Consider the following 60948-nt stretch of genomic DNA (forward strand, 5'->3'; position numbering starts at 1 on the left):
AGGAGATGAGGCACAGAGGGGGATCACACATCTAGTAGTGAGCAGTAGAGCCTCACGCTCACCAGGCACTCTACCTCCGCTTGTGTGATAACCAAGGCCAAGTTCACCTAAGGGACAGTTAGATGCCAGCTGAGGCTCCATAAAGTAAATAGCACACAAGGCAAAGTGGAAATTTTATTCTTCACACAGTGAAGAAGGCCAGAGCTCTTAGAGTAGGAGCCTGTGAAAGGGAGGGAAGAAGAGGGAAGCTGTGTTATTATTTTATATCTTTGAGGAGCAGGCAGGTTATTCGTGTACAGACAAAAGGGAGGAAAGAAAACAAGAGGTCTATCTTTGTGATTGTTGTTCTTAATGTACCCTTATTTCTTTTCTTTTTTTTTTTTACCCTTATGGTTAACCTCATATGGTTACTGTATCCAACTTTGTTACCTTGTATATTGTATATACATTTATTTATTTGAAATAGGGACGGGAAGGGGGGGAAACAAGATGATTGGGAAGTGGTGAAGGGAGGGTAATGGGGACAAAAACATGAGAAGGGGTATCAATGTGTGAGAAGTAATGTACCTACTACCTGGCAAATGTAACTGTAACCCCGCTATACCTGACCCCGATAATTTAAAAAAAGAGAGGGGGAGGAAAGAAACATGGAAGTTTCTTTTTTCTTTTCTTTTTTCTTTTTTTTGTCCTTCATGGGGCTTGAACTCTGGGCCTGGGGGCTGTCTCTGAGCTCTTCAGCTCAAGTCTATGGCTCTGCCCTTGTAGCCATAGTGCCACTTCCAGTTTTCTGGTGGTTAATTGGAGATAAAAGTCTCCCGGACTTTTTGTGCCCCTGCTGGCTTTGAACTATGATCCTCAGATCTCAGCCTCCTGAGTAGCTACGATTACAGATGTGAGCCATCAGCACTTGGGGGTGCTTTCTTATTTAACTTTTATTTACTTCTCTGAAGTACAGAGCAAGGTGAGGGCATGAGGCAGGAGACCCAAGAAGTTCTGTGAGGCTTGGGGACAGGTACTAGGCAGAGTTAGGGGACGCTGAAGACAAGAAAAGGCCTCTGAGTATTGAAGCACTTGTACCACACAGAGCCTTCTGGTGTCCACAAGGGCTCCACAGCCAGGGGCAGGGCTGGAGAGGGTAGGCAGAGGGAATATCAGGTAGGTTCAATATGAAGCAGGTCAAGATCCAAGAAAAACAGAGGGAAAGGGAAAGAGGTTGCAGAGATTGAGCAGGAAACTCACAAGAGTCTCTCCATTAGCTGTGGACTAATACTAGATAGGTTTTGTTGTTCTTAATAGTTTTGAGAAGCTGGGTGCCAGTGGCTCATACCTGTAATCCCAACTAAACTACACAGGAGGCTGAGATCTGAGGATGGCAGTTTGAAGCCAGTATGAACAGAAAAGTTCCTGACACTCATCTCTAATAAACCACCAAAAAGCCAGGACTGGAGCAGAGGCTCAAAGGATAGAGTGCTGGACTTGAAGAGAAAAAAGCTCAGGGTCAGTACCCACCCAGTCTCAGAGTTCAAGCTCGAGGACCAGCACAAAAGAAAAACACAATAATAATAATAAGAGGTTTGAGCAAAAAGTATAAAATAGAAGTATGTTCTCCCACAGTGTGTACAAAAGGAGAAATCATTTAAATGAATTAACTGATGTATTTATGTTGAATCTAGTCTCCTCTATTTAAGAGACGTCTGATCTGTTGTACTGACTTATTTATACTAGAGAATCTAATACCTATAGCTCACAAGCACTAAATAATACATAAATGCACTAAAAGAAACACACGTAAGAAAATTCACTTCAAACTCCGTTCAAAAATGAATGAGAGCATCATTTTCACATAACAAACACACCTGTCACCCCTACCCTGTCCTCCATTTTGTTTTTTGCCAATTTGAGATTTTGAACACAGTTCTTTGTACTTTTGCTCAGCTTTCATGCTCACAGCTGTTACTATACCACTTAAGCCATACCTACAGCCCTGTTTTTTGCTGGTTCATTGGAGATTGAGTCTCACAAAATTTTCTACCCAACTTTGCCTCAAACCATGGTCCTGTAGATTTCAGTCAACTACATATCTGTAGGTTGCCAAGAAATAATAAACTTTTTTTAAAAGCTATCTTTAATAATAGGTTAGAGAGAAAAACCAAATTTTCTTCCTTCAGTCAATCCATTTGCACTCAAGATACTGTTTCACTAAATTACATGAGATGTGGAAAAGGGAGTTATAAATATTACCAGGTAATTAAGAGAAATATATAACTGCCCTTTCTTCTCTTAAAAAGAAATTCTATACTCCCTAGCAGAGTATAGTCTGCAGTACCCAGTCAAGAAGTCAGAGATTCTAACAAATCAACACAAGATCCAGGTCCTACCCTTTCACCCAAGGTCCCCAGACAGGTGAATACAGTTTTTATTTTTTGCCAGTCCTGGGGCTTGAACTCAGGGTCTGAGCACTGTCCTTGGGCTTTCTCAAGGTTAGAGCTCTACCACTTGAGCACAGCACCACTTCCAGCTTTTTCTACATATGTTGTATGGAGGAATTGAACCCAGGTCTTTGTACATGCTAGGCAAGCACTCTACCACTAGGCCAAACTCTTAGCCCCAGCTGATTATAATTGACCCAACCCTTTGAAGGTCCTCCATATCTCAATACAAGTCACATTCTCCTACCCCTGCTAGTATCTATGTTGCAATTTCTTTTCTAAAATTTTAGGAATATATGAGCACCCTCAGTCCGTGGTTACACGGATGTATGGTTTTATTTCCTGCATGAAGAACCACCTTAAAGGTAATATATCTGTGTATATACCTTCATGTGTTAAATCATGAGCAAAGGAAATGATATACTCACTATATTGTTATAAAATAAATTCTCTTCCTAGCTGTTTTGTTTATTTGTGCAATTCAGGATTTGAAGAGTATAATCAGTGTATATTTTTGGTATTCATATGAAATTAGTACTTCATAAATATGAATCATGCTATTAACTGTGTGTATTATGATGTTCTCTAATTACTATCATTTGCATTCTACACAACTCTTATATTCAATAGTCAAAAGATTAAAAGAAATTTTGGAAAGTGCAACAGTACATTTTTTAATACTGAATATAGCATATAAGTGGATCTTCAAAGACATGTAAGAGACAGGTTCCCACCTCAGTCGACCTGTCAGACTCTGGAAACAATTCACACAAAATGTCATGGAGGAGCTATGAGGTTGGCCTAGTGATAGAGTGCTTACCTAGCCTCAGTACCACGTCCATAGAAAAAGCCAGAAGTGGGGTTGCGGCTAAAGTGGTAGCGCGCTAGCCTTGAGAAAGTCCAGGCTGCTGCTCAGTCCCTGAGTTCAAGCCTCAGGACTGGAAAAAAAAAAATCTCATGGAGATGAAAAAAGATTATGAGATTGTTTCATTTCAGACAGAATAAACATTAAAACATTTTTAAATGTGGAAGTCTTTGTCTTGCCATTTAATCAGAAATATTTTTCTATAAAAGTAAAGGGAGAAAATAGTAGTTTTATTTAATTATGCAAAAGCTAAACATAATTATTACTGCTTCTAAAAATGAATTGCAACTGCTGCTAATATACTAAAGAAAGAATGTGAATCTCTTAGAAAAACAATCAGAGTGCTCGGAGTTTTGCCTAATGGTAGAGTGCTTGCTTACCATGCACAAAGACCCAGGTTCAATTTCTCAGTATTACGTACATAGAAAAAGCCAAAGTGGTAGAGCTCTAGCCTTGAGAAAGCACAAGGACAGTGCTCAGGCCCTGAGTTCAAGCCCCAAAACTGGCAAGGAAGGAAGGAAGGAAGGAAGGAAGGAAGGAAGGGAGGGAGGGAGGGAGGGAGGGAGGGAGGGAGGGAGGGAGGGAAGGAAGGAAGGAAGGAAGGAAGGAAGGAAGGAAGGAAAGAAAGAAAGAAAGAAAGAAAGAAAGAAAGAAAGAAAGAAAGAAAGAAAGGCATTCAGAAAATCCATCATATCATGATGTACATTTGGTCAGGGTGTCTATAGTTGAGGGTTGTCTGTGATGGAGGCAGTCCAGTACATGAATCCTCAGAACAGCAAGCTCACAATAAGCCACATCTCCTGGCAGAGAAATAGGATTGTTGTAGAAAAGAGTGATGGAATTGGGGTGTGTGTGTGGGGGGAATCTGGGGCTTCAACTCAGCCTGGACACTATCCCTGAACTCTTCAGCTCAAGGCTACTGACCTATCCATGAGCCAAGCCCCACTTCCCATTTTCTAGTGGTTAATTGCAGATAAAGAGTCTCAGGTCCTTTTGTTCCCGGGCTCACTTTGAACCTTGATCCTCTGATCTCAGCCTCTTGAGTAGTTAGGGTTACAGCCGTGAGCCATCGCACCTGGCAGAATGTGTCTTTTGAGATTATATTCGGCCTTAACCATAGCTTGCTCTTCCTTTCTTCTCTTTTCTTTCTCGTCTTCCTTTTCTTTTCTTTTCTTTTATTCCTTTCTTTCTACCCATCCGTACTCCCTGCCTTCCTCCTTCCTCCCTCCCCCTCCTCCCTCCCTCCCTCCCTCCCTTCCTTCCTTCCTTCCCTCCTTGGCAGTTTTGAAGCTTAAACCCAGCCTCATGCTTGTTAGGCAAGGACTCTACCATTTGAACCACATCTTCAGTTATTCTTGCTTTAGAATTTTTGTTTAGAAAGGATCTCTTCCTTTTGCCTGGATCTCTTTCAGACTATGATTCTCCTCATCTGTTCCCCCCAGTGGTTTCTTCTAGAGGTATGAAAGCCACCACCTTCACCTTCACCTCCTCTTCCTCCCCCTTCCTCCTCCTTCTCCTTCTTTTTCTTCTTCCTCCTCCTCTTCTCGCCCCTCCTCCTCCTCCTCCTCCCTCCTCTTCCTCCTCCTGCTCTTCCTCCTCCTTCTGTTCATGGTTCTGTTCACATGCTAAATCAGCAGGGAAGAAAGCAGACAACTGATGGCAAGCTGCTTTTGCCACTTCCTTGGTGACCTTGCTGTGCAGTCTGGTTTCTCCTGTGCCCTCACGTCAGGGTGGATGTGGGAGGTACGCTCATCTGTCCTCAATAGGAGTTCTCAAGGTATGAGTACCCAGGGAACTTACCAGAAATGCACTCTTCATACCTTCAGAGATAGGGACTTTTCAGAAAGTCCTCCAGGGGGTTCTGATGTATGCTGGTTTCCGGTTACCTTTATCTTCTTCCTGTGGTTTTTGTTTTTGCCAGTCCTGGGCTTAAGCTCAGGGCTTGAGCACTGTCCTTGGATTTTTCTCAAGGCTAGAACTCTACCACTTGAACCTCAGCACCACTTCAGGCTTTTTTCTATGTATGTGATACCAAGGAATCGGACCCGGGTCTTCATGCATGCTAGGCAAGCACTCTACCACTAGGCCAAACTCCTGGCCCCTATCTCTTTCCTGTTAACAGCCTCTGTCAGCCCTAATCACCAAACTAACCCTCACCCATCATCTGACTTGGACATAGTATTTCTCATTTCTGTTACTCAATTCAGTATTACCTATAGTGGTGGTGATTTATTGTGTCTTAAAGTATCCTCCAAGACAGAGATTCTGACTCAGAATGTCTCAACTTTTTTGACTTTACAATGGAACAAAAGTAACATCCGTTAAGTAGGAACCATATTTTGAATTTGATTTCCTAGGTAAGGAATCTGTTCTGTGGTGACCCTGGAAACAGCCAAAAGTCACAGCTCAGAGTGTCCCACCTGGGCTTGTAGTGTTCCATGATGCCTGTGATTAAATGACGTACTATATCGTATATCAAACACTTTATTACAACACTGAGCTTTGAGTTCAATGATTTTTGCCCCCATCAAGCTAAGCTGAATCCTCTGAACACATTTAAGGTACATGAGTCTCAGTTTAGTTGGTCTAATGGGTAAAGCATATTAAATTCATTTCCAATTGATGACATTTTTAACATCGCCAGGGGTTAATTGAAATGAAACATTGACAGTTGAGAAACCTCTCTGTATTACTGCTCTATTTTGTCACTTGGACTGAACTGGTAGCTCCTCATTAGAGAACGTGGTTTATAGACAATCTTATTTCCTGTAGCCATTATGGGTGATGCAGCCACCCATAAGCTTAGAATCAGTCAAGCAAGCTTAAAAATCAGGTTTGATGGTTTTTCTTCTCTCTCCTGTCAGGCCCTTTTCTTCCCCATAGCTCTGAAGTATCCAAATTCTACCTGTTTTTTTCAAGGGTTAGTTCATATAGTCCCTTCTCTGACCTGACATTCTTTCTATATAAAAGTATTTTTCTGGGCCTGGAGTTTGGCCTCGTGGTGGAATGCATTCCTAACATACACCAAGACCTAGGTTCGATTCCTCGATACCACATACATAAAAAACTGGAAGTGGTGCTGAGGCTCAAGTGGTAGAGCTCTAGCCTAGTTCAAGGACTTGGGAGTTTCTCAAGTGCTCAGGCTCTGAGCTCAAACCCAGTACTGGCAAAAAAAAAAAAAAAAAAGTGTTTTTCTTTCTTGGAAAAAAAAATAGCATTGTTTTAAATATTTTTTTGTCGAATGTGGGACTTGAACTCTGGGCCTGGGTGTTAATCCCTGAGCTCTTCAGCTCAAAGCTTAGCTCTACCCCTTGAGCCACAGCGCCACTTCTGGTTTTCTGGTGGTTAATTAGAGATAAGAGTCTCACAGTCTTTAGTGCCCAGGATGGCTTTGAATGGTGATCCTCGGGTCTCACCTTCCTGAGTAGCTAGTATTACAGGCATGAGCCACCACACCCAGCTAAAATCTTTTTATTTTTTATCTTTTTTATTTTTCTACTTCATATTGCAGTCGTTGATGTAAAAATGGAGGGAAAAAAGGATATGATTGTTCTCACCTGCCCCTCACAAAAAGAAAACAATAAGCTTTAGGGTATGGATAATAATTCTTTTATTTTTCCCATATACATGTGTATATATACGTATGTATATTTGTGTATATGTATGTATATAGCCTGTGATTTGGGGCAATCTGACAACACAGGAAGGAAATCTCAAGTTTCAGAGCAATGTAGTGTTCTTTCTAGGCACACTAGGAGGGTTGGAAGAGGTCTGCACACGGGAAAATCATTGCAATTTGTGTGGTCTAATGAGAGGTCTCAGATTAGACACCAAGAAATGGGAATCGGCAGGAAACCCAGCCATAAGGAAACCAGGGCGACTGTCAGTCCCAGGGGTAAGGAGGAAAAGAGCCTCACCCCAGGCTAAGGACCAGTAGCAGAAGGTTTAATTGTTACCATGTCACTGTGAGAACCTACTGGAGCCGCTGTCTGGCCTAATGGAAACCTGATGCCCTCAGCTTCCTGAAACCCACTAGCCAGACTTCAAACACTGTGCCCTTCTGCAGGAGTGAGCAGGCTGGAACCCCACTCACGGGTTTATTTCCTCTCAGACAAAGGAGGTGTCTCTCACCTCCAACCCCATCCATTAATTCTGGCTTTGTCAGGACCTGCCAGAAAACTAGCACCCCTCCCCCCACACACTTTTTCTCCCACTTAGCACTTAATGCTAACTTTCCCCCAAGCTGCATGAAAAATCTTCTCGAATTATCTCATCAGACAACCTCTGGCTCTGAGCTTGCAGATCTAAGAGTGAAAGAAAGCACAGTCATTTGCCAACAATTTGCACTTGGCCATCTGCAGTGTGCATCTTGTGTTTGCACGATTTTGTGAAACTGGAAGCAAGGAATTCGTCATTGACAGGAATGGGAAATGCCCAGGGACCCAAACTCTTGAGGTCCGTTTCTCCTCTTCCTAACTGTATTATTCACTTCTAGTTCACCACCATCTCTGACAAGATCGTACCAAAGTAGCAAGGCGAAGAATTCCTCCACTGAATGAGACTGGAAACGTGTTTATACACCCTGGTGTATGGTTGTGGTCAGTCCAAAGCTCTCAAGGCAGGCAGGCAGGCAGGCAGGATTCCTGGGTCTCCGCTCTGGGGAAGAGGGGTGTTCTGGAATTTAAAACTTCCTTTCTCTTACACCACCTCCCAGAGGCTATCCAACCTGTGTTTTTCCTTTGCTGAGGTTACTTTTTTTTTTTTTTTTTGACAATCCTTATCACATGTAAACTCCACAGTAGGGTGAAAAGGTAGGTGTTTAAGATAGGCAGCAACAGCTGGGATAAACTACTCTCTTAAAAGGCTGTCTTAATGAAATGCATCTCTTTATATTTGGGGCATTTGTAAGCAGAATGGGAATGAAACTTGAGGAGATTCTGTGATAACCAGACTGTATCCTGTCAAGAGCATTTCTCCAATAACACAGAGATGAGCTTCCCGATAGCCTGCTTCCGGCCCACTGCTGCCTCTCACCATAAATCTTCATTCTTCGTCAGGTTTTCAGTAGATTTTTGAGGGCAGAGCTCATTTCCCTAGGGAGATGGGCCTAAGGAAAGATCTGGAATTCCTCTGGTTAAAAACAGCTCTCATTCTGCTTAGTCAACAGGCGGGCCATCAGAATCAGTATCCTGCTGAGAACATTTACATTGTTCTAAAGCCTGTTTGCAGGTGGTCAGGCAAAGATACAGTTCCTAATCTGGACCTTCTGAAAGGGAAAAGAAAATATGCCTCCAAAGAAGAAAAAAGAAAACAATAGAAGAAGAAAAAAAACCCGAACTCTCCTTTATAAATAAGCACCTTTGTGATTTTTTTCTGCCTAGGTTTACAGTCTCAAGAAATTTCAGTAACTTGATAGTTCAAAAATATTTCTCTACCCAGAGTTATCTCTTCTAGTTTACTGAAAGGACTCACCCATTTCCTAGGTGTCTAATAAGCTACTGATAATCATCATTTAGTAGATGAAACTGTAAGTAAAATTAGCCCATAGTAAACACTCAGCCACATATTTCCTGCTTTCCATAAAGAAATGGTTGTGCATCTTAATCAGTGATTGGTTTCCTGAAAATGTTTACTCTTGTAAGAAGGCTTTGGGAGTTACACCGGTTTAAATGCTCTTAGCCAGGTGCTAGTGACTCAGGTCTGTAATCCTGCCTACTCGGGAGGCTGAGATCCAAAGCTCTCAGAAAAGTCAATGAAATTCTTATCTCCAATTAATCACCAAAAAGCCAGTTGTAACTCTTCAATCATACCTTGTGGTTCAAGTGGTACAGCTCTAGCCTTGAGCACCAAAGTCCAGGACAGTATCCACACTCTGAATTCAAACCCCAGGACCAGTAAATACATATAGCTAGAAGGAAGAAATGCAGAAAAATGAAGTTCTTTCCAAATGCAAAATATATGGATACCCAAATCTAGATGACTCTGAGTAGGAGACAATTTGTGTGCAACCTTCTGTTTGGTCTCCCTTGGCCTCCTGAAGGGGATCGGGCAGGGGGAGCCTGTGTAGGGGGACAGCTGGAGACACTCCCAGCAGCCCCCTGTCACAGCTTATCAGTGTCCATAGACAGAGCTTTTCCTGCCTTGCTGAACCAACAGCAACTTCTTCATTTCCACCATGCTCTTTTCTGCTTGCAAAGAAAAAAGCAAATGTTTATGATGCTGAAATATATAGGAAATCATTGATACATATGTATCACTGGGCAAATTCTATTCTTCAACCCAGTAACCTAACTATTATCTGCCTAAACTTCAGAGAGCTCCAAAGATCAACACAGTCAATTTTGATGATGCATATAACATATATGTTTATGAAAGTCATAGATACGTAGGACTCTCCTGTTGGTTTCTTTTAACAGGAAGAGAAGGATGACTGAATAATCTTTGAATTGGAGAATGCACATATTAGATGAAGCAAATACGGACAACACACACATAGTCTACTATGCTTGGGTCAGTAAGGTTGGAGGAATTTAGTTGTAAATTTGCTTTGAAGATTTTACAGATTGCCAGATACATCCATGTGACAGTGGACTATGCAGAAAATTGTATTATTTGTGCTATTTATACCTCAGACCAAAAAATAATAAAATCTCGAAGAGCTGTGAATATGAAGGCTTTAGGAAGATTAACAGAAAAGCAAGGCACTAGTGCTGCACACCTGTAATCCTAGTTACTCAGGAGGCTGGTATCTCGAGGATCATGGTTCAAAGCAAACTAAGGAAGGAAAGTCCACGAGACTCTGTCTCCAATGAACTAGCAAAAAGCAGGATTGAGGGCATGGTTGAAGTGGTCAGCAAGGCAGGAAAGGCTCTGTGGGCTCTGTCCATCACCACTGACAGGCTATGACATGGGGAGGCTGGGATCTTCTCTAGCTTCCCCACCTATGCTTGCTGCCTCCTTGAGCCTACCACCTTTGGGAAGCCAAGGGAAGCCAAACAGAGAAGGATGGATGCAAATCACCCCGTATGCAGCATTTCATAGATTTGGGTATTTTTTTTTTTTTGCCACTCCTGGGGCTTGAACTCAGGGTTTGAGCACTGTCCTTGGGCTTTCTCAAGCCTAGAGCTCTACCACTTGAGCCACAGCACCACTTAAGCTTTTTCTCTGTATGGGGTACCAAGGAATTGAACCCAGATCTTCATGCATGCTAGGCAAGCACCCTTACCACCAGGCCAAACTCCCAGCCAAGATTTAGGTATTCTTGAGGTTTACTTTGTCAAAAGAGTCTTACTAGTTCTCCCCAATGCTCAGCTGAAGTTCATTTCTTCAAGGCAAATCTCCCTTTCCCTAACTGCTCCACTGTCCTAATAACTACAGAGCTCCAGCAAATACACATTGCCTCTGCTTACAGCTTTGTTTAATCCCACAAAGGAGGGAGGGAGAGGAGAAGGGAGAGGGGGAGGATAAGAAAAGATGGAGAGAATGAGGAAGGAAGGAAGAAAGGTAGGAAGGAGGCAGGCAGGAAGGAAGGAAAGCAAGAAGGCAGAATAGTACAATCTCAATGTAAACTGCTAGGGCAGGTGTAAGATAAGAAGTGAGCTACCCTAAACTTCATGCTTATTGTCTCCTCCTGACTCTATAGCACTTTGCTATTCTCTTAGAGAAGAGGACTTTAAAACCAGAGAACAGCTAGCTGCCTTTTTATATGACTCTCAGCACCTGCAAGCATTTAGTGAAGACATCTGTACCAAGCCCAGTCTTTTTCACACTGATATAGTATTTCTCCAGAGGGAACATTCTTTTTTTCATATATTTTTTATTGTAATTAATAGAAGAGTTACACAATATTCGCCAGATAGATTGTGCATTAATTCCCATACATTGATATCCTTTCACATGTCTTGGTCCCCTTTCCCCCCCCCCCTCAACCCTCATCTTGTTTTCCCCCATTCCCTATCCAATTTCAAATAACCAAATACAAATATATCCGATATATCAGGTAAACAAAGTGAGATACTCTAATAATATGAGATAACCAAGGGACAGCAAAGGAGATGAGAGATAACATAGTACCTTAAGAACAACAATCATTCATTATATGGCTTATGTTTCTATATACTAGAGATCCTTTCATTTAGCGACCTACTATATGGCCTTTTGTATCAAGGTTTTGCTCTATTGCAAATCTCTGCTAGGAGAACCCAAGGTTTCTACTGATTATGACAAATGAGGGAAACCATTGAGCCTAAGTTCCTTTGAGTCTGGCTTACTTCACTTAATATGATCTTTTCTAAGTCTTTCCATTTCCTAACAAATGGGGCAATGTCATTCTTTCTGACAGCAGCATAGAATTCCATTGTGTACAAATACCACATCTTGTTGATCCACTCATCAACTGAGGGACATCTAGCTTGGTTCCATATCTTTGCTATGGTAAATAGTGCTGCAATGAACGTTGTTGTGCTGGTGGATTTAGTATGTCCTTGTTTCTGGGTGATTGGGTAAATGCCAAGTAGTGGAATTGCTGGGTCATAGGGAAGCTCTATGTTTAGTCTTTTGAGGCACTGCCATACTGCTTTCCATAGTGGTTGAACGAGTTTGCACTCCCACCAACAGTGTAGTAGTGATCCCTCCTGGCCACATCCCCTCCAGCATTTGTTGTTATTAGTTTTCTTGATGCTGGCCATTCTAAATGGTGTGAGGTGGAATCTTAGAGTTGTTTTGATTTGCATTTCTTTTATGACCAGAGATGTTGAGCATTTCTTCATGTGTCTATAGGCCATTTTTGTTTCTTCTTCAGAGAAGACTCTCTTTAAGTCTTTGGCCCATCTTTTAGTGGGATGGTTGTTACTTTGGAGATTAGTTTTGGATTGATTCAATTTTTTGAGCTGTTGATATATTTTAGATATGAGGCCTTTGTCCATTGTGTGGTTGGTGAAGATCTTCTCCCACTCTGTAAGCTTCCTAATTAGTTTACTAGCTATGTCCTTTGCCATACAAAAGCTCTGCAGTTTAATGCAGTCCCACTTATCCAGCCTTTCTCTGATTTGTTGTGATTCTTGGTCCTTATTAAGAAAGTTTCGACCTGTGCCAAGGAGGTCTAGTGTATCTCCTATTCCTTCTTGTAAAGTTTTCAGAGTATCGGCTTTTACCTTGAGGTCTTTGATCCATTTGGAGTTAATTCTAGTACAGGGTGACAAAGAAGGATCCAACTTTAGTTTTCTGCATGTGCTTAACCAGTTCTGCCAGCACCACTTGTTGAAGAGGCTATCTTTCTTCCATTCTATTTTTTTGGCTTCCTTGTCAAAGATTAGGTGGCCATAGGTCTGTGGTTTAATATCTGGGTCTTCAGTTCTATTCCATTGGTCTTCAGGCCTGTTCTTGTGCCAGTACCAAGCTGTTTTGATAATTATAGCTCTGTATGGAGGGAACATTCTTTATAGTGTTCCTTGGACTTTCTCAAGGCTAGAGCTCTATTACTTGAGCCTCAGCATCACTTCCAGCTTTTTTCTATGCATGTGGTACCGAGGAATCGAACCCGGGTCTTCGTGCATGCTAGGCAAGCACTCTCCCACTAGGCCAAACTCCTGTCCCTGTTTGTTTTTTAAGGGGACTGATCCTGGGACTTGAACTCAGGACCTGCACATTGTTTGGGGGCTTTTTTTTGTTTAAGCTAGCCATTTAGATTCCACTTGAGCCACAGATCTACTTTCAGTTTTTTGGTGGTTAAGTCTCATGAACTTTCCTGCCCCAGCTGGCTTCCAACTGTGATCCTCAGATCTCAGCCTCCTGAGTAGCTAGAATTACAGGCCTGAGCCACCAGTACCCGGCTTATTTTCTGCAATTCTAAGAGTATTCTCAAGTCTGGAAAATCTGCAGTTCCCCTTGGTCGTGTGTGCCTCAACATGAGGCTCAACTTAAATTCTAATCTATCATTACAGTTCTTAAAATGTTCACTCTTTGGATCTGTGGCTCACCAAGTTATTGCATTGTGATTAACTTTATAAATTCCCAACCAAGAAGAAAAGAAATATCAATTCCTAATACTAAATGCCCAATACATATCAAATAAACATACCACATGTGTGTCTGTTTGCGTATGCATGCACACACACGTACACACACACATACACACACAAAGAGGGAAAGGAGATATCATATTTTGGTATGTTGCAGATCAGAGTGCCAAAATAGAAACTAAAAGGACCAAAGTACTCAAATATACTGAGCTCCCAGAGAAAGATAGGTATTGTGTTTATCAGCATAGAAATTTCAGTCTCTAGGAACATTTTCTTTCTCCCATCTGAAAAGAAATAATTAAACATGGGAAAAACAAAATTTAGTTTTTCAAGTTTTAAACTTAACTCTCCACCCTTACTTTATAAACTTTATACTTTCTTTTTTCTTTTTGGTAGTAGAGTTTGAACTCAAGGCCTGGGCACTGTTCCTGATCTCTTTTGCTCAAAGCTTTTTACCACTTTTAGCCACAGTCCCACTTCTGATTTTTTGGTGGTTAGTTGGAGATAAGGGTATCATGGACTTTCCTGCCCAGGCTGACTTTGAACCTCAGTCCTCATATCTTAGCTTCCTGAGGAGCTAGGTTAACAGGCATGAACCACCTGTGCCAGGGCTGTTTATATTTTCTTTTCTTTCTTGTTTTTTTTCTTTTTCTTTTTCGTGTGTGTGTGTGTGTGTGTGTATCTGTGTGTCTGTGTGTGGTTGGGGAGGTGATATTAAGGCTTTATTAGGGGCCTATTCTTGAGCTTCTTTTGACTCAAGGCTAGGACTCTGCCACTTGAGCCACAGCTTCCCTTTTGGCTGTTTATTGGTTAATTGAATATAAAAGTCTCACGGAATTTCTGGCCTGGCTTCATTCTGTGATCCTCAGATTTCAGCCTCTTTAGTAGCTAAGATTATAGGTAGGAGCTACCAGCAGTTGGCTCTCTTACCAAATTTCTTCCTCACCTACTTTTGGTGAATGGTGAGCCATAATCCTTTCTCAATGCCTGATGTCAGGATGATCTGCTTCCATTCCGAGAAGTAAGACTTTCTAATTGCTGTTCTTAAAATGGGTTCATTCTTTTCCTTGGTAATTATCTAGTAATTATTTATTGACCTAGTACAGACATTCTATTGCTTAAAGAGGTGAAGATGGTGAAAAATAAAATCCATCCTCTGTCTCCAGGAAAGTTTTGACTAGTTTGTGATTTCCCAGTGGGAGATAATTTTCATGTATATAACTGACAAATATATTTTAGAAAATATACTGTAAAAATTGAACTTTTTGAGCTGGGAGTCTGGTGGCTTACACCTTTAATCCTAGTGATTCAGGAGGCTGAAAACTGAGGGTAGGGATTCAGAGCCAGACTAGGCAAACAAATCTACCAGAGTCTTATCTCTAATTAGCTGCAAAGAGGCTGGAAGGGTGACATTGATCAAGATGCATTGTATTAATGAACTGCTTTATTACATCGTAACTCCTTTGTACAACTACTTAAAGATTTGAAAAAGAAAAATTAAGTGAAGGGAGGAAAATAGCTGCAAATGGAGGTATGGCTCGAGTGGCAGAGCTCTAGCTGGTATCAGAGAAAGCCCAGTAAATGCCAGAAGCCCTGAGTTCAAGCACCAGTCTGAGTCATTGAGTTTTTAAATGAAATTTAACTTTTGACAAAATGCAACATTTCTGCCCTCCAGCATCGTATCTGCACATAGTAGACACTTTCATAAAAATACATTCATTTCTTTACTGTTTTTGAACAATCATGTCATGTTGGAAATGCTTTTGGGTTTTCTGGCAAAGTGTCAAACGCTGGTGTACTCAAGCCATCTAGTGGAGAACAGAAGAGTCTTGGATTGGCTGCAGATGCAGTCTACAAGGCTCATGCTCTCTGCCAATAGGCAGAGAAGTAATCAATCGCAACCAAGCCTTAACATCTTTCATCTGAATAATTGGTCATCTGAATAATGGGAGCAATTAGTACCAGGGAAGGAAAGGGGAACTGGAAGGCAGACAGGACAAACATGTGCAGATAACCTGTGTCGCATCTAGCAGCCTCTTGTTCCCATAGTGCCTCAAGCTCCTGTTCAAATGCTTCTTCCCATAATGCTGGGGGGTTCTCTCTCAAAGTGCTTCTTCTTCCCATCATGCTCTGAATGTCCATTCAACCAGTGCAAAGAGCTGGGGTAGTGAATGCACAAGCCATCAATCAATCAGGGCAAATAACAAGAGAGAAGACATAGAGGAACCCTGTTTTATAAAAACTGCCCTCTCCATTGGACACTTTGGGATCCATTTCTGAAGTGAGAGTCTCACTATTTTCCTTTTTAAAGCTTTCCTTTCACTTCCAAATATACTGTTTACCTAAAATATTTCCCTGCCTTTTAATTCTTCAGTGGGTAGAAAAAACAAATCCATTCTCTTAGAGAGCACCTGTGCCTATCTCATGCAGGGGTCCTAAGATTACTTGAGATAAACTATGTAAAACTGCTGCATGTGACTCCTGTATCAACAGTACCTACTGGTTTTTTTTTTGGTTTTTTTTTTTTTTTTTTGCCAGTCCTGGGCTTGAGCTCAGGACCTGCGCACTGTCCTTGGACTTTCTCAAGGCTAGAGCTCTACCACTTGAGCCTCAGCATCACTTCTGGCTTTTTTCTATGTATGTGGTACCAAGGAATCGAACCCAGATCTTCATGCATGCTAGGCAAGCACTTTAACCACTAGGCCAAACTCCTGGCCCCAAAGTCTGTGGAAGTTTTTTTTGGTTGTTTTTTTTTTTTTTTTTTTTTTTTGTTGTTGTTGTTGTTTTGCTAGTCCTAGGCTTGAGCTCAGGGCCTGGGCACTGTCCTTGGACTTTCTCAAGGCTAGAGCTCTACCAGTTGAGCCTCAGCACCACTTCCAGCTTTTTTCTATGCATGTGGTACCAAGGAATTGAACCCGGGTCTCCGTGCATGCTAGGCAAGCACTCTACCACTAGGCCAAACTCCCGGCCCCAGCAGTACCTACTGTTTAATGAGAATAATTATTACCATTCTCAACTTTGCTTCAGGAAATTAGCCTAGTCATGTCTGCAATAAGAAAGAAGACAGCTTCAAAAAGAACTATTGGATTCTGGCATTATTATGAGTTTCCAAAATGTATATGTATCACTTCTCCCAGATACCCTTTCCTGCCAGCTAAGTAGGGTCCCTGCCAACAGCAACCAGTAGAATTTTCTATCGAATGCCTCCAAACCTTGTTCTGCATTTTATCGAGCTCCATTATTCACTCGTTTCATCAAATCGGAACCCTCTCTTCATTAGCGTTATTTCCTCATATCACTGGCCTGGGAGTACAGATTCTAGAGCCATGGTAGCCTCTGAATGGAGCCATTTGAGGAGGAGCTGTGCCCCACCGCCAGGATAGCCCTGTCTGGCAGGGGCTGTGGGTATGCCCTGCCTGCTTTTGTTTGTCCCCTCTGGGTTATTATGTGCATGGAGTCCATGAGTCAACAGCCAGGCTCGGTTGTGGGACAGACCAGAGTCAACAGGGCTCTTTTGACTTCCGTGGACTGTGATTGAGGGAAGCCAATGACCCCCTAAAATTATCTTTGGAAAAGCATTTATATAAGGCTTTACTTCTCAAATCTGATGAGAGTCTTGGACTCTGAAAAATCTCTTTTCCTGAGACAGAGGAACATACATATAACTTCTTAATACACTTCCGATGACTTGGAATCTCTGCAATCTTTTGGGTGTCCACCTCCCTAGTCTAGAGAATTCAGAAAACACACAAGTTCTTGTCAAGATGCTCATTGTTTCTTTTGTGAGTCAGAAGCTTCTAACAAAGCAGTGAGTACCTGAAGATCCAAACCTTGGGTTTGGATCTAGGTACAGCCCGCTGGCTGTGATATGGGCTTCACTAGTTCACTAACAGGTGATTATTCATCTTGCTGGGGACACTCATGGCAGCAGTAAACACACACACACACACACACACACACACACACACATACACACTCAGACACAGACGCGCGTGCGCGCGCACACACACACTTTGTGCAGAAAGCTATATCTTTAGTGGACTGTTTTCTGGGGTCTTTTTCCTTTTCTTTTTTCTTTCATTTGTATCAGCAGCTGCAGGCTCAAAATTGATGTGCAAACCAGGTTGGGCAGCCAGGAGCCCAGGGAGCTGTTCCCTGCCTCAGGGGAGCTGGCATGAGAATTTTTATGCCTCCAGCCTCTTGTCAAATAACGGGAAGAGAGAGAGAGAGTAAAAAAAAAAAAGGATCATTTGAAGGCTTCCAATTGAGAGATGGCGTGAACAGAATGCCTGCCATGGCCCGGCTGCCCTGGAGAAAGGCACTCTGGTGCCAGTGTTAGGGAACCAATGTGTTTCCATTCCCTCTGGAAGGACTCTCCCCACCCCTGTTGAGGGGGTGGATTCCAAGCCGCTGACTTCTGGCCTCTGTGTAATAGGACTGCAAGGGTTTCCAGTTTAACGCTCACACTTTCCTCCCCTCGTTTCCACCCCTCCAATGCTTCTCCTAGCAAAAGCTGGGACCGTGGGTCGCTGGGAATGGTGGCAGGTTCTTAAGCAGAGAAAGAAGCTGAGAGGAACAGTGCCCACCGTTGTGGCCCGGAGAACTTGCATTGCATGTTAATGAAATGCTATCCAACACCAAGCCCTAAAGGTACTCGGCAAAGCCATCAAAATCCCTTCTGGAGTTCGCCTCTGGCAGCTGTCCCTCACGGTTCCCAAGCCTTTCCCATACATCCAAGGACACGCTTTGCTCCTGAAAGACACACGCAGGTTCACTCCCAAACCCGGGTGTGTATCGAACGCGGACAGCCTTTTCGTCTGACACCCTCATCCCGCCCCCACCCCCTTCTCCAGTTGAGGAAGTCTGGCCAGCACGGAGGGGTAGACAGTAATTAAGTTAGCTGTGAGCTGCTGAGAGTTGACTTGGGGATTTCATCGCAGCTGCCTGCCTCTGTCTCCCCAGCCGCCCTCCCACATCTTCCTAGGAGACCGGCTGTGTGGAGGGGGAGCCCTTTCCCACAGCTCTGATCTGATTCAGATGAAATTCAATCTCCGTGTGACCCACCTCAGCCTGCGCTCTCCCACCCGCCGCCAGCCTCTCCTGCAGGCTGTGCGTGCTGCCCACTTACACTGTCCACCCGGCGGCCTCCCTTCCACCAGCCGGGGGTATAGGTTTACCATGTCAGCGGGCCAGCTTCGGGGGCCTGCCGGCTGCCCGGACGCTCACCCCTGAGCCCCAGTGCTCCATGTAAGGACACTTTATACCTGCTTGAATGGGGTTTGGGAGTTGCCAGCTGAGGCTGAGAACCCAAAACAGATGTAAAAAACATCAGGCTGCGTTTTTCCACGGATCGGCCATACCCGGAAAGATTTATGACCCCTTTAACCTTTTAACATAGGTTGAACTGGCTTGTTTTATAGCAAGGAAACAAGCCTAGCAGTCATACAGAAAAATCACCAGAGAGCCAGGGCCTGCCCTGGAGTCTGTGCTTCCTTGTACCGTCCCCCCATCTTTGTCTTCTTTCCTTTAGCCTCTGTAATGAGGGGTAGGGGGTGGCATTCCATTACACACTGTATAGAACTCTCTATCCCCAGATAGCTCACAATTGCCAGTGGTTTTGATTCTCCTAGCTGTTCTCGATAATGGCAAATATGTTTGTTGTTTGTTTGTCTGTTGGCAGTACTGGGGCTTGAGCTCAGGCCCTGGGGGCTGTCCCTTAGTGTTTTTTTTTTTTTTCTGCTCTGGGCTGGTGCTGCACCACCTGAACCAGCTCCACTAGATAATCAGAGATAGGAGTCCTATAGACTTTCCTACTCCAGCTTGTCTCAAACTGTGATCCTCAACTCTCAGCCTTCTGTGTAGCTAGGATTATGGGCAGAAGCCAGCAGGCACCCAGTTTCGGCAGCTATGTTAAAGAAAGACTAGAAGTGGCAGGAGTTAGTGCTGGTGCATGGTACAGGGGCCCTAGTATTTGTTGTTTAATTGCTACCTAATCACCTTTGGCTGGATCAGGCACACTTTCTTTTGACCAAGAAAGCTTTGAACTTTCTTTTGCACTTCCTGCAAGAGGAGGATTTCTACCTAGGGGCAGGGAGGCACAGGAAGGGAGACGTTTGTGGGCACCTTTTACAAGGCCTATGAAGCTATAGGGAAGGGGTTTACAATGGCATCATAATTAGCAATGATATGTCAAGGCAGGCAGACACCCCTTGAACCTGACTCTGCTCGTCTTCCTGCAGCCTGGCTGCTGTCCTGGGCCCCTAAGTCACTTTGTGGGGCAAAGAATCCTAGTCATCTTTCAAGATTTCATGTTTTACTTCACCCTGTGGGAAAAAGACATCCAAAGTCCTGCCTTCGTTTTTACTGCTTTAAAACTAGCAACATAATGAGCTGGAGACATGGCTCAAGTGCTTGAGTGCTTACCTAGGAAGTATGAGTCCTTGACCTCAGTCTTCATGTGAAAACAACAATAACAACAAATTGTATCTTTAATGGGCTATTTTTAATGGCCTCAAGCCTGTAATCCTAGCTACTGGGGAACTGAGATCTGAGGATTATGGTTCAAAACCAGCCTGGGCAGGAAAGTTTGTGAGATGCTTATCTCCAAATTTATCACACCAAAAAAGCTGGAAGTAGAGCTGTACTATAGCTCTATTTTTCACCTGGAACAAAACAGCTAAGGAACAGCTCTCGACCCTGATTTATTCAAATTTCAGCACGTGGGGGTAAGGGCAGGGGAAAGGAGGCTGAGAGGAGGAATAGCTATATCATTTTCATTAAAAGATTCATTTTTGCAAGCAACCAACTAGCCTGCTTATCTCAATATAAAGATAAGAAGAGACAGGTGGATCTGGAAAATATGTTCCTCACCTTCCTGCCCTCTCCAAATCCCAGGCCTATAAACCTTTCTATCCACATGGTTGAGGGAAATGCTCTATTTTCAGTCTCACAGAGAGCCTTATAGATTTATTTTTTTGAACCACTGAGTAGTTGGGACCCGAAGAGAAGAAAATCGTGAGCACTTAAATTAAAAACACTCTTTTTTTAGAACTCCTGGTCACAGACCGTTTTTGTAGAGGAGGGAAAGTTTGGGCTGGGGGTTGGGAAGACTCTGGCCTGACTAGGGAGCAGGGGAGATTCCCTCAGCCAAGCGCAGAAATAATAATCTCCCTGACTCCTGAGAAAACTGCCCCGAATGTTAACACATCAATCTTAAAGAAACAAGCCTGGCTTTTACCGACTTAATTTCATATAATTATTTTGGTTGTTTGAGTCTTTACAAGAAAGAGGGAGTGGAGGAAAAAGATCAGAAAATTGAAGGGGATGAACAGAGAAGAATGAGATTTCCTTTGTTTTGAAGATTCCCATCTCTGCCCCCTGCCCAGGGCTTTGCCCAGGCTTTCATCTTCTAGAAGCCAATACACAGCACACTCAACAGCATGTGGAGTGGCTCTGAAGCCACTGATTGCAGCTCCATCTGTCTTTAAGAGACACTTTAATAAAGCCTTCTCTTGTGCCTTGGATCCTAGCACAGCAAACATGCAGGGAAATGGGGCAAGAAAGCCTGGGGCAAGTCAGCCCTGCCTCCTGGCTACAGTTTCAGTTTGCACAAACCATTAAAAGCAGCAGCAGATTTCTTTCCATCCTCAAATCGAAGATGACAAACCTTTCTAACACCATAAAAGGGTCTAGTAGGAAAACACTTAAAAGTATCTAAATGGGAGATATTTTTCATAAGCTTTTTTTGTTGTTGTTTTTTTTAGTGTGTGTGTGTGTGTGTGTGTGTGTGCGCGCGCACGCGTGTGACACTGGGGCTTAAACTTAGGACTAGGGTGGTCTCCAGCTTTTTTGCTCAAGGCTGATGCTCTACTTCTTGAACTCTACCTTTTTGCTGGTTAATTGAAGATGAGGCTTGGATTTGCCTGTCCAGGCTCACTTTGAACCACAATCCTCAGATCTCAGCCTACTGAGTAGCTACCTTGGAGGGCAGGTGTCCAGTTAGCCACTACCTAAGTTCTATTCATAGAAGAGTCGAAGATACAGAGTTATGGTAAGTAAATAGGAAATATGGACACCATCTATTCCATTTGAATAGCAATTTACAAAGCCTCATCCTCCAGAAATATTGTTTAGTCATATCCAGCCCAGGAAACTGGATGGAAACAAATAACTTGGGAAATTGTGAGGCAGTGTCTAGCAACTTGACTTTGAGTAACATTGTCTTGAAAAGGAGTACATTTCTCATCCTCCCACTCCGGGGCCGTGCCTTTGCTCCACTGGGGCCGAGTTAGAGAATAGAGCACACTAAGTTCACATCCCTTCATTAATATTTCAGAGTCTACAACACGATGTCCTGGAAAGAAACAAAGCAGAATGGAGGATTATGTAGATGGGTTTGGTTTCCCTTTAATGATGAGAAAAATGCATGTCTGTTCTGAACAGATGATAAATTGATCCAGAAAATGTTGCACAAGTGTTCTTTGCTAAGCTTCAGTCCAAGTCAACAATGTAAAAGAAAATATACCTCCATTTAGTTGAAAAGGACTTAAGTTCAAGACATTGCACAATAGGACTGGTATGGCTTACACTTCGTCAAATGGCCATGTTCGTTTATTCAGTTTTCCACAAGACTTTGCCAAAGAGAACAATAAGGGAGAGAGAAAGAGGGAGATTTAGCTGTGGTTCCAGTTTGTTTTTGCACCTGTGAGGTTTTTTTTTTTTTAATGACAATAGTTTAAGAATATCATGATAACATTGTTAAAGATGGTTAAAAAATAGTTTTTATGTGAAGCTGGGGTAATAATGAAAGGCCTTCTCATAAAAACAATACCCTTCTGGGACAACAGAAGAATGAAAGTGTATAAGAATTTTCTAGAAAGAAAGATGGCTCCTAGAATTTGAGAATAACTTTTTAGTCTTGCATTTTTATTTTTTTATTTCTTTTGCTCAGGGTTAACACTTCACCACTTTGAGCCACAGAGTCACTTCAGATTTCCTGGTTGGTTAATTGCAGACAAGAGTCTCATGGAATTTCTTGCCCAGGATTGACTTTGAACTGTGATCCTCAGAACTCAGTCTCCTAAGTAGATAGATTACAGGTGTGAGCCACCAGTGCCTGGCTTAGTCTTGCAACTATCTGCTTCTAAAATGTCTCCTCCCTCCCACTTCAAAACGAAAAAAGGAATAAATATGGCCTTTGGAGAATCAAAACAGAGAACTCACATGATATTTGGTTTAGAAAAGTCTCAAGTCCTTTCTCACAGCTATAAGACATACATGTAGGCATGTACACTTCTGTTTCAATGTAAGTGTGTGTGCATGTACGTGTGTGTGTGTGTGTGTGTGTGTGTGTGTACACATGCTTGCAAGTGTGTGCACATATTCACCTTCTATGTCCACAGTAAACACTGAAAATTAGGACAAAAACTTTTGGCAGATAGGTATACTGACAATCAGAATGACATGGCTTGATAAAAAACAGGGAGAAAGCAAGTCTACTCGAAAGTTTACAAAATAAAGTTAGACTCACAGAATCTCAGGCCTTGCTATCCCTCGCAGACACTGGGGGCCCATTACATTGGATAAAGTAAAGCATTCCCTGTAATGCTCCGATGCCATCAAGATAAAGTTAAATTATATTCTATTTATTCCACCTAAGAAGGCACTCAATAATGTATTTTGGGGGGTTCTGGGGAATCCATCAACATAGTTAAAATTAAAGAGGTGTCCACACTGAAGGAGGCAACTCCTTATCTTTCCAGAACTCTCATTTATTCAAAAACACATTCTCCCCACAAGGAACAAAGACTGGGGGAGGGGAGGACTGGGAGGAAGAACAGCTGCTCTGAGTTAAGAAGTATGTTAATGACAGCACAGGAGTCAGAAAGATGTGCAGGGCCAGTCTTCTGGTCAGAGAAGTAATGTACCAAACTGCTGAATAAAACCAATTGTCCAGGTCAGTGATGCTGGATGTGAGGCAGGAGAGCAAAGACAGCTGTGGTTGATGAATGAGGTATCTTTGGCATGAAACCATCCTCCTTGGGCCCCAGCCCCAGGCTGTGATGAGACATAGGTGACCTGCTCAGGCACTGCCTGGAGACAGTGACCTCTCTACCTGCCTAGTGTTTGAGCTTTACAGAATCAGTTGATGACCGGAGCTGCAGAGGGCCATAGCAGGAAAAAGAAGGCAGAGAGGATCTTAGAGCATCAGCTGGAATATTAGTGAGAAACACAAGATGTCATGATTAGGATGGTTAGAAGTACCCGAGGCACTAACTAAAAAGAAAAACAGCCCATCGTTTTATCTTTCAAGGTTTCCTATAAAGGGGTCAGCAGGTCGTGGCAGAAACTAGCCGTTAATTACCTCCTGGTGTCCTGGAGTCATGCCTGGCTGTGGCCAGACCTGCCACCCTGCCAGGAGAGACCCTAAGATTGGGCCTGCTGTGAGAGGCTTGGGGTACACAGCTTCCTGAGGAAGAGGAAATGAGAGAGCTGTCCCCAGTGCTGGAATACTTTCCCTAACTTCCCCCACTGAAGGAACTGTCTCCTCCAAGATGGAACTGACACGGGACTGACCTGTATTTGGAAATGGAGATATATACAAGGAACGCACCAGAATAAACACCCCCCCCACTACTCTCTATGGAAATGAACTCCAGGAAATGGAAATGAGATTTTTGTTTTGTTGCTATTTTCTTTTCTTTTTGTCTTGCTTGTTTATCTGTCTTTGGGAGGGCAAGGGCAGCACAGAAATGGGGGGACAAGAGTGAACAAATATAGTAGTGATGCCCACTAGACACTACACTGGAAATCTGAACTACACAACTTGTAGGTGGGGAGAGGAGGGAAAAACTGAGAGAGAAGGGAGGGAAGGAGTGATATTGTTCAAAAAAAATGTACTCATAGGTTCACACCTGTAATCCTAGCTGCTCAGGCTGCCGAGTTCTGAGGACAGCAAAAGCCAGCCTGGGCAGGAAACTCCGTGACCCTCTTATCTCCAATTAGCCACCAGAAAACCAGAAGTGGGGGCCCAGAGTTTGGCCTAGTGGTAGAGTGCTTGCTTAGCATGCACGAAGACCCGGGTTTGATTCCTGCGTACCACATACATAGAAAAAAGTCGGAAGTGGTGCTGAGGCTCAAGTGGTAGAGCTCTAGCCTACCACTAGAGCTAGAGCTCTAGCTCAAGCCTTGAGCTCACGCCCAGGACTGGCAAAACAAAACATCAAACACACAAACAAAAAACCCAGAAAACCAAAAGTGGTGCTATGGTTCAAAGTGGTAGAGCTCTAGCTTTTAGTAAAAGACCTCAAGGACAGCCCCCGGGCCCAGAGTTCAAGCCCCATGATCCACAGACACAGACACACAGACACACACAGACACACACACACACAGACACACACACACACACACACACACACGTAGATTATGGGCACCAACAATCCCCTAAGCTAAGCAAGCTCCTCCTTGGCCTTGGACTCCTGTGTCCAGTTGCTTATTGGATGTTTCCTCTGGACTATGCCATCACTTTGAAGCTATTTACACTAGGATTAATTACTTCTTACAGATGCCTGACTGGTGTCAGTCACCTTTGCTGCTCTGTAAGTTATTGAGGTAAGTCTATCAGAGCGGAAAACGCAAATACCCCTGTCCTGTTACCATGGAGGTGTGGACTGGCATTACTGGTTTTGTGAAGGGTATTTCAGTGATTTAAATCTAGGCAGCAGAGCATTGCTATTCAAGGTTGAAGGTGCCACAGCCCTGCACAGCAATGATTCTCCTAACTCAGAAGCAGATGAAGTAGAAAGACAACAAGACAGAGAGAACACAGCTAGGCATGAACAATAGTCTTAGAAATATTAGGGTCAGGGGTGGGAGTTTAGCCTAGTGGTAGAGTGCTTGCCTAGCATGCACGAAGACCTGGGTTCGATTCCTCAGTACCACATACCCAGAAAAAAAGCCGGAAATGGTGCTGTGGCTCAAGTGGTAGAGCACTAGCCTTGAGAAAGTCCAAGGACAGTGCTTGCCCCAGGAATGGAAAAAAAAAAAAGGAAGGAAGAAAGAAAGAAAGAAAGATTAGGGTCATTAAATGTACAGGGGTTTCTCTGGCATAAGAATAGCACTGGAGATCTGCCTGTCCACTTGTCCTCAATGCCCTGGGGACAGAGTCTGCTCACTCAGATCCTTTTCCAAAAGTGCTTCTGCCCAAATAGTCTCTCCTTAGAGACTCATGGAAAAGTAGGAACGCAAAAGGTTCCTCTTCTCTCCGTGTGGACAATGGCATGGGAATCGAAGCAGAGTTATGCCCAGGATCACAGCATTCAGTGGCAGACAGAGCTGTCACTAAAAGCAAGAATGCCTGCAGTTTTCTTCTTCCTTTTCTGCTTCCACCAGTACACTATGATGAAGAAAGATAGTCTTTCTGGGGAATATATACACTAACCAAAAGAACCCAGTGAAGAGAGTAGAACATTAGATATGTACTGTAGGGCAGAGCAGGTGCTTGAAGACTAGCCATCCAGAAGCATCCAAACTCCAGAATACATTCCTTTCCACAGCAAGGAGAGGCCGGACATTGAGACAAAGCTTCATTGTCCTTCAAATTCTTTCCATATTAACACCTTCATAGCTGGGCAGGAAAAGAGCCAAGGAGACCACAATATGCGTGTGTATCATAATACATTCAGATGTCATTTGGGTCTTTTTCGTTCTCCTTCATCTTCTTTCCCCTTCTCCCTCTTCCTCTCCTCCTCTTCTTCCTCCCCCCTCCCCGTCTCCCACCTCCTTTTTCTTTTTTGATGGTCCTGGGCTTTAACTCTGGGCCTGAGTACTGTTCCTGAGTTTCTTTTACTCAAGGCTAGTGCTCAACCACTTATGCCACAGCTCTACTTCTGTTTGGTTTTGGTTCTGGTTTCCTTGTGTGATTAATTGGAGACAAGAGTCTCACAGACTTTCCTGCCAGGGCTGGATTCAAATTGTGATCCTCAGATCTCACCTCTTGAGTAGCTAGGATTAGGATTATAGGTGTGAGACACCAGTTCCTGGCTTGGAGCTTCTTCTTCTTCTTTTTTTTTAGGGGGGGGCGTTCATGGGGTTTGAACCTGGGCCTAGGCACTGTCCCTGAGCTCATCAGCTCAAGGCTACAGCCCTACTCCAGGGTCTGGGTATTGTCCCTGAGCTCTTCAGCTGAAGGCTATGGCACTACCCTTGATCCACAGCCCCACTTCCTGTTTTCTAGTGATTAATTAGAGATAAGAGTCTCAGCTTTGTAGTGCTGAGCCTGGCTTTGAATGGTGATTCTCAGATCTCAGTCTACTGAGCAGCTAGGATAACAGGTGTGAGCCACGGCACCGGGCCTGGGTCCTCTTCTTATATGGACAGTAATCTATATTATTTCTTCCCAAGAAAATTGAGATTAATAAGAAATTCTCATTTCTTCTTCTAGTCTTTCTTGGTATTCTGCTCTCAGTTTAATAATTACTCAGTTATGACTTTGAACATGATAAGGGCCCATAGACATGGGTTTGGTTCCAAGAGATACATGCATTTATTCCCTCAGTTGTCTGTCAGGCAGACTTCTAAACAGCCAACTTGACTTTCCCTAGGCACTGTGTCTTTCAAGCTGTCTCAGTCCCTTCTTGCTTCCCCAAACATTCTTACCTAAGAAAAGATGTGTTTCTATTTGCTTACACTCTGTCTTTCCTCAATGCTGTCCCCATCTTAGTAAAGTCAGGGGGGAAAGAACTCTACTCAGGAGACATGCATAACCTTGCGTGCCACATGAGCAACACACTTTCTATGCATGTATAAAAACAGAATAATGACACTCATTAGGATTGTAACAAAAGAGGAGAGAGGAGAATAAGAACAAGTAATGGGGTGAATTTGTTAATACATGTTATCTGCATACATAGATTTATCACAAAATGAAACTCCTTTGTACAATTAATGTACACAAGTAAGAAGATGTAGGCTGGGAGTTAGGCCTCGTGGTAGAGGGTTTGCCTAGCATGCACAAAGACCTGGGTTTGATTCCTCAGTATCACATTCATAGGAAAAAGCCAGAAGTGGTGTTGTGGCTCAAGTGGTAGAGCTCTAGCCTTGAGAAAGCCCAAGGACTGTGCTCAGACCCTGAGCCTGAGCCCAGGACTAGCAAAAAAAAAAAAGTGCTAAATTAATCAGGAGTTAAGATAGCTCAATGGTAGAGCCCTTGCCTATTATACAAAAAACCCTTAAGTCTGCCACTGGAATTGGAAAAGAAAAGAAAGGAGGGAAGGAAGGAAGGAAGGAAGGAAGGAAGGAAGGAAGGAAGGAAGGAAGGGAGGAAGGGAGGGAGGGAGCAAGCATGCAAACAAGCAAGCAAGCGAGCCAGGTGTGGTGGCTCAGGCCTGTAATCCTAACTACTCAGAAAGGTGAGATTTGAGGATCATGGTTCAAAGCCAGCCCAGGCACTACAGACCATAAGACGCTTATCAATAATTAACCACTAGAAAACTGGCAATGGTGCTGTGGCTCAAGGGGTAGGGTGGTAGCCTTGAGCTGAAGAGCTCAGGGATAATGTCCAGGCCCAGAGTCCAAGCCCCATAACTGACAAAAACAAAAAAGAAAGAAAGAAGGAAGGAAGGACGAAAGGAAGGAAACTTCATAGGAGGCCAGGCATGGTGGTACATGCCCCCAAAAGAAGGAAAGTCAGTGTGGGAAGACCGTGGGTGTGAGCCAAACCCTGGCTGCATGGTGACTTAAGGCTATCATCCTTGGCTACCTAGCCAAGACCCCGCCTCAAAAATAAATAAATAATGAAACCTTGATTAACAAATTTCACTAAAAATTTGTAGAACAACTTATATCCTATTCATGAACTAAATAATACGTTTTCCAGTAGTAAATGGGCCGGTGGGCCATTACTGGTGCCGATAAGCAGTTCAGGAAGCGGCTGTGCACTCTGAGATCTGAATCTTCTCGTTCCCTCATGTGTGTACCTCCGCACATAATGCAAGGTTAAAAACGTGCTGCGTGGGTTTTGTTTTTTTTTTTTTTGTAGAAATCAAAAGTACATGCAATTCTCCTAAAGGCTTGATTACTCTTAGCACATTGTGTTTTAATTTTGATCTCTGGAAAATATCAGAACCTCCACCCCCCTCCACCAACCTCCCCCCACCCTAGCTCCATAGGAAAAATAACATTGAAATAATACAAACATCTTGGATCAACTTTTCATTTGAAAGGAAGAAACTAACCTCGCCTTCCCAATAGGCCTGAAGTCTGCACAGCGTGGCTGCCAGGAGAGTGGGTTTTGGCAGAACTCTGTGTAAACCTCAACCGCAGGAGGTCTCTGATGGAACTGAAATTGTTTCCTCCAGTCAGATGCTATTGGTGGTGCACCCCTCCCCAGGATGTGAATTCATCCCTGTGTGGTGGGGAGGGACTGGGGTGGTGGTCAGGGCATGAGAGGGTGAAGGTGGGGGCACATTCTTATCTCCAATGAAGGCCTGCACACTGCCCAGAATCTGAGAAGAGTATGTCCACTCTTCTTTTATCTCAGTTATCTATTTATTTATCGTGCTGGTCCTGGGGCTTGAACTCAGGGCCTGGGCCCTGTCCCTGAGCTTTTTATTTAATGCTCAAGGCTAGTGTTGTACCACTAGAGTCATAGTCTCTCTCTCTCTCCCTCTCCTTCCCCTGCTGTCTCTGCTTCATTGGAGATAAGAGTCTCATGGACTTTCCTGCCTGCCTAGGCTGACTTCAAACCACAGTCCTCAGATCTCAACCCTGTTAGTAGTGAGGATTACAGGTGTGAGCCACAGGTACCCAGCCTCAGTATGAATCATTAACAACACGAATGCTGAGTGGTCTGAGGGGCAGGCAGTCGCTTGTGGGGACAGGTGCAGTGCGTGAGGGCAGGCAGGGTGTGTGGACATCTCTCCCTTTCTCATGGTGCACCAGTAGCTCTATTTGTTCTCCAAGGCAGTCACTTCACCCTGACAAAAGCCACTCTTCTACATGAGGAAATGGAGGCCTTCTTAAAGGACGTTGGTGAGAAGCTTTCTTCCCTATTTCTAAGTCTGGGAATGGATCTTTGACATAGGGAAATCTGCCAGCCTTGGTGAATCTTTATGGTGTTCCTAGGCTGGCTTCTCATGGGTTTTCCAGCAACATACCAGAGACCAGAACAAGCCACGAAAAAGGCATGGCTGGTCTACCAACCCATCCGTGTTAGTGTTGGTGAGTAATTAAAAGCACTGTCTTTATGGTATAGCAAACACACACAGATTGGGAACTATGATGAAAACTCATCATGCTTATGTGAAAATGAAGAATCATTAAGAATTCCCGAGCTGGAATGTAGCTCTGTGGCAGTGAGCTTGCCTAGCATGTGAAATTTCCTGAACTTGATCCCCACTATTAAAAAAGGGGGGGAGGGAAAGAGGGGAGACAAGAAGGAAGGAAAGAAAAAAGAAAGAAAAGAAAAAATGAAAAAAATACAGTTAAAAATACCCAAACTTGTCGGGAATTTGGCCTAGTGGAAGAGTGCTTGTCTAGCATGCACGAAGACCCAGGTTCGATTCCTCAGTACCACATACATAGAAAAAAGCTGGAAGTGGTTCTGTGGCTCAAGTGGTAGAGCTCTAGCCTTGAGAAAGTCCAAGGACAGTGCTCAGGCCCTGAGTTCAAGCCCCAGACCTGGCAAAAAAAAAAATACCCAAAGAAATTCCCCACCTACAGTAGGATGCTATAAGCCATACCCAGAACAAATGTAGTATGTGCTCTCTTCTTGCTGCCAGAAATTTATAACAGGAAAAATTTGGAAAGCTCTGCCATATTCTACAGAGGACTGTGAAGCATCTTTTCCAATTCCTGCTAAGTGGATTTCCTGAATGATGAAAAAAAAGCAAAGAAAAAAATTTTAAATCATTTTAATGTTTTCTTCTCACACTCTCTCACCAGTCCTTGTGCTTGAACTCAGGGCCTGAGCACTGTCCTTGGGCTTTCTCAAAGCTAGAGCTCTACCATTTGAGCCACAGCATCACTTCTGACTTTTTTCAATACATGTGGTATAGAGGAATTGAACCTAGGTCTTTGTGCATGCTAGGCAAGCACTCTACCACTAGGCCAAACCCCCAGCCAGCAGACAGAGACTTCTTACCATGGCCTAACATTTTACACCAGAAGAAACAGGCTAACATCTCTACCTTGTAGGAGAACCTTGTGTTCACCAACCCCAGTGCACACACCTAATCACAGATCCATCTCGCTGTCCCTGATCTGGGGATCACTCAAGTTATTGAGAGAAAGCAGATGGACTCACAATTCTGCAACTCAAATGCAGACAATGGGTTGCTGTTGTTTTCTCCTCTGCCTTTGATTTGATTTGGCACCACTGGCCAGGAAATAAGAAATCGGGAATGAGATGGCTGTTTGACTTCCAGCTAGAGCCTATATGTAAGCATGTGAGCATGTGAGCAGCTCGTGGAAGTGAGGCCCGGTTCCTGTCATTGCATCTCCTCCCTCTGCTTTTTTTTTTTTTTTCCAGAAGGGTGCCTGGGTGTAGGGAGTGGCCCAGCGACCTCGGGTGGCTTATGCCTCAGACTGGCCTGCTGTTCCCAGGACCAGCTGCAGAGCGGCTGCTTTGGGGCCCACCTGGGAATCCTTGGCTCTGGCACTTCCTGGCTGGTGTCTGTTTCGGACGTCCGCAGCACCCTCCCTGCAATCCAAGCCTCCCCTTGGCTTTCACTGGCACTGACTGGGCTATGTCGGTCACACCCTCCGTCTGGTCTCCCAGCCTTACTCAGCCCTTGCTATTGAGTACCCCATCTACCGTAGCCAAGTAAATCCCAGAGGAGGAGCAGGAGAAGAGACCTGGCTTTTGATGGCACCCAATTTTCTTTTTCTTTTTCTTTTTCCGTGGGTCCTGGAGCTTGAACTAGGCCTGGCCATTGTTCTTGAGCTTTTCAGCTCAAGGCTACTGCCCTACCCATGAGGATGGCACCCAATTTTATCTAGACTATCTACCTTTCCTGGGGCTGAGATGTACAGAAGAGAGATGGGTATCATCCTAATTCTTCTCCTGTCTATCTATTCCTCTCCCTCCTCTTGTCCTCTCCAAATCCACTGTCTCGCCAGTAGGACAAAGGCAGTAGAGTACCTGCCTAGCAAGGATAAGGCCCAGAGGTCAAATCCCAGTACTGCAAATACAGACACACACACACACACACACACACACACACACACACACACACACACACAGACACACACACACACACAGAGATACCAGGCACCTCTTGCGACTGCACCTTCAGAACAGAGGGAGAGGACAATCTTGCAATGTGATCAAAGCTGAGAGAGCTCATAGGACAGGATGACAGCTCAGAAGAGCAGCCCTTCGCTCAGCCATCCAGCTCTGTTTTATAAAATGTACTGCCAATAAAACAATGGAATAAGTTGGGTGACTGTTTTGAGGTGGAATGTAAATTAATGAAACACATTACAGAACTGGTGCATCTCAGTGTACCTGAGATTTCCACACTGAAAGTGAGGCAGAACTATTTGGTGGTAGGACTCTTAAAAGACAATTACTGCATGCATATCTTTTCAATCACACCTCTCATAGGAAATTCAACATCCCATAGAAGCCAATCAGGACACTGCACAGGGATTTTGGTCAGAGATCCTCCATTCTGAGAAGTAGTAAACATTGTCATGGGTGTGGTTTCAAGGAAGTCACCTATTAGCTCTTCCAGCCCCTTTGCTCTGGACAGGTGGGAAGGGCCTGGTTTCTTAAGCCATCTCTTACTGCCCATCTCTAGCTTTCCTCTAGCCAGGGGGGTATGACTGGGTGGATCTGACTTTGCTCAATTCTATTGTTAGACCAGTATCTGAACATGTTCACTAAAAGGTATGGATCTGAAGGAGTATCCATGTTCAAGAAGTAATGTACCTACCCCTGACGAATGGAACAGTGACCCCTCCATACATCACCCTGACAATAAAATACAATTATTAAATAAAAAAGAAGGTATGAACCTGTTTTACTGCAATGCTCACTTTTTACACCATTGATGGATTCATTCATTCATTTAAAGATATTGCAGTTTGAATTCAGGGCCTTGTGCTTGCTAGGTAAGCACTATACCACTTGAGCCATGCCTTCAATCCCTTTTCCTCTCTTGCTTTAAATTTCAGGTACCTCCTGCCTTTTTCCCAGTCAGAATCCTGTGTACCAGGATTCTCAATTTGTTCGTTGAGGCAGGAGTCGTACTAACATCTTTTTAACCCAGGCTATTCTTGAACTTCAATCCTCCCAATTTCTGCCTCTACCAAGTAGTTGGTATTATATGCCCTGGTCTCTACTTTCTTATATTCCGGACTTAAGTTTATTTGCCTATTTTATTTATAGAGCTGAACTGTTGTAGTCACAGACTATTTCAATTATATAGCTGGCTTCCTTCAAAAGTTCATAAAGTTTTTATGTGCAATAAAAGAAGAATCAAGGTGGCTCATACTTGTAATACTATCTACTCATTAGGCTGAGATCCTGAGGATCACAGGTCGATGGCAGCCAGAGCAGAAAAGTCCATGAGATTCCATCCCCCAAATAAAGAGCAAAATAGAGGCATGGTTCAAGTAATAGAGTACCATTCTTGAGTAAGCAAGTGAGGCAAACTTAAGATCTTGAGTTCAAATCCTGTTTCTGAAGGAGAGAGAGGGGGAGAGGGGAGGGAATAGAGGGAAGAAAAGAAACCAGAAGAAAGAGAGAGAGAGAGAGAGAGAGAGAGAGAGAGAGAGAGAGAGAGAGAGAGAGAGAGAGAGAGAGAGAGGGGATCAATCCTTAATGTTAGGCTCCTAAAAGAAAAATGGAAGAAAGACTAACTAGGAAATTATTAAGAACATATTTTCCTACATAAATATTTTAACCTTTTATAATGTGGCAGTAGTTTTTATATTTCTCAGTATACTTTTGTGGTTTGTTTCATGCCTTTGAAATGAACTACTGAATAGCTAAATAAAGCACTGAAATATTAAAATGTCTCTGAAGTGTTTATATTCATTGGTGAGTGGATTTTGATACATCATATAATATGAACTCTTTGCTTCTAATAAAGTTTGTGATACTGTTAAGACAATGTGAATTATTCGTTTGCATTGACCTACATAGTAATTTTAAAAAAGCAAATGCAGAGGAAAAATGGAAAAACACAGTTTGCCTTCATTGAAATGGTTATTCCTGCTCAAAACATCAGCTGAAGGCATCATAGTAGCACAAGTAGCAGAACCCTTCCTTATGGAGGGAGATTCTCTTATTACTGCTAAGCGGACCACGTGAGTGTAAGCCTTTCCAAATGCCAACCACAAATGAGTCTTACATTGCCCAAAGCCTGAAATGTCATGCAATTTGAAAGTAACCCTAAAATCCTGATGGCACCAACATAAGTCTATCATGAATTGCCTGTTGTGACCTCTGTGGGGCTAGAATGACACAAAGCACAATCTTACTTGTGAAAAAAAATCAATTAATTAAAAATAGGAAAGCTGCACAAATAGCTTATTTCCTAACATTACCATTAGCCTTTGGTGATCTCATGATATTTTCTTTATGTTTCCTCCCGAATCAACCCATGAGCAAACTACACTTGCACTTTTGCATCCTCTCTTTTGGTCAGTAAGATGTTGGGATAAAGTGCAGGCGTCCCAAGCATGAAACCCAGAGAGCAGAGGAAAAGCCAAGGGAGCCCTGGCACTCGGTGGTGCCAGGCCCTGTCAATAATGTATGGCCATCAGCAGTCTAATGCAAAGCCGGCCCTCTCTGCCCCAGGCTCTCTTCCCAGTGGCTAGTCAGGCCAGCTGTCTGGGCAGCAGGAGTAGCCCTCCTTCCCCCAGCCCAGATCTGTGGGAAAGTCTTCACTGGCCAGTAATTGATTCCACCCTGCCAGCTCCATTACTCTAGGCTGCAGTGAGACCAGCAGCAGATTGGGGGTGGGAGGTGGGGTGCTGGGACAATACACTAAGGGCAAGCCATGGGCTGGGGAGGGCAGCAGACGGAGAAGAGCCTACAGAAGAAGCTTGGGAGGGCTGGGAGCAGAGGCCTTTGGAGGCCCCTGCAATTAACACTAATCTGAAAATTGGCCTCTGACAGCAAAGCCCAGCACCTGACAGCTAATTACTTGTGTCAGACTGATGTGCACTTCATATGGAAAGGTTATTTATCAGAGTCCAGGGTTTTCTCCCTCTCTCTGCTTTTTTCCTCTCTCTCTCTCTCTCTCTCCTCTCTCTCTCTCTCTCTTTCTCTCCTTTTGGTTTGTCTTGGTTGAAAACAGTGGAGAATTGTTCCTGGTTGCTTAGTTCCTGGAAATGTTGAATGTTCTCATACCTCATTTAGCCGAAAGTCTCCCAAATAACTTTTCTTAGGCCCAGAGCATGGGAGCTGTGCCATTCACCTTTGCTGGGGACCAGAGAAAGGCCAGATACCCTGGACTATGGCCTCTATTCTCTCTCATAAAAGTAGCTAAACTGATGCAATCTTGAAACCTAAAATAATCAATGTAGAACCCGTAAGGGGCTTCAATGGAGTAGAAACAAATTCAGTCATTTTATTTACAAAAAGTCAGCCACAGTGTGGAAGATGAGTAGCTTCTTTGGCAAATGGGATAGAAAGTCTGCTGTCTTTAATAATTCCACAATAGCTTTGTAGCTAGTCCTGTGAGTGATTTGACCTGCTTCCTTCCTTCCTTTCTTTTTTTTTTTTCCAGTTATGGGGCTTGAACTCGGGGCCCAGATGCTCTCTCTGAGCTTTATCGCTCAAGACTGGTACAATTTTGAGCCTACAGTGCCACTTCTGGTTTTCTAGTGGTGAATTAGAGAGAAGAATATCATGGACTTTTCTGCCTCGGCTGACTTTGAACTGCAATTCTCAGCCTCCTGAATAGCTAGGATTGATTAGAGGCCTGAGCCACCAGTGCCCAATATAAAACTAGTTTCCACTAGGGAGTTTCTATCTTAAACCTCCTACTGAAAACAAAACAAAAGGAGCATCCGTTTTCTACTAGGCTCTGTACTAGCTCTGGGTATCATTTGAAATGAACATACCTCTTGTTCTTTGAAACTTCAAGTTTGGAGGGAGACACAGCACATAAGGAAATTACAGTGTAGTATCATATCCTTTATGAATGGGCAATAGGCAATTGTAAATCACCTATCCTTATACAGAAAGTGGCCTCCGAGCTGAAATCTGAAGATTAAACCTGAGTTATGTAGCATAGAGAGAGAGTGACAGCATAAGACAGGAAAGATAAAGGAAATGTCATGGGCACAAAACCCGACATGAAAGACTTTTGTCCAGTGGAAGCCTAGTGGACAGTGACCCAGAACAGCTGATAATAAAGGCAAAGAGTTCATTTGTCCCAAGGTTTTCCAAGTAGAATCCATCAAGTCGCTAGTTTCTTGGTCATTTTTTGTTGTTCACTCTGCCTCAGAGATCACAGTTCTGTCCAAGGCCAGGCCAGGGGAAAGTGAGCCCCACTGTACAAAGCAAGGCTGAGTGTTCCAGTAAAAAGGATGAGGTCTGGGACAGTGGGTAGCTCAGGTTTTGGTCCATGCAGCATCCATCTTTCCAATAGGATTCCCTCTCCTCCATCCCATGTTTGTCAGATTGACTTCTTTACCCAAGAAATGCTTTCTAGAGTGAAAAGAATGCTGTGAAAGAATTACCAGAAACACTGAAATGAGTAAGTTAGGTGCATATCCTGCCAGCACCCACTCCCAGCTTACATTAAGGAGAAGACAGAGCCAAAACACATCATGGAATTTGTGGTGGTAGTAAAATAAAAATATATTTTAAAAAGGAATCATCCATATGAACTATTATGAATGATGTACATAATAACTAAAAGAAAAGATGTCATCATGACACCCACAGGGTAAATTCACAGGAAAAAGACCAGCACCTGAGCTGAGTTCTAGTCACACACCCCAGGCTGTGAATATCACAAGCTTGTGACATTGCTTCACCTGCTTTGCAAACCAAGTTACTAAAATGCTGAAGACCTAAGCAGTTTGCTCATCTTGTAAAGAAAGGGATGGTAAGGTTAGGGCCACGCTTGACAGCTTTCTTCCATCCTGCTCAGTTGCAAAGGTTCCTGATAAACCAGTGAGCGAGGGAGCTAGATTATCCCCAGGCAAAGGACCACTGTAAGTGGCCTTACTGGAGTGGTTTGCAGCTCCTGTAGCCAGCTTTATTTAATTAACATTACTGGTTTGTATCATTATGAGATGGGTGATATAAAGTAATCACATAAACTAATGTAAGTTTAATCATTTTTCCTAGGTGCTGTTTTGTAAGACCGGATGAACACCTCCACACAAATGTAATTTTTTTGCTAGTCCTGGGACTTGAACTCAGGGCCTAAGCACTCTCCTTGGGCTTTCTCAAGGCGAACACTCTGCCAGTACTAGCCACTGCACCACTTCCAGCTGTTTCTGTGTATGAGGTACTGAGGATTCGAACCCAGGTCTGTGCATGCTAGGCAAGCACTCTATCAAACTCCCAGCCCCCACCAGAAGAATAGACTCAAGGGAAAGACAACTGCAAACAGATGTGCCATCATAAGAATGCTCCACTCATGCTACATGTTATCAGCTTCTGATGGCCCCAAATGACCCTGGGTGCTGTCATTACTCCTGCTTATTACTGAGGAAACCTTGCTGTTTCAACAGTCACAGGTGCTGTGTGCTCCAGGTTGAGAACAAATTAACTACTGTACATGAGAAGCAAGAAATGAGAAGTCCAGCTCACTCACCAAAATCTGATAAAGAAAGCAACCTCCTACTCTGTGCTGTGCCCGTAGTCCCCCGTCCTAAAATTTTCTCAGGCCAGCAAGCCCACAGCTCCACTTGAGTGACCTCTGAGCTGGAGCTCTTGTCAAGACAATGTCAGCAGCAGCTCTGGAAACCACAGAGGCTGTGATCTTTGTCCATAACAGATCATTATGCTTTGATTCCTAATCATCCACTTGCGAGGACAGAAAGAGAACACTAACCAGAGTGGCCAGGCCCAGGCTGAGGCCTGCGCTTGGCCTCCTGCTCCTGCCCAGAGGCCACTGCCCTACACTGGCTTTTTTTAGGCACTCTGGTGGACAGGCAGATAGTCTATTGGCCCTGATAGAAGACTCTGTGTTTCAGTTCTGGTTATGTGTTTAGCACAAAACCAGCCCTTGGACACATTTACATCCACTTGTGTTTCTCAAATTCTTCTTCAAGTATAATCCGACATGTTTAAATTTCAGCAAAGTCCTAATTTTCTTTCATCTACAACATTTTGTATCAAATTACACTGGTATTAGGAATGAATATCATTTTCTTAAAAATTGCAATGTGTTTTTATGAGATGATTCCATACCCATTTGCTTACTATACAAGGTGAGATGGTGTGACTTTCATAGAATCCGAACAACCTGTTTCATAAAGATTTCCTAGTCTGGGAAGTGGCGAGGTGATAGAAAACCAGCCTTCAGCTAAAGAGTTCAGATATAATCCTCAGGCCCAGAGTTCAAGTCCCATGACGGAAGGGGGTGAAAAAAAACAAACAAACTTATAGCTGGGCACCGGTGGCTCATGCCTGTAAGCCTAGCTACTCAGGAGGCTGAGATCTAAGGACTGATTCAAAGGCAGTCCGGGAATAAAAGATCATGAGACTCTTATCTCCAATTAGCCACCAGAAAACTGGAAGTGGTGCAGTGGCTCAAGTGGTAGAACACTAACATTGAGCTGAAGAGCTCAGGGACAGTGCCCAGACTCAGAGTTCAAGCCCCAGCACTGACAAAAAGAAAAAAAGATTTCCTAGTCTGGTCTTCTCACAAGTATTTATTTTTCTTGAATGCCTAGCTTAACACAAGCCGCTTGCTAAGTGAGAAGTTTTGTTGTCATTGTTTTCTGCTTTGTTTTGTTTTGTTTTGCTTATGGGAAAGCCCATATAAAATGGCAACCTGGCTTCCACCAGTTTCCACACCCCTTCCTTCAGCATGTATCACAAAGCCATATGTATGTCCAAAACTCCAAAATATTTCTGCATGAAGGCTTCTCCACACAGCCCTCTGGATCGCTGGAAATTAGCCACCATGCTTAGAGCTTCTGGAGTCCCTGGACACCAGCAGAAAGGACTTGTGAGTCGCGTGACACCTGCTCCCTGCCTTTCTGCATGGGGAGAACCCTGCTGTGAGATCACTGGCATGGTGCAAGACCCCTGGGGCACTCCCTTCACCAAATGCTAAGCAGGCGGGCCCCCTGGTCACAGTTCCAGGCACCTGTTTAGAGCGCCATATCCCAAACTATGATCATCTAACCCCACAAAAAAGCATTCTGGCAGCCCTAAACATAACCGCTCATCAACTTTAATAGAGAATCATTGTTGAGACAGGCCTTATTTTTATTCTTAGTCAACCAAATTTCTGGGGCTAACTTAAGTCCCATTAACAACATGCATATTGTATCACCTAGAATCACCTTCCATAAGTTGAATTTGTGGCATCAAGAAGCTAATTTGGGAGAAAAAAAAAAGTGTTTGTTTTTTTTTTTTGTTTTTTTTTTTTTGCCAGTCCTGGGCTTGAGCTCAGGGCCTGAGCACTGTCCTCAAGGCTAGAGCTCTACCACTTGAGCCTCAGCACCACTTCTGGCTTTTTTCTATGTATATGGTGCCGAGGAATCGAACCCGGGTCTTCATGCATGCTAGGCAAGCACTTCAACCACTAGGCCAAACTCTCAGCCCAGAAAAAAAAAGCTTTTATAAGAAGCTAATTTGCAGACCAACATTTTCCCTCCCTTCCTTCGTTCCTTCTCTCATTCTCGTTCTTTTTTTCTCTTTCTCTCTCTTCTCTTCCTCATTCCCCTTCCTCCTTTCCTCTCCTCTCTTTCCTTCCTTCCTCCCTCCCCTCTCCCCCACCCCCCGTTCTCTCATAGTAGAGCTTGAACTCAGGGCCTGGGTGCTACCCTTTGTTATTTGCTCAAGACTAGAATTCTATCATTCAAGCAATAGCTCCACGTCTGGCTTTTTGCTGGTTAATTGGGGTAAGAGTTTCCTCCCGAGTAGCTAGGATTATAGGTATGAGCCACTAACGCCTGGCTCAAATCACTATTTTCTTAAGCATGAGGATGGTTATAAAAAACTAAGAACTATGATTTGAGCTTATAGGGTGCTTATGCCAACAAAGAGAAATACACATTTCTCACAGTCTCTCCTGGCACTATCTGGTATGCAAATCCCCCCTCCTACCCAGAAGAGGACATAAAGTTGTAGGCTGCACAGCTGGGAGTCATCAGACATTAATGTAGACTTAATTTGAACTGGTGCTGAAGATAGTGAGTACAACTCAAATTAGACATGTGGTGGGCGTTTAAACACCATATTACCAATTCCCATTCTGACATCTGACAGCCTTTAATAATTAACTTCATGTAAATGGTCAAGCCTTTGCTCCCTGCTGGACCGGTCTCCAGCTATACCAGTTTCTGTGTTGTAATTGCTGGTTGGGGCTGTCAATTGCACGGAGACAAATCATAGGCAAAAGATCAGACAGCTTCAGGAGCTTGTATCCTCTGATCTATCTGCCTCCTAATTGGACTGGAAAGCCTTACCAGCAGCTTCCATATGCTACCTCCTCAGGAAGACAGACTATTCTCTTGGATAAGCGGGAAATTGGTTGTGCTTTGTGGCTTAATTGGAGGCTTTTGTGATGGGACATGCGGTGTTCTGTAGAACATACCGGCAGCCATATTGCCTCAAATCCATGCTTTACTTCTTTCCCCTCCCTCTTCTGAATCCTCCTCCTCCCATCTGCCCTCTCTTCTTTGTCATTCAGACTTTCATTTGAGTCCTTCGTGGATCATGATCACAGTGCTATGAAAATTATAGGGAAAGGTCACATGACAGAAGCAACCAAGTCAGAACTGCAAATCTCTTCCTTCCTTCCTTCTTCTTTCTTTTTTTCTTTCTTTCTGCCAGTCCTGGGTCTTGAACTTGGGGTGTGAGTACTGTCCTTGGACTTTCTCAAGGCTAGAGCTCTACCACTTGAGCTACAGCACCACTTCTTATGTACCAAGGAATTGAATCCATATCTTTGTGTGCATGCTAGGTAAGCACTCTACCACTAGGCCAAACTCCCGGCTCCAACCCATTATTTCTTAGAAGGAAAAATGGTACCATTTTCATACTTGGAAGCTTATAAGGAAAGCATTCTTTTGTTTCTGCTCAGCTAAGCTATAAAGTCCTAGAGCTGGATTTCTCATTTTCAGCCAAAATGCAGATTTAATTGATTACTCGGGAGAGTGGGATTGTCCAAGAAAATACATTATACCTGTGAATAAAGAAAACCAGGAGTGGGGCTGATGTAGAACATACGATACGGCTCATATCCTACACAGAACAAGTGGCCCAGTTATAGTTGGAATAAAATGCTATATAATGTGGATATAAATAAAAATAACATTTACTTTTGTATTGTGGATGACCTAAAAGCATTTACAGAGCAAATGAACATTCAAACATTATGGAAGTGGTAAAACAATTAGAAGCATCAAATGTTTCAATGTCATGAAGCTCCTGTATATAATATAGAAGTACAGTAAATATGGAGATTATAAGTACTGTTGTTTAAAGTAAACTGGTCCCCTAAAATGCATGTGAAAGAATATTTTATTACTCTTGGGTCAGGAGTTTGGCCTAGTGGTAGAGTGCTTGCCTAGCATGCACAAAGACCCGGGTTCGACCTTGGTATCACATACATAGAAAAAAATAAATATTTTATTACTCTTCAAAAACATTTACATTTTTACTTTTATTTCCCTTTAGATTCTAAAATCCAAGTTGGATTTGTCTAAGTCAGGGTGCAGTTTTCAAATTTCCAGCTGCTAGGAAGCATAGTTACAGGGCCTCTGCCACTTGCTAGGCAGGAAATAAGGAAACAATTAAAGAGGACTGTCGGGCTAGGCCTTCGAGCTTAGTCCTGCATTCGTGTGTTCCTACCCCCCACCCCACTGCCCAGCAACCACCATGGGCGTCTTAGTCCAGCTATAACCTAATGGCATAACAATGAGCCAAGAGGAGTAAGAAACAAAAATGCATTAGACAGTAAGAGAATAAAAGAAATGCTCCGTAAGCATTACCATGTACACAGAATTCATGAAGCGGACAGATGTAAGGGTTCTTGGAACTTAAAATATGGCTGTGTGCTGGTCATTTTTTCTGTCACAGAAAAAGAATAAGCCCCCTTTCAAAGCCCCACTCTGAAGGAAGAGCTAACATCAAACAGCTTCAGAATAACCAGGAGATTAAAGCCCCAAGCCATTCAACTTCCTGCCTTGTAACTAACTAATCTCCTTAGAGATGGAGAAGATGAGGGGCCACTGTAGTACCAGAAAAGCTTTCCAGAGGAGAAGCAGCCGTCACCTGACACAGAGAAAGGAGTGCAGAAGTGAGAGGACGTGCGCGGCTGCCATGGGCCCTTGACACCCGGCAAATCCACACATGTTCTCTCTCTACTGTCTGACTAACTCTCTCCATGGGGCTCATCGGGTCAGCACACCTAAGAGCAGCCTCTTCCAAAGGAAAAGCCTGGAAAAGGCTGCCCAGCAGAGAAATATAGACTATTTCCCAGCTCCTTGCAGCCACCAACTGACCATTCTCACCGCTGGCATGGCCCAGACATGCGCACTTCTCTGACTTATTTCCTGGCTCCATCTTTAACTACTAGTTTCTAAGCACTCGTAGGGCCTGCCAGCTTCTGGGTCTGGCCCTTCCATTGTTCCTTTCCCAGCCTAGCCTTGGCAGTCTCTGCTCCTGGCCTCAGATATCTGCCTTAATTCAGGGCCCTGGCATGACAACAGTACTTTTAGCTGGAAACCTAAAAGTATTTTGGAAAATGTCTGTAAGGCAGATAGAAGTGAAACAATTTCCACAAACCAGTGACACTGACCATCAGACCCTCCATCCTGTTATTCGATGAAACTTAGGAAAAGCCTTGCCAAACACTTTAGTATTTCTGCCCGCTCTACCCATCCCCCCAGAAGCTAAGTATGTTTATCAGTCAGTCCCCTTTTTTTTTTCTTTGCCAGTCCTGGGACTTGAACTCAGGGCCTGGGCACTGTCCTTGGACACCTTTGCTCAAGGCTAATGCTCTGCCACTTGGGCCACAGTGCCACTTCCAGCTTTTTCTGAGTATGTGGTACCGAGGAATGGAACCTAGGGCTTGATCCATGCTAGGCAAGCACTCTACCATTAGGCTATGCTCCTGGCAGTCAGTCTTAACATTCATATACATAATCAACGGGCCTAGGAAACACAGCAATTACTTCTCGTACTGTGCTCACTCTGAGCTTCTCTGACCCTTGGGTGTGGTGGTTCTGCCTGTATTCCAGCTACTCAGGAGGCTGAGATCTGAGGACTGTGGGGCAGGAAAGCCCATGAGGCTTTTTACCTCTATTTAATCACCAAAGTAGCTGGCAATGGAGGTACAGCTCAGGTGGTAGAGCACTAGCCTTGAGTGAAAAAGCTATGAGACAGTGCTCAGGCCTCAAGTTCAAGCCACATGTTGGCACGCACACACACACACACACACACACACTCACACACACACACACACAGAGTAAATACACTACCAAAATTTAAAAAATGCTCTTCCAAGGTATCTTAATATTGAAGCAGAGCCCTAAGAATAATTACATTCTGCTTTCTCCATGTATTTTGCAGTTAAAATATTCTTACCTCTCCGTGTCTTCTCTATTCTACATCTGCCTTCCATCAAGTTCATAATAATTTTTATTGTAATTAATAGAAGGGTTGGTTACATTATATTCACCAGAGAGAAGGTGCATTACTAGGGCCTGGAGTTTAGCCTAGTGGTTGAGTGCTTGCCTAGCATGCATGAAGACCTGGGTTTGATTCCTCGGTACCACATATATAGAAAAAAGCTGGAAGTGGTACTGAGGTTCAAGTGGTAGAGCTCTAGCCTTGAGAAAGTCCAAGGACAGTGCTCAGACCCCGAGCTCAAGCCCAGGACTGGCAATACATAAATAAATAAATAAATAAATAAATAAATAAATAAATAAATAAAAATAAAAATAAAAAAGGTGCATTACTTCACAAACATTGATACCCTTTCTCATGTTTTGGTCCCCATTTCTCATAATAATTTTTATTTCATACTTCTGTAAGAATAAGGAATAAATAACTTGGACAATAATATAGACAGTACAGATGTCAACCAAACAGCTAGAACCAAGTGACTGTTGAATGATGAATGAATGGATGAATAAACAAATGAATGAGTGGACAAATAAATGAATGGAAATTCAACTCAAAAATTTCTAGACTAGAACCTGGTCTATTTTTTTTTTCACATCTGGTAACTCAAAGGACTTTTCACAGTCTAAGGTGGCATTTAAATGACAGTCCAGAAATACTCTCAAAGTAAAAGAAAAAAAAAAAAGACCCACACAACTCTGCTCTTTTTAAAAGTCAAAGCAGTTGGATCAGGTTGCATTTTTCCCCCCACTGTGCACTTGACTCCTGTGCTCCTTGGCTGTTGGAATTGATTAAGAGGTGTGAGACCTGAGTCCCAGGAAACTGCAGTATGGTCACAGCAGTGCAACCAAACTCAGAGAACTCAAGAAGGCAAATTCTTGATTATCCAGGTTGAACATCTTTAACACGAGCATCTGAAATTTAAAATGTTGAGCACTGATAGGATACCACAAGTAGAGAATTCTGACCCTGACCTCTTTTGACAGGTCACAGTCAAAAGGTAGCCACACTAAAAATATTGTGTAGAATTATCTTCAGCCTACATACAGAGGTCTATGCAAAACATAAATAGGCTCCCACTCCTCACCCATCTCCATTTGATGTTTGGTTCATTCCTTCTATGTGATAAGTAGTTCTTTGTAAGACTTTTGGCAACTAAGGCAAACATTTCTACCATTAGAACAGAACAGCACAAGGGTTGGCTGAGTAAGTAAATATCGGGTTAAGATGTTACCTTAAAACAATACACTCTCTAAATGATCTGTGAGGAGCACATTTTGATTTAAAATAGACTATACTACCTCATTATTCTGCTATGAAAGGGAAAAATAAATCATCAGGCTGGTTTGGAATCTCTGTTCTAGGACTGATTAGTCATATGGTCTTACATAAGTATCTAGCAACTCTATGCTTTAGGCACATATGTTTTTGTCAGTAACACAGGGCCTGAGCACTGTCCTTGGGCTTTCTCAAGGCTAGAGCTCTACCACTTGAGCCATAGCACCAGTTCTGGCTTTTCTATATATGTGGTACCGAGGAATCTTCATGCATGCTAGGCAAGCACTCTACCTCTAGGCCAAACTCCCGGCCCTCATCTTTCGCACATTTGTAAGAACTTATAAAGACTACAGGAAAACTGTTTGTCACCATGCACCAATATGGACTCAAAGTAGATTAAAGACCTCACCATCAAACCTGAAACTCTAAAACTACTGCAAGATGGAGTAAAGAAGCCTTAGAACTGATAGGCTTAGGCCAGAACTTTCTGAAAAGAGTCTCTGGGGCACAGAAAATAGGAAAGAGACTTGACAAATAGGATTACATCCAAATCAAAAGCTTCTAGCTGGGCCCAGTAGCTCATGCCTAGCTACTCAGGAGGCTGAGATCTGAGGATCGCAATTCAAAGTCAGCCAGGGCACTAAAGTCTGTGAGACTCTTATCTCCAATTAACCACTAGAAAACCAGAAGTGGAGCTGTGGCTCAAGGAATAGGGAGGTAGCCTTGAGCTGAAAAGCTCAGGGACAACGCCCAGGTCCAGACTTCAAGCCCTATGACAAAATAAATAAATAAATAAAAGCTTCTGCACAGCAAATTACAAAACTAAAAAGACAGCCAACAGATTGGGAAAGACTTTTTATCAGCTATCTATCTGGTAGGCCTCATATCCAAAATAAACAAGGAGGTCAAGAAACTAATCCTACCTAAATGAAAAAAGCAATCGATGAAGGGGCAAAGAAACGAACTACAGACTTCTCAGAAGTAAGAATGGCCAACAGATACATGAGGAGGAAATGCTCAACATCCCTGGTGATAAAGAAAATGCAAATCAAAACAATGTTGAGATTCCATCTCACTCCAGTAAGACTGGTCACCATCAAACACAACAAAGGTTGGCAGGGATGTAAGGGAAAAGGAACCCTATTGTACTGTTGGAGGGAAGGTAAACTAGCACAACTGCTCTGGATGATGCTTTAAAGATCCATCAAAACACTAAATGTAGAACTATCCTATGATGCAGCCATACCACTCTTGGGCATCTACCCAGAATGTTACCTATTAGAATATGATAAAGACACCTGCACATCCATGCTCATTGCTGCACTATTCACAAAAAAAACCTAATTATGGAAACAGCCCAGATGCCCTTCAGGATGAGAGGATCAAGAAAATGTGATACCTATACACAACAGGATTTTAATCATCCATTAAATAATATTATGTCATACCGGGGAATAGATGGATCCAGAACAAATCATGTTAAGCAAAGTAAGTCCAGCTCAGAGTGACAAACAGCACATATTTTCTCCCATATGTGGAAGCTAGATCTAAAATACAACAATGCATGAAAACTTATATACAAACAAACTGGCTAAATATGAATTTCAAGAAATGAAACACTTTATGTTGTTTTTGTTTTAATTTACTTGTTTTTTTCTTTGGGGGGAGATGGGAAAAAGGGGGCACGAGAACGGAGGGTACAAGGACAAGCAAATGAAGTCACTATATACTACATGCATGCACTGTGCTTAAAAAATGAAGTATGTGGGCCTGGAGTTTGTGCATGGTAGCACAAACTGTGTACTATATACACAGAAAAAAGCCAGGAGTGGTACTGTGGCTCAAGCAGTAAAGCTCTAGCCTTGAGAAAGTCGAAGGACAATGCTCAGGCCATGAGCCCAAGCCCAGGACTGGGGAAAAAAAAAAAAAAGCATGTAACTCATGGGTAAGGATTGGGGGGTAGTGAAGGAAGAGGTGGAAATATCTAAGAAGCACTGTACTCATAACCTGAGTTATAAAACTGCTAATCCTCTTATACAACTCCTTAAAATAACAATAAAAAATTGGGTACCAGTGGCTCATGTCTAATCCTAGCTACTCAGGAGGCTGAAATTTGAGGGTCACAGTTCAAACCCAGCTCAGACAGGAAATTCCATGAAACTCATCTCCAATAAACTACCCCCCCCAAAAAAAAATCTGTAAGTGCCACTGTGCCTCAAGTGGTAGACTGCTAGCTTTGAGCACTGAGGAGCTCAGGGACAAAGTCTAGGCCCTGAGCTCAAGCCCCAGGACTAGCAATAAATAAATAAATAGATTTTTTTAAAAAAACATCTTAAAAAGAAGATTACAGGAAAAGTATATAGGAATAGCAGAGAGAATACTGGCACACAGGAGACAATTAGGACTATTAACATACTAATATAAACGCACTAAAGCTTTGTCAAGTATTAAGTCCTAGACAGATATGCAATACTACTGATGACCATATGCTTGAGTCTGTAAAGCAGCATGCCTATAGACCAAAGATCTGAACTTAAAAAAGCATACACACAGGGGGCAGGGAGTTTGGACTAGTGGTAGAGTGCTGGCTTAGCATGCACGAAAACCCAGGTTTGATTCCTCATAGCACATCCATAGAAAACTGGAAGTGGTGCTATGGCTGAAATGGTAGCACGCTAGCCTTGAGGAAAGCCCAATGAAAGTGCTCAGGCCCTGAGTTCAAGTCCTAGGACTGGCAGAAAAAACAAAAACAAAAATAAAAACAAAAACCACAAGCCGGGTGCAGTGGCTCACACCTATAATGCTACCTATTCAGGAGGCTCAGATCTGAGGATCGAGGTTCAAAGCCAGCCAGGGCACAAAAGGACCTGAGGTTCTTATCTCCACCTAACCTCCAGAAAAGGGGAAGTGGGACTTGGCTTAAGGGTAGGGTGGTAGCCTTGAGCTGTAGAGCACAGGGACAATGCCCAGGCCTAGGGGTAGGGTAGTAGCCTTGAGCTGAAGAGCTCAGGGACAGCATCTAGGCTGAGTTCAAGCCCCAAGACCCACAAAAAAAATGTTTTGAAACAGGTAAAAATTGATATGGAGAAAAATATGTTTTGATCCATATTTAATTTCACATACAAAATTAAGTTGAGATGGATCACTGTCCTAAGCATAAAACTAAGAAGTATAAAGCATCTCTTCATTTTGTACAGAATACCTTTACAATCTTCAAGTGCCAAGTGTTTCTTGGGCTAGGTGCAAAAATCATCACTATTAAGAAAATAAAGGGCCAGGATTTTGGCCTAGTAGTAGAGTGCTTGCCTAGCATGCATGAAGACCAGGAGTTGATTCCTTAGTACCACATACAGAGCAAAAGCCAGAAGTGGTACTGTGGCTCAAATGGTAGAATGCTAGCCTTGAGGAAAAAGCCCAAAACAGTGCTCAGGCCCTGAGTTCAAGCCCGAGGACTGGCAGAAAAAGAAAACAAAAACAAAAACAGAAAGAAAGAAAATGAAGAGGCAAGCCACAGAATGGGAAAAGTAATTGTAAACATACAGCTGATAAGAAAGATTATATAATATATAGTTAACTATCAATTACCATTAAAAAGGCAAATATTACATTTAACACATACAAAAAACTTGAATAAGCAATTTTTTTTTTTTTGCCAGTCCTGGGCTTGAGCTCAGGGCCTGAGCACTGTCCTTGGATTTTCTCAAGGCTAGAGCTCTACCACTTGAGCCTCAGCACCACTTCTGGCTTTTTTCTATGTATGTGGTACCGAGGAATCAAACCTGGGTCTTCATGCATGCTAGGCAAGCACTTTAACCACTAGGCCAAACTCCCAGCCCTTGAATAAGCAATTTATAAAATAAATATGAACACATCTAAAAATGGAATATATTAGCCAGGCATGGCAGCATATGTGCCTATAATTCCAGCACTTGGGAAGCTAAGACAAGGTATGTGAAGTTGGAGACCAGCCTGAACTACACAGCAAAGTCCCTGTCTCACAAAAAGCAAAAGCAAAAGTAGGTATTAGACCAAGAGAAATGAAAACATACATTTCCACAAAAAGCCTTCAGCATAGCTGGCAAGTGTCAGTGAACCCCAGTGTCTGTTAGCAGAGAACCGACAGGAAAATGGACACATTGCAATACATTCCTGTAGTGAAATACTCCTCACAAAAGAACAGACTACTGACACACAGTAATGTGGATGACTTTCAAGGATGTCATGCTAAAGGAAAGAAGCTGCCTAGAAAAAGCCATGTGCCATCTGATTCCATTTCCATCAAGTCTTAAAAAGAGGCAAAACTCCACTACGGTGATAAATTCAGAAAGCTTATTTTGTAAGGAGATGGAAAAAAAGCTATGCTTTTCTTTTTTCTTCTTTTCTTTTGTTTCTTTTTTTTTTTTTTTTTTTTTTTTTTTGGCCAGTCCTGGGCTTGAGCTCAGGGCCTGAGCACTGTCCTTGGACTTTCTCAAGGCGAGAGTTCTATCACTTGACCTCAGCACCACTTCCGGCTTTTTCTTATGTATGTGGTACCAAGGAATCGAATCCCAGTCTTTGTGCATGCTAGGCAAGCACTCTACAAGTAGGCCAAACTTCTGTCCCCAGCTATGCTTTTCTTAAACAGCTTAAAAGAACATTCTAGAGTCATGGATGGCAGTCACAACAAGTGTATACAATCATTAGGCTCCATCATTTTGAACACAAAGACCTGTATACATTAATGTACATTATCATTCAAACACACAATCTAGTCTCTGCCCTTACAAATGGAAGACAAAATGTCTTGGGTGCTAAGGTTATGAGAGAGACTAAGTTGCAATTAGAGAGTATTTGTGGAGTCTAATTTGTTCAGATAGCCATGTTGCACGACACACCCCAAAATGCTGGCTTCCTTTGAAACCAGAAAACTGCGCAGTCTAGGCCAGGCATTGATACATAAAGAGCCTCTTTGACCTCTTTCTGTCCTCCTCCAGTGGCTGAGAAGTTGGCAGGTGGCTGTGACGGGGTTATTTTCCACTGGCAAAGGAGCCCTGGATTATTAAATTCTTCCTCCTGTGGCCTTGTTCACCTTCACTGTTGATTGTTTTGTCGTGTTTATCTGCGCCTGCCTGCCTGCCTGCCTCAGGCAGGCCCTTGTCCTCTTTGTACTCCCCGCAGGGATTAGGCCTTCCTCAGCACTCTGCAATGTTTTCATTACCGATCCCAGAGCCAGGGCAGCCACAATATGACTAATAAAAACAGCAATCTTGCCCAGCATTCACAGGCCTGATTCTAGAGCCAGAAAGCAAAAGTGCAAATGGTTTTTCCCCTCGCTGTTTTATTCTGATGTGTGCTTGCTTTTTTTTTTTTTCCCCCCATGCTAGGGCAATTCTGCTTTCTAATTTGTGATGTCCTGATGGATGGTGGCATTGGCTGAAACTGAAAAATAAACCACTCAACAGAAGCCAGTACTGTGTTCCTGAACAATGATGTAGGCAGAGTCCTGAGAGTTCCCAACAACTCAGTGTGGGTGCTGAGAAGAAGCAGCTAGTTATAAGTCCTTTTTCGGGGGGGGGGGGGGGGGGAGGGGGAATTGTTTCTGTTTCTAAACCTTTCTATCTGTGTCCTTTTATTCACAAATGAAAGAGTGTTCCCTTCTCCTCTGCCAACAGAACCAAGCAAGAGAAGACAGGGAAAGGTTAAAAACTGGGTCTGGGACAAGGTCTACACTGCTGTTCATCTTCAGAGCTGAATACCTAAAAATGAAAAAGAGGCGAAGACATCTCTACAGTTTCATGGTCCTCTCTCCAGTGAGGTCAGACTAGGGTGCCTAGAGCAGATGAAGACCCCCAACCTGGCTCCTGTATAAACCCCATTTCACTAAGAATAATTTGTACATGTGATTAAAAGTAGGCAATACCATTCAGTTTTGGCACAGATATGGCTCCCATTCCTCAAAAATACTTAAAACTCAGGGCCTTCCCCCCTTCCCCCGGGGAGGCGAAATGTGCTTCCTGCCTTCCATGCTGCACTGTGTTAAGGATAAAAGCCTTTGAGCTTTGCAGCCATCTGACTTCCAAATCGTCCACATATAGCCTGTGTCTCAGTGTCCAGATTAAGCACCATCTTGTTCCAGAATCCTGTGAACAGCGAGCTTTTCCATAGCCCTGGGAAGTCTACTCTCACTATTCATTGTCCTGTGCTCTCTTATAGTACTGAGTTCTAAGCTTGTCCATCTCTGCTTCTTCCTGCAACTCTCAGCTGAAGCTGAAGTGCTTCCTGCTGAAGTGCTGGCCACTTCCTCTATGTGGATCCCCTGCGGTATCACTTCCACACAGCAATTACTTCTTGTACTGTGCTCACTTCTGAACTTCTCTGACCCTTGGGTGCGGTGGCTCATGCCAGTAATCCTAGCTACTCAGGAGGCTGAGATCTGAGGATCAAGGTTCGAAGCCAGCCTGGGCACAAAAGGACCTGGAACTCTTATCTCTAACCTCTAGAAAATGGGCAGTGGGGCTTGGCTTAAGGGTAGGGCAGTAGCTGAAGAGCTCAGGGACAATGCCCAGACACAGGGGTAGGGTGGTAGCCTTGAGCTGAAAAGCTCAGGGGCAGTGCCCAGGCTGAGTTCAAGCCCTATGACCCACAAAAAAAAGAAAAAGAAAACGAAAACAGTAGTAATTAACTACTGCGAACAGTATGTTACTACTAACAGTAGTAGTAATTAATTCAGGATTATTTTGTTACTTGAGAATCACATTGCAGGACTAATTATAATTATTGGAATAATACTTTTTAACATTGTAATAGGTTTAGGCTTTGGACATAATCATAACCATAACTATTAGAAATTTTAACCAACAATGCTAGGTGTAACTGTAAATTAATTTTCAAGCAATTCAATAATAATAAAAGAGAAATAGAAGCCAGGTGGCAGTGCCTGTAATCCTAGCTACTTAGGAGGCTAAGATCTGAGGACCACTGTGTGAAGCCAGCCCAGGCAGAAAAGCTCTCATGAGACTCTTTTGCTCTTCAATTAACCACTCAAAAACCGAAGTACCACTCAAGTGGTAGAGTACTAGCCTTGATCACAAAAAGGCTCAGGGATAGCACCCAGGCCCTGAGTTCAAGCCCCACAACAAATGAGAGAAAGAGAGAGAGGGAGGGAGGGAGGGAAGGAGAGAGAGAGAGAGAGAGAGAGAGAGAGAGAGAGAGAGAGAGAGAGAGAGAGAGAGAGAGAGAGAGAGAGAGAGAGAGAGAGAGAGAGAGAGAGAAGGAGGGAGGGAGAGAGAGAGGGAGAAATATAAATGAAGAATAAATGAAAAGCCAGGCACTGGTCACTCATACCTATAATTCAAGCTACTCAAGAAGCTGAGATGCAGGAACTCTAGCTAGAAGCCAGTCCAGGCAGGAAAGTCTTTGAGGCTCTTACCTTCAATAAGCTACCCAAAAAGCCAGAAGGGATGCTGTGGCTCAAGGGGTAGAACACTAGCTTTAAGCACAAAGAGGCTTAAGGACAGCCTGCTCAGGCCCTGAGTTCAAGCCCCAGTACTGGCAAAATGAAAAGAATACATGGGGGTGGGAAAAGAAATCCAAGATAGAGGATGGCTTGGGGAAAAAAATTTTTTTGCCAGTCCTGGGCCTTGAACTCAGGGCCTGAGCAGGCTGTCCTTGAGCTTTCTCAAGGCTAGAGCTCTACCACTTGAGCCACTGCACCACTTCCAGCTTTTTCTATGTATGTGGTAGCGAGGACTTGAATCCAGGTCTTGGTGCATGCTAGGAAAGCGCTCTACCACTAGGCCAAACTCCCAGTCTGGTTTGGGAATTTTTGAAGCCCAAATACTTGCTTGAGCAGTGCGGAGAATCCCATGGGGGGCGGGGGGAAAAAACCAAAGCTGCAAGAGAGAAGTCACAATGGGAAGGAATTGAGAGTATTAGAAAGAAAATCACGTTGGAGAAGAGTAAAATGCTGTTATTTCTGACCTATTAGGATGGAGAAGAGGGACAGGAAGAAAGAAGAGAGCATTAATGAAAAAAATACACGTGGGTAGAAGGAAGAGCTCCGCCCTGATGTGCCTTCTTAATAGGTTGTTTCAGTTAGGAACAAGGACAGAGGAAGTCTTGGAGGGCTTTAAGGGGACAGAAGACATGGACGAGCCCATGGGAACTAGCACAGTGGAGTGCTTTTATCATCCGTGCTGCTTAGGAAGCTTAGGCCGGTTGAAGCCCAGGAGTTCAAACTTCACTTGGGCAAGATCCTGTCTCAAAAGCATAAACAAATAAATAAACAAACAGTGAAAAAAAAAACTAGATTATTTCATAAAGCTTTTCCTCTGCCCCTGGCTAAACTATCCTCACTTGAAATCTTCCCTCAGATCATTAGTAGTTGATATAAATACAAAGAGCCAAACTAGTAAAAACATAAATAAATGAACAAACAAAACCTAAAACAAATTGTTCTTATAAACTGAGATCCATAGGTGCGAGTTAAGCCAATAATTAAGAGTGTAAAATTCATTGGGAGGTTTTGCTTACATGGACGTTAGAAGAGATAGCAGCTTTCCAGGGCAAGCACTTGGAAGTTGCACTTCCAAATTGGTGACTTGACCAGGTGACTTGAAGTCAGTTGAAGGAATTTTATCTTAGTCCCTCTGCTACATTAGGACCTATACCAAGGCTGGGATGCTGGGGTAGGTGACAGCTCCTTAACAGAGGGAACAGCAGAACAAGTTGAGGATGGAGACAGGAAGAGTGAATGCCAGGAAGCTTTCAGTAAATTCATGTGCAAGAGTTTGGGTTTTGTTCTCAAGAGAAACAAAAGGCCACTGATGGTTTAAATAGATTAGATTGCCCTTTGAAAAGATATCCTGCTTGCTGAGTGGAGAGAGGCCTGGGGTAGGGTATCAAGATTGGCTGCTGAGAAGCTACTGAAGGCAGGCCTGCATGAAGAGAGAGGGATGTGGCTTGGACCCAGGATCTGGCACTGGGGATGAAGAGAAGCAGGTGGACATGGGAGCGTAAGGAGGGTGTTCCGATGGACTCAGCTGATGGACATGAGGAAGAAGCAGAGCCAGCAGGAGATACATGAGTAGGCAAGATGGCATTCATCGAAGCAGAAACATAGAGGAAGGAAGGGGCCTCATTTTCCAACTCTGAAGGGGAGCAGGACCAGTGTGGAAGTCCCACGCTTGGGCTCACCTCTGGCCTTGCTCAGCCTGGGGGGACCTGGCCCCTTAGGCACACAGGCTCTCAGAAGCTAATGCTGCGATCATTAGAAGATTGCACAGTTTGGCTCACAGGTGAACATCCGTGTGGCACCTGACAGGTCTTGGTCTTTTCCTTCCTTCTTCCCTGCTTGATATCTCACTCTGACAACAGAAACAAATGGAGCTGTGTGATTTTGATGTTTAATCAACTCCCAGTGAGCCGATTTACATAATCTTCAACAATAACTGGCCTTTGAGTGTCTGGGCCCCGGGTTTATGTCAGGCTTAGAGACACTTATCTTCCATGCTTAGATGAAAAGATAAAAGTACTCCATCTACAGAAAGGGCATTGGATGAAGGCTGCGTCTTTGGCAGCATGTTGTTCCTTCTACTGCTCTCTTGGCCAGCACATATGTGGGGCCTCCAGGTTGGCCTGGGTGCTCGTAATCCTACTCAGTTTCCATAGCTGTTTACTCTGCCAGGAAGTAGGGGGGGGGCACAGTTATACCTAATGGCCTGGAGCAGGCACACAGCTGGCTTCTACTCTCTTTACTTCCAATAAAGAAAGGTAGGGATTCAAAAGTCAAAAGAAGCAGCAGATCAGATTCTAGTTTTAGCAGGAAATCTTCCTGCTGCATGAAGAAGTCAGAGCCATGGCAAACCTTTCTTCAGCTACATCTACCAGCCAGCACATCCTCAAGCTGAGGCCTGGAACTGCTGGATGGAGGTCAGCTTTAGGCGCTTTCAGTGCCCTAAAACAACATTTTCTCATCGAATTCCGAAAGGAGATTTGGCCAAAAAGAGTCTGACAACCAAGATTCTAGTCCCATTTCTTTACTAATTAGTCAAGTGCCTTGAGCAGGATCTCATCTTTCCAAACATGGGACATAAGCATAGAATATCTACTCAGGCACAAGAGGGTCATGCCTGTACTCCTCCTCGCTACTCAGGAGGCTGAGATTTGTGTCCAAATCCAGCACAGGCAGCAAAGTCCATGAGACCCCTATCTAACTACTAGAAACTGGAAGTGATGCTGTGGCTCAAAGTGGTAGAGTGTTAGCCATGAGCAAAAGAGCTCAGGGACAGTAACCACTGGGCCCTGAGTTCAAGCCCCACAACCAATCAAAAACAGGTAAGATTTTAAAAGGTATCTATCATCTCAAAATTAAGCCCAGTTTTCATTGTCTTGGCAGAGTCAAGATCAGTCTGTTGCTTTTTATGAATCATGTTTCCCTTTTTTTTATTATCAAGGCAATATACAGAGGGGTTACAGTTGCATGTTAAGTAGTGAGTACATTTCCTTTTGGACAATGTAACCCTTTCCCTCACTCTTTCCCAGTTTTTCCCTTCAATCCTCACTGTATACTTGTATAGTGCATTTTCAACATAATGCTTTATGGACATTGCTGCTGCATTTTATGAATTATCTCTTATATTCCAAATGAATTGCCTAGACAGAGGATTCACTACTATTTACTCACTCTTTCTTTCTTTCTTTCTTTCTTTCTTTCTTTCTATCTTTCTTCCTTCCTTTCTTTTATTGCCAGTCCTGGGGCTTGAACTCAGGGCCTGGGCACTGTCCTTGGACACTTTTTGCTCAAGGCTAGCACTCTGCCACTTGAGCCACAGCACCACTTCCAGCTTTTTCTGTGTATGGGGTTCCAGGGAATCGAACCCAGGGCTTCGTGCATTCTAGGCAAGCACACTACCACTAGGCCACGCTCCTGCCCCCCCCCCCCCACTGCTATTTTCATGATGTAAAGTTCAGGAAGGGAGAAAGGAAGAGGCAGAAAGGTTTGCTCATGGTTATCATTTCTCCCTTGACAAGAGCAAGGCCCCTGTCTTGTTTCTTGGTGTACAGGGTCAAGGGGCAGAGGCTCAGGAAGGACTTGTTTGAGAGAATACTCAGGAGGTGATTGCTCCCTTCTTAAGAAAATCTAAAATTGCTCCCTGGAGAGCCTATATGCCTGGAATTCAGAAGTGACAATTCTATTTGTATAAAGCACTCTCAGTACACACCTATATTGTTCAGCTGTGGTCTTTTAAACAGCCATGTATTGAAATGATGTGAAACCTTCACAAATCTGTTTCTCTAGATGAATGATACAAATAGTAGGTATGATGCAGTAGCATCAGGATTTTCAAAAATAAGTGAGACTTAAATTTTTCTGTGCGTGCACACAGAAGCCAGTCAAAAACAGGAGAGCAATTGAATCATTTAGAGGAAGATATTTTTTCCTCAGTTGTCACTCAACTAACCATCCCTTGTAGTCTAAAACATAAATGGAAGCCAATCATTAGAATAATACATAAAACGTTGGCACTATTTAGCTTTTCCTATTCAAATGCTGCATTAAGCTAACAACCTTGTTTTTGTTTTGTTTTGTATCTTTTCCCAGTCCTGGGGTTTGAACTTGGGGCCTAGAGGGCACTGTCCTTGAGCTTCTTTATGCTCAAGGCTAGTGCTCTACTATTTGAGCACAGAGCTATGCCTGGCTTTTTCTAAGTAGTTTATTGGATATAAAAGTCTCACAGACTTTCCTGCCTGTGCTGGCTTTGAACCTCCACTTTCAGATCTGTCTCTTGAGAAGATAAGATTACAGGCGTGAGCAGCTGGCACCTGGTTTAAGCTAACATTCTTGTACAAGGAGGAATTCTACTGTCCTATTTCACAATCAGCGAAAGCTTTCTGTTCATTTCTATCTTAGGTAGAAATCTGTATTGAAATTATTCTATCAATGCCTCTCTAAATGGCATGTAATGTCCAAAATAATTTCCTTGTCTTAGTGAAGAATGTTTGTAATTGTTGTCATTCATACTATGATATATTGGTGGCCTCAACTTTCTTTTGTGTTTCAAGGAAAGTTGACTCAGCAAAAAAACAATTCTTGCTTAAATTTCTTATCACTTCTCTTTTGGATTCTTAAATTTTTTTCCACATGATCAGTTATAATCAGCATTCTGTCTTACTGCAATTGCTTATTGTGGAATGAAATAATAGTAAAAGTGGATCCTTTGTCTGGGCAATTTAGTGGAAGGTAAGAAATGATTCATAAAAAGCAACAGCCTGGTCTGGATGTAGTCTTGACAGTGAAAGCTAAGCTTAACTTTAAGTTAAGAGATATTTTATTCTTACTTCCCATTTTTGAAAAGATGAGACTCAATACTGTATGCTTTGTTGTAAAAACAACAACAACAAAAACCTTCAAAGCCAGGCACAGTGGCTCACATCTCTTAATCCTAGCTACTCAGGAGGATAAGATCGAAGGATCACTGTTCAAAGCTAGCCCAGGCACTAAAGTCTAAGAGACTCTTACCCCCAATTAATCAGAAACAGAAAGTGGTGTTATGGCTGGAAGTGGCACTGGGGCTCAAGGGGTAGGGTGCTGGCCTTCAGCTGAAGAGCTCAGAGGCAGCTCCCAGGTCTAGAGTTCAAGCCCCACAATGAACAAAATAAATTAAAAAATAAAATAAAACTTCAATACATGGCCTTCTAAGGCTTTTAATTTTTTATTAATGCTTTCTTACTCGATGGCTGTAACTAGGCAGTAAGGTTAGAGCCATTGTTGGAGTGGGTATTAATTCACCAGGGCATTTCCTTACAAGAGAATTAAGAACATAGAGTATTTAGTCCTCCTTACCTCACAGGCAGTTTTATGGCAGTCCTGCCTTCCTGTATTTATTAACTTTTTCCTGCACTTATTCCTTGGCAGGACAAATAAACTGACTTGTCCATGGCCAGTACAAAGGATGGAAGGAGACCAAGAAGTTTAATCTTTTAACTTTCCTGTTAGTTAGCTTTCCATGACTGTAACAAAATACCTGGGATAATCAACTTATATTGAGGGAATGTTTGTTTTATCTTACAGTTTTGGAGGTTTTAGTTATACTATTCCCATCCACACCATAAGACCTGCCACTAGGTTCCACATCTTAACATTTCCACACGTGCCCGCCTCCCGCAGTGCCAATCTGCAGACTAAGCCTTTAATGCATGGGCCTCTAGAAAATATTTAAGGTCCAAATTGGTTCAGTCAGTTCCTAAGGGCCAATAAGGGCTTATAGGCTATTATTTCATTTGTTATTTATTTATTTTTGCCAGTCCTGGGCTTGAGCTCAGGTCCTGAGCATTGTACTTGGACTTTCTCAAGGCTAGAGCTCTACTACTTGAGCCTCAGCACCATTTCCGCCTTTTTTTTCCTATGTATGTGGTACCGAGGACTCAAACCCGGATCTTCATGCATGGTAGGCAAGCACTCAACCACTAGGCCAAACTCCTGGCCCTGATTTTTAAAAGTTTTTATTAGTGCCAGGCATGGTGGCTCATACCTGTAATCCTAGCTACTCAGAAGGCTGAAATCTGAGTGTCAAGGTTCAAAGCCAGCCTGGGCACAAAAGAACTTGAGATTCTTATCTCCATTTAACCTCTAGAAAATGGGAAGTGGGGTTTGGGTTGAGGGTAGGGAGGTAGCCTTGAGCTAAAGAGCTCGGGGGCAGTGCCCAGGCCCAGGGGTAGGGCAGTATCCTTAAACTGAAGTGCTCAGGGACACCACCCAGGCCGAGTTCAAGCCCCATGACCCATCGCCCCCCCCCCCCCCCCCCCCGCAAAAAAAAGTTTTTATTCGTATGCAGGTAATATGCAGAAGGATTGCCATTTCAAAAGTCAGATAATGAGTACAATTCTTTTCAAACAATGTCACTCTTCATTCTCTTCCAGTTGCTTTGATTTTCTAAAATTTAGATTTATTTGATTTTCAAGAGAGTGAAATTTTGTCTACAAATCAACAGCCCTTTTAGCGTACATTATTTTGTACTTTATTTTAAATTAGAACTGGTGTCTGTGATTAATGGATTTCTCAGGTGGCTAGTTTTCAACTGTAAACAGGAACCACAAAGGCCACTGTGGAGGGTATACATTAGTGACATCATTAGTCCAGGAGTTTCTAGCTAGCCCCAGGTTTACTCTGCTATGTGAGTGTGGACTATGGGTGAGAGAACATCAGGCCACGGCAGAACAGGAAGGGCTGAACTTGGGAACTGCTGTGTATGTTGGCCTCTGACTTCTATCATTGGGCAGAGAGCACTGCCTAGGTAACCTCTTGTCCACAGAAATATGACAGTGTCCTGGAAAATTCTAGAAGCTACTCCCTTGGTGCTGTTTTCTCTTGTTCAAATTACTTTTTTTTTTTTTTTTTAAGATAAACGTGTGCATAGGCAGGCAAGGAGGGGTAAGGAGGAGAGAGAGGAGTGGGGGAGCACCCTTTAGATTTATTGTTGGCTACCTGGCCATTAAGTGACATCTGGAAGTTAATACAGAGAAATTGGGCAAAAATGAAGACATGGTTTTACGTGTCACGCTTAGGGGGTTTGCTGCTTGGCAGTTCCCCGGGGTGTTAGTAGTTTAAGTGGTTGACTTTTGTTTGGACTTCAAATCCTGTCCCACCTAGACACACGCGCGCGCGCGCACCCCCGTCTCATCAGGTCACCCGGCCGAGGCGGGCAGGCCGGAGGAGGGCCGGAGGAGGGCCGGGCAGCGCTGTCGGCCCATTTGGCCGACGCTCTCTCGTTCATCCTCCGGGCTCTCTCAAAGCGCCTTTCTCCCGGCTCTCGGAGGAGACCCTGGGGCCAGCCGGGGTGGCGGAGGCCGGACGAGACGTGGAAACACGACCCGGGCTCGGGACGCGGCCCGTCCGTTCCGCCGAGCCGCCTTCCGGCCAGGAGCCGGCGAACAGGTCGAGCGACCGGCCGAGGAGAGGAGCCCGGACGGAACGCGCCCCGCCGGCTCCAGAGATGGGGGTGCGGGGAGGGGGAGGGGCCGCGCCCCCCAGCACCCCGACCAAGGCCGTCCCGTTTTTGTATTCTGAAAAGCCATCGCCCCACTCCCAAAGGGACGGGGAGTGAGGAAGAGGGAGGGAGAGGAGAGGGGAGGGGAGGAGAGAGGGTAGACCAGGAGGGGGGAGGGAGGGAGAGAGGGCGCAGTGGCAGGAAAAGGTCCTGAGAAACGAGGGGCTCTTGAACTTGGGCCCGGGGAGGACAAGGGCCTCGCGGCGCGGGGGCGAGCGGAGGGCGCCCCCCGCTTTCCCATGGCGTCAGGGGTGACGGGGTGACGCCCCGGGCACGGCGGCGGCCGCCTTGAAAGCGTCCGGGTCCCCCGGGCGCAGGGGCGGCGTTGGGAGGCGCTCGGTCGGCAGAGGAAGCGCGGGCTCCCGGGGACCCCGCGAAGGGGGCGGCCCGCCGGGGCGCGGCGGCCGCTGCTCTTTCCCAGCGCGGGCCGGCGCCCCCTCCTCCCTTTGCTCTTTCCTCCCTCTCCCCCCTCCCCTCTGCCCTCCCCCTCCCTCCCCCGCAGTGCCACCCCGTGCCGTGCCCTCACCGCAGTCCCTGCTGCAACTGGTCCAAACCCAGGGTCACCAGGAAATCGCCAAGGCGTCTACACCCCATCTCCAGAGACGCCCGCGCCAAGTCATTGACTAGTGGTGTTTTTCTTGCTGTGTGCAACCGAGAGGATCCGCGGGATTCGACGGCACGTGAACCCCCTCCCCCACCCCCCGCCCCAGCACCTGTGAGCCCAGCCCGCCCCTCCCGGTTCAGGGGTTTGTCACCTCCAGACCCTTCCCCGAGGATCCTTGCGGGAGTGATTCTTCCTCAGGAAAGGACCTAGATCCTTCTGTCCCTCTCTGCACCTCTCATTCTCCCGGCTAATGGGATCACTGTCTGGTCTCCACGCTCACACTGGTAGCGGGCAGGCCAGCCTGGCTCCCCAGGCCTGGGCTAGAGGGGATCAAAGCGGCCCCGGACCCAGGGCAGGCGGTGGGGGTTGCTGTTAGGACCCAGAGAATGAAAGCTACAGCTCTGCTCTGCCCTGCGGCGCCCTGCCTAGACGTTTGCCTCTGAGAAATTCTCTCGTGGGCTCAAGATTTCAGTGATCAGGGAACAAATGCTCTCTTAGGCCAGACCCCAACTTTCATTCCTCACCTCTAGGTTCAGACTACTCATGAGGGAAAAGCGAAAAATTCAGCACGGCTCCACAGTGCAACTCTGGGGTAGCTTCCAGAGCACAGCACGATATGAATAATGGGTAACTGAAATGAGGTAGTTATAAGGTGTGTGTGTGTGTGTGTGTGTGTGTGTGTGTGTGTGTGAGAGAGAGAGAGAGAGAGAGAGAGAGAGAGACAGAGACAGAGAGACAGAGAGACAGAGAGAGACAGACAGAGAGAAACAGAGACAGAGAGAGACAGAGAGAGACAGAGACAGAGAGAGAAAGAGAGAGGGAGGGAGAGAGAATGCATACAGGGTTATGCGCCTGGAACTCGGCCTCGGCCTAGGTACTACCCCTAAGGTTTTTTGCTCAAGGCTAGCACTTTACCAAGTAGAAGCCACGGCTCTCCCGGCTTCTGAC

General features: G+C 44.0%; 1 long non-coding RNA gene across 1 annotated transcript; it reads right to left on the reverse strand.

Annotated features, from left to right (window-relative positions):
• Positions 1-7549: 7549 nt before the first annotated feature.
• On the reverse strand, positions 7550-60022 carry LOC150058918 (uncharacterized). Its single transcript, XR_016536564.1, has 3 exons — positions 59923-60022; positions 9105-9202; positions 7550-7950 (listed from the first exon to the last, which is right to left on the reverse strand). It is a non-coding gene; the product is annotated as an uncharacterized LOC150058918 (long non-coding RNA).
• Between the last annotated feature and the right edge of the window lie 926 nt (positions 60023-60948).

Source organism: Megascapheus bottae, chromosome 9, assembly GCF_031878675.1.
Source record: "Megascapheus bottae isolate mThoBot1 chromosome 9, mThoBot2.hap1, whole genome shotgun sequence".
Taxonomy (NCBI): Eukaryota; Metazoa; Chordata; class Mammalia; order Rodentia; family Geomyidae; genus Megascapheus; species Megascapheus bottae.